The 72089-nt window shown below is 37.3% G+C and overlaps 2 protein-coding genes and 1 long non-coding RNA gene across 3 annotated transcripts; 2 read left to right on the plus strand and 1 right to left on the minus strand.

Annotated features, from left to right (window-relative positions):
- Positions 1-8404: 8404 nt before the first annotated feature.
- LOC105261957 (uncharacterized) lies at positions 8405-12079 on the plus strand. The gene is made up of 2 exons (XM_059127404.1): positions 8405-10091; positions 11973-12079. The coding sequence occupies exons 1-2, from the start codon at positions 8591-8593 to the stop codon at positions 12077-12079; spliced, it is 1608 nt and encodes a 535-aa protein (XP_058983387.1). The 5' UTR covers positions 8405-8590.
- Positions 12080-18106: 6027 nt separating this feature from the next.
- Positions 18107-23861, plus strand: LOC101895784 (uncharacterized). The gene is made up of 2 exons (XM_020037547.2): positions 18107-19939; positions 23638-23861. Exons 1-2 carry the CDS (start codon positions 18286-18288, stop codon positions 23751-23753), a joined length of 1770 nt encoding a protein of 589 aa, XP_019893106.2. The 5' UTR covers positions 18107-18285; the 3' UTR covers positions 23754-23861.
- Positions 23862-38177: 14316 nt separating this feature from the next.
- On the minus strand, positions 38178-39212 carry LOC131804517 (uncharacterized). The gene is made up of 3 exons (XR_009343155.1): positions 38895-39212; positions 38442-38492; positions 38178-38380 (listed from the first exon to the last, which is right to left on the minus strand). It is a non-coding gene; the product is annotated as an uncharacterized LOC131804517 (long non-coding RNA).
- Positions 39213-72089: the final 32877 nt, after the last annotated feature.

Raw genomic sequence — 72089 nt, forward strand, 5'->3', positions numbered from 1 at the left:
TTAGTTATAATAGTTTCATTTAGTTATAATAGTTTCATTTATTTGGGCTTAAAAATAAAAAGTGCCGACTACTGGGACATGCCGAACTTAGGCACACTAACCCTATTCTATCCCTATACGTTTCTTTTTAGGCGTTGATGAGGTAATTTGCCGTTCTGTACATTTAGTACAAGAATCTTGAAATTTCGCATTTAAATTACCATTGTCACTAGGCATCGGATGGGGTAGCAATTTGGAATTTCGCAAAAAAAAGATAGTACCTAAAATCTGCATATATCATTATATAGTTAAAAACTTCAAAATTCGCATTTTGATTATTACACGGCAACATTTATTTATTTTTTATAAACCAGTAGATTAGGAAAGTTGAGTTAAAAGCAGAAGTCGGAGTTTTGTACAACGCAGGGTAACCAAAATAGAGAGAACGAGTCATTCCCCAAATTTTCCCCTTTCTTTGATACCATAAATCTTTTTTTCAACAACTCAAGAAATAAAATTAACAAAGTCCTTTCGCATTGAAACACCTGCAAAATTTGTACCTAAATAAATGCAAATTTTAGGCAATGGCTGTTAATTTACACTATACACTTCCTATGCTCACTGCCATTGTCAAGGGAAATAAACAATAAACTACCCTTAGTGCAAAAAGAGAGAGAGAGAGGGGGTGGTCGAAAGAACAAAAAATCGAACAGCTGACAATGTTGTTGGCCAGCTGGATGAATAAAAAAATAACAAATACCATCACTGTTTGCTGGTTGTTAATGAAAATTGATATGAAATACCATCATCCGTATTAGAAGCCATGGAGCAGCAATACAGTCTACCACCTAACCACCCACCCTCAGACATTGGCACAATAATTTCAGTTACTACAACAAAGTCCTGCAAGTTATCCTGCTCTAAGGCAAAAAGTCGTTTAATTATGTTCTATACAAAGACGCAGGATGATTTTTTGTTTGGGATTTGAATATGCTACGGCCACTAAGGGGCGACCTAGGGCGTACAGGACACCCATCCATACATACATACACAGTTGTGTGCGGCAGAAAGTGGGGATTTTCATTCAAGAAATTCGTTTCCAAAAACAACAACGGTTAGTTGTGAACACTGAGGCAGAGTTACCCACAACTACAAAATATTAGAAAATAAATGAAATAATAATCCCAGTAGGTTTGTGAAAGTAGAGCCAAAAAGTAGAAAACACGTGTATCGGTGTTTTCATCACAGAGTAAAGTAAATAGAAAGTGAAGTTTTTTTGGAAATTATCCCCTTAAGATTACTTGGTATCCTTGCAGTTTAGGTATACAATATTATCATTTTGGTCAACATATTTAACACTCAAACGAATCATCAAAGGTGTCTTTTTGGTGCTTTTTCGGAAAAAATGGGATCGTAGCAAGTCAAAATATTAGTGAGGCACATGTAGCGTTTTTTTGTTAATAAATTTTTGCCAGATATCGCTATTTGTTGCTAATGGATATTTCTCGGTGTCATTTGTAGTAGTTTCGAGTTCCCTCAAAAATACTAAATATTTTTTTAGTAAAATCTATTCGAAAATATGGTTACGACCTTCAAAACATATTAAAGGGCTACTTTTAGAGCTGTACGAAAATTAATAGAAAAAACATAAAATTAAAAAAAAAATCAAAAGTTTACTTCGCAAAGTAACCCAAAAAGAGGGGACAAATTGACATCTCGTCCCTTTTTTTGAAATTTTCGAATTAATATTCCATGGAAACCGTGCATTTTAGGAATAGCGTGTCTTCGGCAATATTGCAGGCAACAACAAGAGGTTTAGCATAAAATTTTAGGATAAGTTTAGATTTGTTCGAATTGGTCACCTTTGGCATGAATTATGGCCTTCAAACGGCCAATGAAACCGTCACACGCTGCCCGAATGTTGCTCTGCGGTATTTTGGCCCATACCCGGCGAAGCGCTTGCTTGCGGTGATCGACACTTTGGTATTTTTTATACTCCAGACACAATAGTCCAACGGATTTGTATCAGAAGAATTTGGTGGCCATTGTGCGCGGGAAATGAAGCGGGGAACTTCGTTTTGTAACCATTCATGGGTGGCGCATGCTGAGTTCGATGGTGCTTAGTCCTGTTGGAATGTACAAGGTCTGCGGCCAAAATGTTTGCGTGGCTAAGGCTTAAATACACCCTCCAGAATATTTTCGCGATAATATTCGGCATTTATTCTGATGCCACGGTCCATTAATACGAGCGAAGAGCGACCATCGGCTGTTACGGTGGCCCACACCATTACCATGGCCGGCGCTTGAGTTCTAGTGGCCAACCGAAGGTGCATATTTTCAGCTGACCTCTTTGGCAAGTAACCAAGATCATTTTTTTCAAATTCGGCAGTTCACCACTTTCGGCCAAGCGAAGCAACTCTTTACCTCTTTTGAGTCTATTTTTTGTTTTGTTGCGGTGTAAGTTCTTGCACTTTTTGGATTTTCAATTGCTTTACCTCCAGCTCTTTCTTCAATATTTACCGAATCGAATATTGCGATACGTTCGCCATTTTTCGGCCACTGCGATGCGGTTTTCGATCAAGACGCTTCTTTACTTTTCGAACCATTTCTGCTGATGTTGCTGTTTTTCCTCCTGGACATCGGACGTGGCTACGCTACCGGTATCACGGTAACGAGCGATGGTACGAGACACAGAAGATTTATTCAAATTTAAATGCTGGAGTGCTCTAACGATAGCCACTTGTGGTTTTCCAGCCAAATATAAAGAAATCACACTATCACGCTTGAATTCCATCACGAATAACTTTTTTTCTGGAAAATTTTCACCAAAATGCTTTTGTACGCTTGTAAACAATATAATGAGCTGTCACTGGAATAAATTTAACAGCTGTCGGACGAGTGGCTTAGAAATGACAGCAGTCTGAAGTTGGTTGCAGTTTTTTCATCTCACCCTGTATATACAACTTTCATGAAAATATAACATATTTATCTTTGGCGACATAGGATGAATTTTGATGAAGAATATTTTCGTCTTTTACGTACGTCTTTAACCCAAAAATGTGTTTTTAATATCTATGAATTTCTGGCGTTTGGATAAGATTTACACGTTTGATGTCTTCTGGGACCTATTGTAGAATTTTATGATTAATAATTTTGTAGAACATATTTCAAAAAACCATATTTTCAAAAAAAGGGATCAAAAAGGCATTGCTTGAGGGTTAAAATTTTCGACCCTAAATAATCCCCGTATTGCTTTCTAATATATTGCCAAAGACACTATATACCTAAAATGTAAGGATTTCAAGGAATCTCAATTCCAAAAATTTCAAAAAAATGTAGAGCAAGAGGTGGGAACTTGCCCCTCCTCTATTTTAGATTACTTTGCTTTAATGAAAATCTTTCAAAACATGGCTTCTATGTTAGCTCTACTTTAACAATCTACTTAGTTTTTCTTCTTTAATGTTGCTCAGTGTTTTTTCATAGAAAATTCTAGGCATTTGGCAACCCTCTACGAATTCTGTATACCCTCGCGCAAAGAACCCATCCACCACTTGTGGGGGGTTGTTCGTTTGTCGTCTTAGGAATTTCTTGCTAAAAATATACAAAAATATATGTCTTGCGGCGCCAACATGCATTTCACTGACGTAGCTTCATCTCACCAAGAGGCAGAACTTTGCAACGTATTTTGGGGGCTACGCCACTGTTTTAACTTTGCACGTGCACAAAAATTGTTGGCATGCCATTATGTTTGGGGGTGGGGTATGGGAGTCCTTGTACTTTTACTTCATTATGTGCATGTATATATTTACACGCACAAACACTCACATAGGATATTATATCATTGGACGTAGAGGCGCTCCTTTATCCTCCATTTAAATTTCGTATTTTTCCAAGGCATTCATTCATTTTAAGGAATATTTTTGCTTTTGCTTTGTAGATATACTGTAAGGGCCGTTTTACTCTTCATGGCTTTTTATTCGAATTCTCTGTCTGATGTTTTTTTTTACATACATATCCTGATGTATTGTATTTTCTTGAAATTCCATTAGATACTTTAAACATTATTTGTGAATAGCTGACTATTTTGGTAAAAAATATTGAAACTCAAGCGAGACACCAAAGTGGTATTTTTGGTCTTTATTTTCAAAATATTTTTAAAACACTACAAAATATTCTATTAATTGTCAGAAGAAATCATAACTCTAAAACTTTTCTAACTGGAAGGAATTCATAAATACTAAAAACTCACTTTTAGAGTTAAAGACGAACGCTATTTGAGCTTATGCAAAATTCCCCAACAAAGCATCGTTTTAGACGGATAATGCCAAGGACGAAAATATTCTTCCTCATATTTCACCATAAGTCACAAAAGGAAGAAAATTATATTTTTATACCCTCCACCATAGTATGGAGGGTATATTCAGTTTGCCATTCCCTTTGTAACACCTCGAAATATACATTTTAGTATATATATTCTTGATCAGCATCACGCAAACAACTCATCCACCACTTGTGGGGGGGTTGTTCGTTAGTCGTCTTAGGAATTTCTTGCTAAAAATATACCAACAATATATGTCTTGCGGCGCCAACAAGCATTTCACTGACGTAGCTTCATCTCACCAAGAGGCATAACTTTGCAAAGAATTTTGGGGGCTACGCCACTGTTTTAACTTTGCACGTGCACAAAAATTGTTGTCATGCCATTATGTTCGGGGGAGTGGGGTGTATGGGAGTCCTTGTAATTTTACTTCATTATGTACATGTATACATTTACACGCACACACACACACTCACATAGGATATTATATCATTGGACGTAGAGGCGCTCCTTTATCCTCCATTTAAATTTCGTATTTTTCCAAGGCATTCATTCATTTTAAGGAATATTTTTGCTTTTGCTTTGTAGATATACTGTAAGGGCCGTTTTACTCTTCATGGCTTTTTATTCGAATTCTCTGTCTGATGTTTTTTTTTTTTACATACATATCCTGATGTGTATTGTATTTTCTTGAAATTCCATTAGATACTTTAAACATTATTTGTGAATAGCTGACTATTTTGGTAAAAAATATTCAACCTCAAACGAGACACCAAAGTGGTATTTTTGGTCTTTATTTTCAAAATATTTTTAAAACACTACAAAATATTCTATTAATTGTCAGAAGAAATCATAACTCTAAAACTTTTCTAACTGGAAGGAATTCATAAATACTAAAAACTCACTTTTAGAGTTAAAGACGAACGCTATTTGAGCTTATGCAAAATTCCCCAACAAAGCATCGTTTTAGACGGATAATGCCAAGGACGAAAATATTCTTCCTCATATTTCACCATAAGTCACAAAAGGAAGAAAATTATATTTTTATACCCTCCACCATAGTATGGAGGGTATATTCAGTTTGCCATTCCCTTTGTAACACCTCGAAATATACATTTTAGTATATATATTCTTGATCAGCATAAAATTCTATGTCTATTTAGCGACGTCGGTTCGCCTGCCCGTCTATCCGTCTGTCCGAACAAAATGAAGTAGGTTGATAAAAATGGGTCATGTTGGTCCACGCTTTTGTATAGACCCCCATAAAACGGTACCTCCCGATATTCGATATTTTGATAATTTTAGCTACATTATTCACCGGAATTGTTTCGAATTTGGTATTTGAAGTTTGTAAGGGATACTACAGCTTATGACAGAAAATTGTCCGTGCAGGTCCACGTTTTGGTATAGCCCCCATATAATCGTACATCCCTATATTCGGTATTTTAATGTTTCGAATTTGAATATTGTAATGGCTTATGACAAAAGTTGCCTATGCAGGTCCACGTCGTCGTATAGACCCTAATATAACGGCTACATTCAGTAGTTTTAAGATTTTAACTGAATTTTCATTTTTTTTTTTTAATTGCCATATTTTGTTCCGAATGGTGGAGGGTATTCAAAGGTCGACTCGACCGAACTTATAACTTTTTTACTTGTTTGCTACTAATAATTGGAGTTCATCTTAATATGGGTACTATACGAAAAAGTGATCAATTTATAAATTCCATAATATTGGGGTCTCTTTGGTCAAGGCTCACGGATTTATAAAGATCTTAAATAGGTTTGGTGCAACAAACTCTTTTGATCTGCAAAGCGAGTACTATCAAATTCACTTGGAAGTTTCTATAATTCAGACTGGATATTGGAAAGTGATATTATAAGAACATTTTACAGCAAATTTGAAAAATGGGCGCCAAATTGGTCGAAAGCCCAAAATTTGTGATATTTTTTACAGTACCCATTGAATTTACAAATTTCTTTTGTTTAGAAACTCAGAATGAAATTTGCTGTAGAATGTTTCATCCTTTGACACTTTCCCCAAAAACGGGAAGTATGAAGGACGATTTTGACTCAGAATGAAAACGTATTAAATTAACCGTAAAAACATAATTGCCCATTATATAAATTTTGAATATAATTTTACTGAAAACTATTAAACCAAGATATGTAGTTTATTCTGAGACCCATAGTTAAATTTTGAATAGAATATTTCTTCTTTTGACATTATCTGTCTAAAATTTGATTTTATGTTTCTTTCCTACAGTAACTTGAAAAAGACGTAAATAAATAATCTATAAAAAATTAAAAATTAAGTACAATGGAAATAGAGTTTTCTTTTCTTGGATAGCATATATTGAAATTTGTTGCAGAATATTTTTTGTCTTTGAAGTCATCCTTCTAATATGACGTTTTGTAGGAGAATTTTGCGCAAACTTTAAAACTTTTAAATGTATTTTTATTTTTTTACCCTCATCCAAATACCCTCTTTTTCATTCGATACGGCCAAAACGTGCCTCATCGAAATAACGATAGCTCTTTTTGGACCTAATCCGTTTCAGGAAATTTGGATTCGATGAAGCGATGTCCGTCCGTACTTATGTCTGTCTCTCTGGCTGACTGGCTGATGCGCCCGATAACTCTCGAGTAAGAGTGTAAGAGTGCGATTGTCTTCAAAATGCACACATCACAATATTTTTATTAACCCATGGCCTGGTGTTAAGATGGAAGATATCGGTCCACTCCTTCTGGTACCTCCCCCCCTAAAGGGTCAAAGTTTTGAATAATCAAAACGATCATAAAATCCGAAAAAAGCATTCGATTCATATTTAACACATACCATTATTTCTACTAACACAAGATCTGCTATGCATATGGAATATATCGGTCCACTCCTTCTGGTACCTACTCACAAAGGGTCGAAATTTTGAATATCCAAGAATATCCAGACGTTGCACATCACAACGTTCCCATTAGCACAATGTCTGTTGTGTAGATGGTGGAGATCGGAACATTCAATCTGGTACCTCCCCCACATAGAGTTCAAGATTTTGAAAAACAAAACGGTCAAAGAAAACGAAATAAGCATCCAACTCTCTTCAAATGTTCAATCATCTGTCATAACTTGCGAATAAAATCAGCGATTCTGTATAACTTGCTATCTATAAATATTTATCTCAACCAGAAATCTGTGATGTATACGGAATATATGTTTTCGCATAAAATAGGATATAAATGTTCAATTTCCTTGTAATTTTGCCCATACCAAAATTTATACCCTACAGGATGAGATAAAAAAAAACTGGAACAAAGTCAAAGGCCATAAATTTAACATTTTTTTTTAATTTTATTGAATGAAAGCAAAAAATGTCGGAAATAGAATTAAATTTCAGAATAAGTTTAGATTTGATCGAATTGGTCACCTTTAGCAAGAATTATAGCCTTCAAACATGCTGCCCGAACGTTGCTCTGTGGTATTTTGACCCATTCCCGGTATTTTTTTAGTGCCAACCTTGCTTTCCAAAATATTCCAGACACAATAGTCCAACGGATTGGTATCCGGTGGCCATTGTGCGCTGGAAATGAAGCGAGAAAAACCTACTAATACTTTTTAACTTGTTACATCTATCTTCATAATCTGCTGTGGATTTTTCTCTTTTATTATTGAAAATTTGAAGTTTGTCGCACAGTGTAATCTGGAAACATTAACCCTAATCCTCAGGAAATCAAATAAGATTTTCATGCAATTTTTTTGAATGGTGTGTGTTTTCTATAAACTTTCGTATAGCTATTGAAAAGTAGCCCTATAATATGTTTCGAGGTGCATGACCATATTTTCAAATCGATTTTACAAAAAAAAAATTATTTCGGCATCTTTCAGAGAACTCGAAACAACTTCGAATGAGAATTAGAAATGTCCATTAGCAGCGAATGGCGTTCGTTATCTGGACAAAACGTATCAACATGGCACCAAAAAAATAAAAAAAATAAATAAAAAACGCTACATGTACCTCACTGATAACGCAGTTAGGAATCCAATCAAAAATTAGCAAAGACATGGGGATTTCAAGAGTAATTTCCGCCAGTCGTGCTATCGCCAGCAAGGTGTGTGGGTATTCGTTCCATTGGGCTGAGTGATAAAGTTTGTGTTTATTTTTTTTGCGTGTTTTGAGAAAGAAGAAGAACATAAACAAGCCACGGAATTGCCATAGATTGTGAAATAACAATAGGTGTTGATACAAAAACCAGCAGCCAGCAGCTGAGAACTACATTTTCAAATTCCTGATCAAGGCAATGGAGAAATATGAAATATTGACTGTGATTTATCATGAAAAATTCAATTATGTTATAGCCGATGACCGGGGTCTGAATCGTCGTTGTTTGAGACCTCAGGAATTTCGGGAGCTAATCAACACTCATGGTTGTGAGGTGGTTGAATTGAAGATCATCAGTTGCTATTTATTGATGGAAATTTTTAGCAATGAAGCGGTTGAAAATCATCTGGAGATGGCCAAGTTCCCCAACCTCAGGAAACTTGAATTGAATGGCATGAGTTTTACATCCGAGTGGTTGGATATGCTAAGCAATTGTTGTGGCCAACTGGAGACCCTTAACTTGGAGAATTGTTCCAACGGCCAAGGAGCACCAGTACAGCTCGCCGTCGATATCAAGCTGGAAATTTTACAAAAATTTCCACATTTAAAGAAAATATCGTTACACAGTTACGACTTCTATTCCCTAACAATTGAATATCCTAAATGGCAGGAATTGTTGGGGAACTTGCCTTTGCAGGCTTTGCATTTGAACGATCGAATTATTGGCGAAAGTTCAACTGACAATGAATTGTCAATGAGGGGTCAAAATACAACTGCACAGTTGGCTGAGCTTTCGCTCAAAACTTCTTTGGCGCGGGAAAAATGGTTGGAAATTTTTTCAAAATTTCTGAGAAATTTTGAAAAACTCACCACTCTCAGAATAGAAGTTTTGGAAACCATAACCCAACAAATACTCCAGACACTAGAGGAGAAATGCAAAAAATTGCAAATTCTTCAAATAACTAATTCCACATTCTACACGACACTATCAGTGATTAGCTGGCCGAAAAATTTAAAAGAATTGGCCCTTCTCCATTGTGGGGGACTCAATTTTGGCAATCTACAAGAAATTCTGCAATATCACCCCAAACTTACGAAATTTATTTCAAAATCCACTGAATACCAGGATGAAGAGGTAGATAACTTTCAAATTTCGCCTGGACTTCAAAGTCTGGAAGTGGACTGCAAATACCTGTGGCAACTGCAAGAATTGTCTAACTTGTTGCACAACAATCACATCAAGGAGCTGATGTGGCATCACGAAAAGCAGAATTGTCAACTTTCAGAGAAACCAATTCCCGCAGCAGAGACTTATGGGAATCTTCCACAGCTGCAGAAATTAACTATACCCCATCACATGACGAGTTTTGGCCACATCACAGAACTCCTCCAACATTCCAGCTTAGAAGATTTAACGGTAATGCATTGTGGAGAATACAGTGAAGCCACTTGCGTGGCGGTTCCATCAGTGGCAGCACTATTCCAGGGCAATATTTCCGAGTTATCCATACCCCTGGATATATTTAATGGGCATTTAGATTTTTGGTTGGACTTCTTTGCAAAGAATTCGAAAATGACCATACTTAGCTGTACCTTTACATTTGAAGACTTTGAATATTCGCAATTCTTGAAGAGACTAATTGAAAACCCCCTCTTTCCTGATGATTTGAAGAAGCTCGATATTTTTGGTTATACAATAGGTGAGTGGCAAGCTAAAAAGTATCGGTCAGTTTTCCAGACATATGTATACCTTCGGACAATGTTCGATTATTTAAATATATTTAGACTCCTGTTATGACTCCTAAATTAATACGATTTAAATATTGCCACGTGTCAGGTTTAGACTATAGCGGCTACTTCCTTCACTTAATATGAGCTATGTAAACATTTTTAGAAAACTTTGAAACGTGCCTGAGGTACCCTAGATATAGTCGACCGAAATATTCCATTCTCATACCACATCCAATACAGATAAAAATAATGGTATGGGCAAAATTACAAGAAAATCGAATATTTATATCCACTTCAATGCGAAATCATAAATTCCGATAAATTCCACATTCATCTTAGGTTCCTGGTTGAGAGGAATATTTAGATGTAGCAAGTTGTAAAGAATAGCTGACTTGTTTCGCAAGTTATGACAGATAAAAGTATTTGAATTGTGACCCTTTGTAGGTGAGGTACCAGAAGGGGTTTCCAGACACATATCATCTTCGCAACAGATCTTGTATTAGCTTAAATGTTTGACGAGAGTTGGATGCTTATTTCGCTTCCTTTGAACGTTTCGGTTATTCAAAATCTTGAACCCTATGTGGGGGAGGTACCAGAAGGAATGGTCCGATCTTTACCATCATTATAACAGATCGTGCTCTGATGGAAATATTGAGATGTACCAAGTCTGAATGGAATCGGATGTTAATTTCGCGTTTTAGGTTTGTTTTTGTTTCATAGATATTCCAAATTTTGTCCCGTTGTGGGGGAAGGACCAGAAGATATGGATCCCATTTTCACAGCAGATGTTGTGTTAGTAGAAGTAATGGGAGGTGTGAAATATGAAGAGAGCCGGATGCTTATTTCGGATTTTATAATCGTTTTGATTATTTAAAACATTGACCCTTTGTGAGGGAGGTACCAGAAGAAATGGTCCGATCTCTATCAAATTTATAACAGATCTCGTGTTGCTAAAAATATTGCCATGTGGCGAGTTTAAAAGAAAGCGGATGCTTAATACGGATTTTATTAGCTTTATGGTTATTCAAAATTTTGACCCGTTGTGGGGGAGGTACGAGAATTAATGGTCCGTTATATCGGTTCTTTTTACCAGATATTGTTTCAGTGGAAATATTGAGATGTGCGTAATTGGACGGCCTTCGGACTCATATTTCACACATTACCACAGTTATAATTGTTTCAAACTTTGACCCTTTGTGCGGGAGGTACCAGAAGGAGTGGACCGATATATTCCATCTTCACAGCAGATCTTGTGGTAGTAGAAATAATGGGATGTATGAAATATAAGGAGAACAGGATGCTTTTTTCGAATTTTATAATCGTTTCGATTTTTCAAAGCTTTGATCCTTTGTGAGGGAGATATCAGAAGAAATGGTCCGATCTCTACCATCTTTATAACAGATCTGGTGTTGATGGAAATATTAAAATGTAACAAGTCTCAATGGAATTCGCGTTTTATGAGCTTGATAGATAGAGTGGACCTACACTGTCCATTTTCGCACCTGAACTAGCACTGATTCAAATATTAAGATTTGCAGAGTTTTAGCAAAATCGGATTATCATTTCTCTTTCCGTGCAGTAAGACATTTTTTTTTTTTTTTGAAAATTTCGACTTTTTGTGTGGGAGGTACCAGAAGGGTCCAAAGCCGTTATTTTGATGAGGCACGTTTTTGCCGTATCAAATGATATATACCCTCCTCTCTAGCCATATGACTGAGGGTATAAATATATAAGTTAGCATAGTTAATTGAGGGTATATTTTTTAGCAAATTCGATCAGCTATACGAAAGTCTTCAAATATTGTTGTAAGTTATAACTATAATCAACATTTATCTGTTCTCTATTTTCAGATTGTAATGATTTGCACAACAATTTCAATGCCCTTATAAATAAATTGGAAAATGAAAACTGTGAAGATCTGTATCGTATTGTTCTAAGCAAAGAAAACAAAAAATAAAATAAAAAAAACAATTTTAAGTTGTTTTAAACTTACCTTAGAAAATCTGAAATTGAAGAGAAAAACACTTATTAATTTTAATATCATGGAAAAGGTATAAAATATGTTCGATATAAAAAAGAGGAAAAAAGGGTATTTTAAAATGGACATAACTTAAATATTGAAATTTCGGGGTTTTTATCATGTTTTTTTTTCATTCAGATATTGAAAGTGGAAAATAGGGAATTTTAAAATGGTCATAACTCACTCATTAGCATGTTTTTATATTTAGATATTGAAAAAAGAAGAATAGAATATTTTAAAATGGGCATAACTCCTTAAATATTGACATTTCGGGGATTTTTACTATGTTTTTTAATTTAGCTTTTTAAAGAGGAAAAAAGTCAAAAGTCGGGCGGGGCCGACTATATGATACCCTACACCACTATGCATATTTAGTAGAGCTCTCGTAAAAAGGTTTATACAGGGCATTTCAGAGCTCTATGAGATATTTGGTACAAAATCAAAATCTATCTAATTCTATCGTGCATTTTATGAACTATAGCTATCTCTGAACCGGGTTTCTCCAAATTTTACGTATTAGCTTCTAGACTGGTGATTTGGGCTGATATTGACCATTTAGTGCACATTTAACCCGAAATCGGATGAAGATATATATGAGAGCTATATCCAAATCTGAACCGATTTCGATAAAATTTAAAACAGCTATTCCTGTGCTCCATCTAATACCTGGTACCAAATATCACGGTTGTGGAGTGAATATTACGAATGTATGGGACTACAACTCTAAATCGGATGAAACATTTATATGGTTGCTATATCTATATCTGAACCGATTTTCACCAAATTTGATATACTTGCTTCTAGGCTGAATTTGGTCCGATGTACTAAAATTCAGTCCATTTGGACTTATATCGGCCATTTGGTGCACAATTAACCCGAAATCGGATGAAGATATATATGGGAGCTATATCCAAATCTGAACCGATTTCGATAAAATTACAAACAGCTATTTCTGGGCTGTATCTAATACCTGGTACCAAATATCATTCTTGTGGAGTGCATATTACGAATGTGAGAGGCTTAAACACCAAATCGGATGAAAGATATATATGGGAGCTATAGCTATATCTGAACCGATTTTCTCCAAATTTGATATACTTGTTTCTAGGCCGAACTCGGTTGGGTGTGCCAAAATTCAGGTAATTTGGACTGATAGTGAATATTTGGTGCACATTTAAACCGAAATCGGATGAAGATATATATGGGAGCTATATCTAAATTTGATCCGATTCTCACCAATTTCAATAGGGTTCGTCCTTGGGCCAAAAAAATATTGTTTGGAAAATTTCATCTCAATCGGATAATAAATGCGACCTGCATTTTGTTCACAAGAATACATGGACAGACGGACGGACGGACAGACGGACTGACATGCATAAATCGACTCAGAAAGTGATTCTATGAAGGTTCTCAAAAGTAACTATGGGTCTATCTCGTTTCCTTCTCCATGTTACAAACAAATGCACAAAGACATAATACCCTTACCACTATGTGGTGTAGGGTATAATAATTATTTATTTGTTCCAAGTTGAACTTAACGAGTTCAATGACTAAATTCCAAAAAAACATCGTTTCTGTTAAAGTCAATGCCCGAATATTTGAACGCATTACAAGGAATCTGAATGATGGATGGCAACCCACATTTAATGTCATGGGCATTGCTCTCATCTTGTAATGGTTGCAATTTCAAGAGAGATAGAGAGAGTTGTAATGTGGTGCTATACGAAATACAAAAACAAAATAAATACCAACAACTTTTACTTTTTGTTGTATTTGTAATATTTTGCATTGCTTTAAGTTCTCTCCCTTCGTTTTGTTGTTTACATTTGAGTGGTGTTTAGTTTAGTTTTTGGCTCTCACTATTCACTTAAATTAGCGAGTAAATATACGAGGTTACAGTTAACCTCCATAGAACGCGTAGCAAACAAATAATGAAATAAGAAGAGTTTGACAATATAAAAAAACAGTAGCTGAGGGCATGTGTGTCCAATTGCCAAACAGAACAATTGCCAGCTACAAGAAACATAGAAACGTAAACAAGTGAAAAAGTATTATTCGGTTTTGCCGACAGATGCATACCCTCCGCCTATGTCCGTTTATCTACAGGGTGGCCCAGAAAGATCTAAGTGGTGTGAATTTTATAAATGATTTTTTTCAGAATTTTTTTATTTTATTTGTTGTTTTTGTTTTTTTTAATACAGTGGAGAATATTTTAGATTAGTTATTAAAAATGGGGCCCATTTTTTGCTTCGCGCAATTGTGCTCCTTTCAACACATTTTCCAAACACAAAGTTTGCAAAACTTCCGGCAGTGATGTTGTTACTTTCGTCTCGAATATTGGTTTTTAATCGGATGTTATTATCGCTTTTTATGAACTTCATAGTTATTTAAAATTTTGATCCCTTTTGGTGGGGAGGCAACAAAAGGAGTGGACCACATTATGTGTTGAAAGAAAGATTGGCATGTGTGGAATTTGAAGAGAATCGGATTCTTATTTCACATTTTATGAGCTTCATAGTTATTAAAAATATTGGCCACTTTGTGGGAAAGATACCAGAAGGAATGATCCGATCTCTATACTTGTTACAACAGATCTTGTGTTGATGGAAATATTGAAATGTACTACGTCTGAATAAAATCGGATGTTAATTTCGAAATGTTGACTCTTTGTGGGACAGGTACCAGAAGGAGTGGACTGATATATACCATCTTCACACCAGACCTTGAGTTAATAAAATTATTATTATGTGTGTAATTTGAAGACAATCGGACTCTTACATCACATTTTTGAAGAGTTACAAGTATTCAAAATCTTGACCCTTTTTGGGTTCAACTGATGCAGACTGATGGATATATTAGGATTTAAAAAGTTGGAGCCAAGTCGGACTATCCGACTTGGCTCCAACTTTAAATAAAATATATATATTTATACCCTCAGCCATATGGCTACAGAGGGTATATATCATTTGATACGGCCAAAACGTGCCTAGTCGAAATAACGGTTTTAGACCCTAGGTCTCTTTGGACCAAATCCGTTTCAGAACATTTGGAGTCGATCTAGCGATATCCGTCCGTCCGTCCGTCCGTCCGTCCGTCCGTCTGTCTGTCTGTCTGGCTGGCTGGTGCGCACGATAACTCTCGAAGGGAGTATCCGATTTGGTCCAAATTGGCTACAACGTAATATTTTTGTCAAACTTAGATCGAGTTCGGAGATGGGCAATATCGGTCCACTCCTTCTGGTACCTCCCCCACAAAAGGTCGAAATTTTCAAAAAATATATTTTTTGCACAGGACGAGAAAGGATAATCCGAATTTGCTCCAACTTTGCAAATCCTAATATTTGCGTCAGTGCTAGGTCAGGTGTGAAAATGGGCAATATCGGTCCTCTCCATCAAGTACCTCCCCCACAAATGGTCAAAATTTTGAATAATTATAACTCTCACAAAATGTTATGTAAGAATCCGACTGTCTTCAAATTTCACACATCCCAATATTTATATTAACCCAAGGTGTTGTGTTAAGATGAACAATATCGGCCCACTCCTTCTGGTACCTCCCCCACAAAAGGTCGAAATTTTCAAAAAAAAAAAAAAACAAATTTTTTGCACAGAAAAAGAAAGGCTAATCCGAATTTGCTCCGACTTTGCGAATCCTAATATTTGCGTCAGTGCTAGGACAGGTGTGAAAATTGACAATATCGGTCCACTCCATCAAGTACCTCCCCCACAAAATATTGAAATTTTGAGTACCCATAAAGCTCATAAATCGCCAAATTAACATCCGATTCCATTTAGACTTGGCACATCTGTCGAAATATTTATATCATCTTTTGGCCCATTCCTTCGGGATCTGCTCCATAGAGGGTCAAACGTTTGAATAACCTTAACACTAGTCAAAATATATTTAGATAATCGAACATAGGCTGAGGGTATATCTCTGGCGGCAATACCGACTGATACTTTTTAACTTGTTTTTTTAAATTTCGATCTTTTGTGGGGGAGGTACTAGATAGACTGGTCCGGTATTGTCCATATCCGAACTCGGTCTAAGCTTGATAATAATATTACGATGTACCAAGTTTGTACTAAATCGGATACTCCCTTCTAAAGTTATCATGCGCACCAGCCAGTCAGATAGACAGACTGCCGAACATGGCTAGATCAACTCCAAATGTCCTGAAACGGATTTGGTCTAAAGAAACCTTGGGTATACAATCGTTATTTTGATGAGGCCGTACTAAATTATACAGGTTGTGATGAAAAAACTGCATCCTACTTCAGACTCCTTTAATTTTTAGCCACTAATCCGACAGCTGTTAAAATTATTCCAGTGACAGCTCATATTATTGTTTACAAGCGTACAAAAGCATTTTGGTAAGAATTTTCCAGAAAAAAAAATAATTCGTGATGGAATTCAAGCGTGATAGTGTGATTTCTTTATATTTGACTGGAAAACCACAAGTGGCTATCGTTAGAGCACTCTAGCATTTAAATGTGAATAAATCTTTTGTGTCACATACTATCGCTCGTTACCGATTACGTGATACTGGTCGCGTAGCCCGACGTCAAGGAAGTGCACGGAAGAAAACACCAACATCAGCTGAAATGGTTCGAAAAGTAAAGAAGCGACTTAATTGAAACCCGCGTCGCAGTGACCGAAAAATGGCTCGTGAACTGAACACATCGCAATATTCCATTCGGCAAATATTGAAAAATGAGCTCGGGCTAAATCCATTGAAATTCAAAAAAGTGCAAGAACTTACACCGCAACAGAAAGAAAATAGACTCAAAAAAGCTACAGAGTGGCTTCGCTTGGCCCAAAGTGGTGAACTGCCGAATTTTGTTTTCTCCGATGAGAAAACATTCGTTGTCCAGCAGTTTGTAAACGAACAAAATGATCGTGTTTACTTGCCAAAGAGGTCAGCTGAAACTGTGCACCTTCGGTTGGCCACTAAAACTCAAGCGCCGGCCATGGAGATGGTGTGGGCCGCCATAACATCCGATGGTGACTCTTCTTTCGTATAAATCGGTCGTGGCATCAGAATAAATGCCAAATATTATTTCGAAAATATTCTGGAGGGTATATTAAAGCCTTGGGCACGCAAACATGTTGGCCTTAGACCTTGGACATTCCAACAGGACTCAGCACCATCACACTCAGCACGCACCACCCAAGAATGGTTTCAAAATAAGGTTCCTCGCTTCATTTCCAGCACACAATGGCCATCAAAATCCCCGGATACCTATCCGTTGGACTATAGTATCTGGAGTATTTTGGAAAGCAAGGTTGGCACTAAAAAATACCAAAGTGTGGATCACCTCAAGCAAGCGCTTCGCCGAGAGTGGGCCAAAATACCGCAGAGCAACATTTGGGCAGCGTGTGACGGTGTCATTGGCTGTTTGAAGGTCATAATTCGTGTCAAAGCTGATTAATTCGAGCAAACGTATTCTAAAATTTGATGCTATTTCCGACATTTTTTGCTTTCATCCAATAAAATTTAAAACAAAAAAATTAAAAATTGTGACGTTTGACTTTATTGCAGTTTTTTTATCTCCCCTGTATATATCCCTCTGTAGCCACATGACTCAGAATGACCTTGCTGTACGATTCATGGTTAAATTGTAGATCGAACTGATCTTGTTTGATAGTAAAACAAAACAGGAAACGTGCAGGAAGCTGTTTAAGCCAGTGCTGCTAAGTGTATTAAGGCTAAAATATCACCTTTTAGTTTTTGTGAAGAGGCGAAAATGTTCTACGTCTGTTCTACTTTTAAATTCTTACATGATCTGAGTTCAAGCCGGTGTGAGTTGGCTGGTTGATTGGTTTCGACCTTTAAAAAACGAAAATATTTCAGTCCCAAGTTTCAGTACGACGTAGGTTGTAAAGTATGGAGGACCACCTTTTGTATTCAACTGCATATTCCGAGGTCTATCTATGACATATCTAACAAGAGCACATTGAGAAAAATAAGTGACAGTAGAATTTACGACTAGAACGGGTGCACACGTCCCATTATTTGTTTATGGTGCATTTTTTTGTGGTTTTGTTTTGTTTTCCTCGGTTCGTTTCGGGCATAAACAAACGGACATAATTTATTTCCAATTATATAATAATAGTTATAGAAAGTGGAAACTTAGAGAAAAATGAATGGATTCGAGAGCATAGCAAACAATTGTGAAATACAAATCTATATTTACAAATTATTGACGTTCAAAGATCAACTGCGACTGGCCCGGGTCAGCGAGGGACTGCGCTGCGTTTTCGAACGTTTCATATGGCCAGTGAAATATGAAAAGTTAACAGTGGCCGAAATCTTTCCCAACTATGTGGTCACAAATGAGACCATTGCGAATGGTCTTCTGATGACGGCCGATGTGTTCATTGAGTTTCTCAACTTCTATTCGCAACAGGTGCATGAGTTGACGTCATACTCGCACTGGGATCTGAAGCAATTTAAGAATCTCACCACCCTCAAGTGTTGTGTGGACCTGTGTTGGCTGGAATTGCTGCAATCGGTGGCCAATAATATACCGGGCTTGGAGAACATCTATTTGCTCTCGTACAATCAGGATCACAAGGTGTATTTTACACCCTACATGGTGATACACATGTTTGGCGCCATAACGGATGGTTTCGTTTCGGTGGAATTTGTGGAGAGTTTGTTGCGCATGAAACACCTGAAACGCATCTCTTTGGACTATCGCTGTGACTTTCCCATCATTCGCATTGGCTGTGATGACTTCTTTCGTCTGATTTACCAGCTACCCATGGAAGTGTTGGAGCTGAGTTTTGTTGTGGAACCTGAAAATCCAGCCGATTATATTCCCCAGCCCCCGCCCACAGCCATCTATCCTTTGCAATTGAAATCGCTGAAAATCACCACCACTCTGGATCGCAACAAATGGTCCAAGAACTATGACAAGTTCATGGCAATATTCCAAAACCTAAAGAGTCTGAATTTGCGCATGATTGATGGCATAACTGAGGAGATTCTAAATACCATTTGTCAGGCATGTCCCAACCTGGAATCTCTAACCATACAGCGTAGCACGTTCTTTGACATCAGCGCACTGAGGCTACCTGATCATTTGGAAAAACTGAACATTGAATTTTGTTATGGCCTGAGTTATGGCAATTTAAAGGAAATTCTCACCTGTCCCCATCTCAGGGAATACATTTCCATTGGGACAACATATAAAGGAGATTTTGAAAATTTCACCATTTCAGGGACGATTCAAAAGCTGGCTTTGGGTGGAGTACCAATGCAGGAATTTTATCTTGCCTATGCCCACAATGAGAATCTGCAACACTTGGCCTGGATACCCAGCAACCGAGATAACAGCAATCTCTTTCACATGGCCAGGGGAGTACCACCGAACCTGACAACTCTACAAATGAAATGTTGTCAAGTCACCATGGAATCGCTGCAACAAATGACCCAATTACAATCATTAGATACCTGGCTAGTACAACCCTTCCAGACCTCATACATTTTGCAACTCCTTCGTTTGCCGGCTTTGCAGCATCTAACGTTGCGCATCGAAGACATGCAATTCAATTGTCCCCTCCCCTCGGCGGAAGAGGAGCTCCTCACAAATGTCATCCATCTGAAGCTGTTCTATAGCAAACGTTTCGCAACCGATTTAGATTTTTGGTTAGATCTATTTCGTCATAACACCAAAATGACCATGGCCATATCACCATATCCCGATACCGAAGATTCGCTCAGGTCTTTAATAAATCATGCAAAATTTCCCAAGTCACTGAAGAGGTTATTCCTATTCGGTTTTACAATAAGTGAGTAGTGAAGGAAATTCATTTGGCATCATTCATTTTCTCATAAAAGTCCATTGAGAAGTATGTTTCAGATAAGGTAACAAAGATTTGATCGGGCGGATATAGGAAGGCCAAAAATAATTTTCAATAACTTTCTTCAAGAACTGCAAGAATGTAAAAATTGTTTACTACGATATCCGACTTTTTCCTTTATGATATCGGAAAGAATTGCGAAACTAGTAGATTCTTGCAGAACAACTCAACTTTATATAGAAATATCTTTTTTTCAAGATTTCTTTAGAGTAAAAAACTACAAAATATTATTACACTATGCAACACAAAAAATCAGTGGGGCTAAAAATAAAAAATACCTTTATCGGTGTTTTGAGAGTTTTTACTGCCAAGTAACTCAAATAGGAGGTACAAGTTCCACCTTTCCCCTGTGCAACACAAAAAATATTTACAGCAATAACTCAGTAGATTTTTAAAGTAGGGCTAAAAATAGGAGACTCCTGTATCGGCGTACTGAGAATTTTCATTGACCCAAATACAGAAGGCAAGTTCGCCCCTCCACAAAATTTTTCAAAATTGTCTATTTAAGATTTTCTGAAATCCTTACGTTTTATGGATATGGTGTCTTAGGCACAATTATTGATAACAATGCGAGAATTATTTTGATAAAAATGTTAACCCTCCACCGAGTCACCAAAGGGGTATTTTTGATCCTTTTTTATAAACTCAGCCAGATGGCTACAGATGCTATATATCATCTGATACTGCCAAAACGTGCTTCATCGAAATAACGGTTTTAGACCTTAGGTTTTTTTCGACCAAATCTGTTTCAGGACATTTTAATCAATCTTGCGATGTCCGTCCGTCTGTCTGTCTGATAACTTCACGAAAACTCTCTAATGGAGTATTCGATTTGTTCCAAACTTGGTACGTCGTAATAATATTATCAAACATAAACTGAGTTCGGAGATGGGCAATATCGATCCACTCCTTCTGGTAACAACTCCCCCAACCTCCACCACCTGAGGTCGAAATTTTCAAAAAAATATTTTATTACACAGAAAGATAAAGTACCGGAGAATACTCCGATTTTGCTCCAACTTTGCAAATTCTAATTACATCAGTGCTAGGTCAGGTGCGAAAATGAACAATATCGGTTCACTACATCAATAATTACAACTCTTATAAAAAGTGATGTAAGAGATCGATTGTCTTTAAATTACACACATCGCAATATTTTTATTAACCTAAGATCTGGTGTAAAGGTGGAATACATCGGCCCACTCCTTCTGGCACCACCCCCACAAAAGGTCAAAATTTTTAAAAAAGAAAAAATATTTTTTATGCAAGGAAAGAGAAGCAATAATCCGACTTTGCTCCAATTTTGCAAATCCTAATATTTGCGTCAGTTCTAAACCAGGTGCAAAAATGGAAAATATCGGTCTACTCCATGAAGTACCTCCCCCACAAAGGGTCAAAATTTTGAATATTTACAACTCTTATAAAATGTGATGACAGAGTCCGATTGTCTTCATATTACACATCTCAATAATTTTATTAACCCAAGTTCTGGTGTAAAGGTAGAATACATCGGTCCACTCCTTCTGGTACCTCCCCCACAAAATGTCGAAATTGTGAAAATCCATTATTCTCATAAAACGCGAATCTAACATCCGATTCCATTTAGACTTAGCACATCTGAATATTTCCATAAACACAAGATCTGACATAAAGATGGCGCCGATCGGACAATTCCTTCTGGTACCTCCCTCACAAAGGGTCAAAATTTTGAATAACCAAAACGTTTATAAATCGAAATACACATCAGGTTCGACTTATATTTCACGTACCCCATTATTTCTACCAATACCATATCTGTTGTGAAGATGGAATATATCAGACCACTCCTTTTGGTACCTCCCCCACTAAGGGTCAAAATTTTGAATATTAATAACTGTTATAATAAGTGATATAAGAGTCCGATTTTCTTCATATTACACACATCACAGTATTTTGTATTAAAACACGGTGTGGTGTGAAGATGGAATATATCAATCCACTCCTTCGGGTAGCTGCCTCATAAAGGGTCAATATTTTGAATATTCATGAAGCTCATTAAACACGAAATTAACATCCGATTCCTTGCAGACTTGGCCCATCTCAAAATCTCCATCAACACAAGATCTATTATAAAGACTATAGAGATCGGACCATTGCTTCTGGTACCTCCCCACAAAGGGTCAAACTTTTGAAAAATCAAAACGATTACACAATATCAAACAAGCATCCGGTTCTCTTCAAATTTCCCACACACAAACTTGTTTGCTAACACAAGATCTGTTGTGAAGGGTGAGATAAATAAAGTGCCACAAAGGCAAACGCCATAATTTTTACATTTTTTTATAAAATTTTATTGAATGAAAGCAAAAAATGTCGGAAATAGCATAAAATTTTGAATAAGTTTAGATTTGTTCGAATTGGTCACTTTTGGCACGAATTATGGTCTTCAAACGGCCAATGAAATCATCGCACGCTGCCCGAATGTTGATCTGCGGTATTTTCGCCCATTCCCTGCGAAGCGCTTGCTTGAGGTGATCGACACTTTGGTATTTTTTAATGCCAACCTTGATTTCCAAAATACTCCAGACACAATAGCCCAATGGATTGGAATCCAGAGATTTTGGTGGCCATTGTGCGCTGGAAATGAAGCGTGGAATCTCATTTTGGTACTGAGTCCTGTTGGAATGTCCAGAATATTTTCGCGATAATATTCGGTATTTTTTCTGATGCCACGGTCGATTAATACGAGTGGAGAGCGACCATCGGCTGGTATGGCGGCCCACACCATCACCATGGCCGGCGCTTGAGTTCTGGTGGCCAACCGAAAGTGTACATTTTCAGCTGACCTCTTTGGCAAGTAAACACGATCATTTTGTTTGCTTACAAACTGCTGGACAACGAATGTTTTCTCATCGGAGACGGAGAACACCAAATTCGGCAGTTCACCACTTTCGGCCAAGCGAAGCAACTCTTTAGCTCTTTTGAGTCTATTTTCTTTCTGTATGGGTGTAAGTTCTTGCACTTTTTGGAATTTCAGTGGCTTTACCCCTAGCTCATTTTTCAATATCTGCCGAATGGAATATTGCGATACGTTCAGCTCACGCGCCATTTTTCGGCCACTGCAACGCTTTCAGCCTAAAGCGAAACTGTGTGTTACTTTCATGCACTTTTAACATTGAGGTTTAAATATTTACTAGAATCGAGGGGTTTCGAAGGTTTGTCAATTTTTTTAATTTCATATTTCCAAGTCGAGGTTATTCCTTATAAAAAATGTCTTTTATAAAATTCGCGTTGATAATCTAACAGTCCTTGGAAATAAATTTACTTATAAAAATCACGTAGGGAGGGACTTTTTTTATGAAATCCACATTGATAATCTGATGTCCCTGGAAAGAGCTTTAATTGCAAAAAGAAGATAGAAGTCCATGGAAAATATTCTTTTAAAAAGAACGCAAACTGAAAATTCCGAAAATTCGCTTAGAATGACTTTGGAAGAAATATATGAAAAAACATTTATTGCGAATGTACCAAAAATTTCACTTCGCACGGCATATTTTGTCAATATTCATCTTCGTTCATTTCATGATTTCAAACCAACAAAAGATGATGCAGATGATTATCTTAATATGTGATACTCTTAATTTCAGAATGTGATGATTTACGAAGAAATTTTGAATCGACCATAAAAAGTATAGTCTACCATAGAAATGTGTTCGATGATCCAGAGGATGACCGATTTTTCATTGTCCTACGCAGGGGCTAGGAAAATCGAGAAGAAGAGGAAGAAGCAACGACATTTCGTTGCTGAGGTCACTTCTATGTCTTCCAGTGTTTCTAAATAAAATTATGTGTATATAGAATTAAAATAAACAATTAATTATTTATTAGACTGATATTTGTTTCTCTATTTTCAAGGATAAAGAGATGACAGAAGTGGATTAATTATCGCGTAAGTAACATCTCGAGGCAATAAATAAAATAAAAAATAATAATAATTCATCTATTCATATATTTGGCCAAACCTCCTATCCATGCTGAAGCTCTACAGGAAAGGTGAAAAATTCTCGAGTCAGATCAGCTGGACCAGTCCCATTCACCGCCGAAGCCTCCAGTCGATAGAAGTGGAACAAACAGTTAACAAGCCGACAAATATTACCTTAATATGTGCGAGCAGAGAAATTGCGGGCACCATTTACAAATACATTGTTATGATTATAGTCAAAGAGCCAAGATTCTGGTTAAGGGGCCTCTGCCTATTTTTTCAACCTCGAATTTGGAATAACAACGTTTTAGTATACTCTGTGACCAAAAAAGTTGCTGAATCCCCAATTTGGGCGCCAACACTTGTTAAAGGTTTTTTCACCTTAAATCCTGATTTCCAGTTATTTCTCATTTCCCATAGATAATCGCGAATAAAGAACTGACAGTAGAAACCAAGCTCACGTTGGTCGCCATTGATATATGTTACTATGATTCTCGTCAATGGACGGTGATTCTAGTTAAAAGGCCCTCACCTACTTTTTCAGCCTTGAATTTGGAGTATCAATGCTTGTGACCAAAAATGTAGCTGAATCCCCAATTTGGGCGCCGTTAGTTTTTAAATGGTTTTCTTTGCAGATTTTAAGTCATTATTTTTATACCCTCCACCATAGTATGGAGGGTATATTAAGTTATCATTCCGTTTGTAACACCTCAAAATATGCATTTTAGACCCCACAAAGTATATATATTCTTGATCAGCATAAAATTGTATGTCGATTTAGCGATGTCCGTCCGTCTATCCCTCTGTACGTCTGGGGAAATCACTCTAGCTTCCGAACGAATTGAAGTAGATTGATAAAATTTTACTCAAATGTATATTATGTCCGCAGGACTTTTGGTATTGAAAATGGGCCATGTAGGTTCACGTTTTGACATAGTCTCCATATAACGGTACATCCCGATATTCGGTATTTTGATTATTTCAGCGACAATATTCATCGGAATTCAAATTTAGTATTTGATGTTCGTAATGGATGCTACAGCCTATGGCAAGAGATTGTCTGTGCAGGTCCACCTATTCGTATAGGTACCTCCCGATATTCGGTATTTTGGTGATTTTAGCGACATTATTCACCGGAATTGTTTCAAATTTGGTATTTGAAGTTCGTAATAAATACTACAGCCTAAGAAAATTGTCTGAGCAGGTCCAATATAATTGTAACTCCCGATATTCTGTATTTTGATGATATTAGCTACATTATTCACCTATTTTTTTAAATTTCGCATTTTAATATTGTAATGGCTTATGACAAAAGTTACCTATGCAGGTCCATGTCATCGTATATACCCTAATATAACAGCAACATTCGGTATTTTTAAAATTTTAACAGAATTTTTAACGGAATGGTTGAGGGTATTCAAAGTTCGTCCCGGCCGAACTTACAACTTTTTTACTTGTTTTAACCTTAAGTCTGATTTCCAATGATTTCTTATTCTTTATAGATAATCACCAATAAAGAACTGACCAACACCACGTTGGGCGCCATTTACAAATACGTTTTTACGAATCTAGTCAAAGGATCAAGATTCTAGTTAAAGGACCCCTTAAATTTTTTTTTCAACCTCGAATTTTGAATACCAACGCATTGAGTATCCTCTCTGATCTAAAATATTGCCGAATCCAAAATTTTATCACCAACAAAGAACTGACAGTAGAAACAATCCCACGTTGGGCGCCATTTACCAATACATTGTTATGATTCTATTTGAAGAAGCATAGCTTAAAAAATACCCACCCCCAACTAATTTCTCAACCTCAAATTTGGAATACCAAAGCTTTAGTGTTCTCTGTGACCAAAAATATAGCAGAGTTCCCAATTTGGGCGCCATTAAGTATTCATTTTTTTGTCTTTAAATTTTGATTTCCAATGATATCTTATTCTCCATAAGTTAACCCCACGTTGGGCGCCATTGCAATATGTTGTTATGAGTCTAGTTAAAGGGCTCCTTCCTATATTTTCAATCTCGAATTTGGAATACCATGGACAAAATATCTTGCTGAATTCCTAGCCCCAACTTTTAACAAAAAATGGCGCCCAACACTTTTTGTTAAAAGTTTTTGGTTGATTTTTATACCCTCAGTCCTAGGGCTAGAGAGGGTATATGTATATCATGTGATACGGCCAAAACGTGTCTCATCGAAATAGCTGTTTTAGACCCTAGGTTTCTTTGGACCAAATCCGTTTCAGGACATTTGGAGTCGATCTAGCGATGTTCGTCCGTCTGTCCATCCGTCTGCCTGTCTGGCTGGTGCGCACGATAACTCTCGAAGGGAGCATCCGAATTAGTCCAAACTTGGTACATCGTAATATTATTGTCAAACTTAGATCATTTTCGGAGATGGGCAATATCGGTCCACTCCTTCTGGTATCTCCCCCACAAAAAGTCGAAATTTTCAAGAAAAATATTTTCTGCACCGAAATACTAATATTTGTGTAAATTCTAGGTCGGGTGCAAAAATGTGTAATATCGTACCTCCCACACAAAGGCTCAAAATTTTGAATAATTACAACTCTCATAAAATGTGATGTAAGAGTCCGACTGTCTTCAAATTTCACATATCCCAATATCTTTATTAACCCAAAGTCTGGAGTGATGACGGAATATATAAATCCATTTTTTCTGGTACCTCCCCCATAAAAGGCCGAAATTTTCAAGAAAAATATTTTCTACACAGAAATGGAAGCAATAATCCGATTTTACTTCGATTTTGCAAATCCTAATATTTGCGTCAATTCTAAGTCAGGTGGAAAAATGGATAATATCGGTCGACTCCATCAAGTATCTCCCTCCTTGTGATGTAAGAGTCCGATTGTCTTCAAATGTCACACATCCCAATATTTTTATTAACCCAATGTGTGGTGTTAAGATGGAATATATCGGTCCTTTCCTTCTGGTAGCTCCCCTAAAAAGATTCAAAGTTTTGAATAATCAAAATGTTAATAAAATCCACAATGAGTCACCACAGAGCCTCAAATAGGTTTTCAAAATTGTTTCTTTAGGTACCAAGGAGGCTCCAATGGTTCTTGTCTTTAAACCCCACCTTCATTTTTAAAAAGGATCTAATTACCTTTCGATAAGTTTATTTAAGAAAATCTCCCTGGTGTCAAAAAGAAGAAATTCAATCTCTTTGGATTTTTGTTTTAAATAGAAGTGTTACCAATTATGATTTACTAGTCCTTGGAGAAAAGTCTTCGAACTAAATCGAACCTGAAAGGAGTCTTCCCAAGTCCTTGATAGGTTGCAGATTTTATAAGATCCAAAATCTGATGGAACTTTGAAAAAATATACTTAAAAGATATACTTAAAAGATCCACGTTGAATCAACTACGAGGATCGGATCTTCGAAAAATATATAAAAAAAAATATTTAAAAAAAATTGACTTGTCACAAAACCTAGGAATATCTTTCTTTACATAGTCCGTATTCAGTCACGCGGGAAAACTTTTCTTTAAAAGTCACTATTGGGAATTCAAATATCCCTCAAAAGTGTTTCTTAAATGGAGACCTCCAAATGTAAAACTCAGAACTTGAATGTAAATTTTAATCCCTAACGTATGTCTTTTTACCCTGCAACACCACTTCATGATGTGGACCAATAAAACCATGCAACTTCTCATCTCCATAAATCAAGCTTAAATTCTCCAGCAATGCATCGACAGCGGCAGTGGATTTTTCTTTCGCTAGCATTTATGTCCAAAGACCACTAAGTCGTATATTAAATTACTAATCCCCAAGAGATACTGATATGTTATATTAAAATGGATTCGGGCAAAAAAAGACAAAGGTAAAAACGCTTAATTGCTTACGGACGCACACGTCTGAACGTATGCCTGAACTTGTGTCCTTATTTGCTTACTAGGAGAGAGAACGAGATATGAGAGATGGACGCGTGAACACAAAATGTTGTATGGTGGGAGGGGATGGGGGGAAGGGTGGATGGTGAGGGATGAGTCAGTTCAGTTTGTTGTGTAGCCTAAAAACTTTTCACAGAGAAGCAACGTTTAACAAAGGATAGTATGAACTTATTGTGGGACTTATATACAGGGTGAGATGAAAAAATAAGTTTTACGTTTTTTTTTTTTAATTTTATTGACTGAAAGCAAAAAATGTCGGAAAAGCATCAAATTTTAGAGTAACTTTAGATTTTTTCGAATTGGTCACCTTTGGCACAAGTTATGGCCTTCAAAAGGCCAATGAAACCGTCACACGCTGCCCGAATGATGCTCTGCGGTACTTTGGCCCATTCCCGGCGAAGCGCTTGCTTAAGGTGATCGACACCTTGGTATTTTTTAGTGCCAACCTTGCTTTCCAAAATACTCCAGACATAATAGTCCAACCGATTGGTATCTGAAGATTTTGGTGGTCATTATGCGCTGGAAATGAAGCGAGGAACCTCATTTTTTAACTATTCTTGGGTGGCGAGTGCTGAGTCCTGTTGGAATGTCCAAGGTTTGCGGCCAAAATGTTTGCTTGCCCAAGCCTTTAATACACCCTCCAGAATATTTTCGCGATAATATTCGGCATTTTTTCTGATGCCACGGTTGATTAATACGAGCTAAGAGCGACCATCGGCTGGTGGCAAACCGAAGTGCACATTTTCAGCTGACCTCTTTGGCAAGTAAACACGATCATTTTGTTTGTTTACAAACTGCTGGACAACGAATGTTTTCTCATCGGAGAAAACCAAATTCGGCAGTTTACCACTTTCGGCCAAGCGAAGCAACTCTTTAGCTCTTTTGAGTCTATTTTCTTTCTGTTGCGGTGTAAGTTCTTGCACTTTTTGGAATTTCAATTGCTTTACCCCGAGCTCATTTTTCAATATTTCCGAATGTTCAGATTACGAGCCATTTTTCGGCCACTGCGACACGGGTTTCAGTCGCTTTTTTACTTTTCGAACATTTTCTGCTGATGTTGCTGTTTTCTTCCGTTCTCTTCCTTGATGACGGGCTACGCTACCAGTATCACGGCATCGAGCGATGGTACGAGACACAAAAGATTTATTCACATTTAAATGCTGGAATGCTCTAACGATAGCCACTTGTGTTTTTCCATCCAAATATAAAGAAATCACACTATCCCGCTTGAATTCCATGAGGAATAACTCTTTTTCTGGAAAATCCTCACCAAAATGCTTTTGTACGCTTGTAAACAATATAATGAGCTATCACTTAAATAATTTTAACAGCCGTCGGACGGGTGGCTTAGACACGACAGCAGTCTGAATATACCCACATATTCCTTAACCCATTACACCACCTCCGTAGCCAGCAATCAAACTACATTAAGCCTTGTTATTGTAGTTTCGTTTTGCTTTTTGTGGCTTAGTGGAGCTTAACGAACAGCCATGCCATGCCAACATTAAAGCGTTTTTTTTTCCACTTCTTATCCAGAGAAGAACACGTGCAAGCCCATGGGGCACATCACTCGTTACAATTTATCGTAGTTTTGTATATCGTAACTAAATTACACAAATATAATCCAACCCAGGGCCATGGCAACGTAGTTGTAGTCGCTGCTCATCACCGGCTACGCTAAGGAGGTGGTGGTGATGCTGCTGATGATGCAGTGTTCCATTCGAAGATGTCAATAATAGCGGCCGCCACATTCCTAAGCGACGCAAATGAAACTTTGCAATGGCCAGCCAACAACGCCCCATATTAAACGGGTCCAACACTTACAAGTGTTCAAATGGCTGGGTATTCGTTTTTCTTTTTTTTTTTTTTTTTTTGCTTTTTGAGCCGTTGGGAAGTGCGTAACAGTATTTGGGTAATAATTCTTTGTTGACTGCAATGACCCGGCGGGAGAATTATATTTTTTGATTAAAAGGCAACGTAAATGTGGTCAAAAACGCACGTGCTATCAGGAAAATGCAATGATTTTTTTATGAAAATAAAACTAATGGCAATAAAGAATCCAAAAATAAAGGGTCCACCAATAATTCTGAAAAAATGCTAAATTTGTCGAAAATAAAAAAAAATAAGCAATAAATTTAATTTCATTTGTTCAGAGACTCACAATGAAATCTGATCTAGAATATCTCTTTCCTTGACACTCCCCAAAAAAAAAAAAATAAAGAGTTAAGGGTAATATACCGGGTTGCACATATTCGACGGACCCATCTGGCAACACCATAACTTTTGACAGAGATGTCACATCGCTTAATGACATACCGCTTTTGAAGAGTCAGTCCAAGCAGATTTTTACCATGAACCAATACACGCCACGCGAGCGCTCTGAAATAGTTGAAATTTACATTCAACAGAAGAAGTCAATTGTGAAAAAAATGTGAGAAGTGCGCCTTCTAAGAACACCATTAAGCGTTCATACGAAAAGTTTTCGACTGGTAAGGCTCTTTCTAATCCGAAGAGGCCATATAAAAGTCGAACAAGGCGATCGGCCGAGAATATCGCTGCCGTACGAGCCAGTGTTGAGAGGTCCCCAAGAACATCCCAAAAACGCCGTTCTCAGCAGTTGGGCATGGCTCGATCCACTTTACAACGGATTATTCGCATTGATTTGCATTTGTTCCCGTACAAAATTCAATTGACGCAAAGAATGTTGCCTGCGGACAAGCCTCGTCGATTGGAATGGGCCCAAAGGGCCCAAAGGTCCGTCGAATATGGGCAACCCTGTAGACTACAAATGGAAACGTGTTATATTAACATCAAACAAGTTAAAAAGTATCAGTCGGTTCTGCCGACAGATGTATACCCTCAGTCAATGTTCGATTATTTAAAAATATTTTGACTTCCGTTATGATTATTCAAACTCTTGACCCTCTATGGAGTGGGATCTGAAGGAATGGGTCAATATTGTCCATTTCATATCGGACCTAAATAAATACGATATAAATATTTCGACATGTCAGGTTCGGTCTATATTGGTAACTTCATCATAAATTCCATATTCATCCCAAGTTTCTGGTTGAGAGAAACATTTCGATATAGAATTGTTGACTTGTTTCGAAAGTTATGACAGGAAAAAGTATTGAGAATTGTGACCCTTTGTGGCTGAAGTACCAGAAGATGTTTGCAGCTATGTATCATCCTCACAACAGATCTGGCGTTCGCAAAAATGTTTGTATGTGTGAAGAAAGTTAAATGCTGATTTGGCTTGCTTTGAGCGTTTAGTTTCTCAAAATCTTGAGCCCTATGTGGGGGAGGTACCAGAAGAAATGGTCCGATCTCTACCATCTTTATAACAGATCTTGGGTCAATAGAAATATTGAGATGTGCCAAGTCTGAATGGAAACGGATATTAGTATCGCGTTTTATGAGCTCCATGGATATTCAAAATTTTGACCCTTTGAGAGGGAGGTACCAGAAGGAAAGGACCATTATATCCCATCTTGACAACAGATCTTGTGTTAGTAAAAATAATGGGATGTATGAAGTATAAGGAGAATCTGATGCTTATTTCGGATTTTATAAACGTTTTCGTTATTGAAAACTTTGACCCTTTGTAGGAGAGGTATCAGAAGGAATTGACCGATCTGTGCCATTTTTATAACAGATCCTGTGTTGATGGAAATATTCAAATGTGCTTCGTCTGGAATGGAATCGGATATTAATTTCGCGTTTTATGAGCTTAATGGATATTCAAAATTTCGACCTTTTGTGAGGGATGTACCAGAAGGAGTGGACCGATATATTATATCTTTACACCAGACCTTGTGTTAATATAAGTATTGGGATGTATGAAATTTGGAGACAATCGGACTCTTACATCACATTCCATAAGAGTTGTAATTATTCAAAATTTTGTCCCTTTGTGAGGGAGGTACTTGATGGAGTGGACCGATATTGTCCATTTTCGCACATGACCTAGCACTGACGCAAATATTAGGATTTGTAAAATCGGATTATCGTTTCTCTTTCTGTGCAGAATATGTATTTTTTGAAAATTTCGACCTTTTATGGGGGTGGTACATTCCAACTTCACACCAGATCTTGAGTTTATAAAAATATTGTGATGTGTGTAATTTAAAGACAATCGGACACTTACATCACATATTATAAAAGTTATAATTATTCAAAAATTTTGTCCCTTTGTGAGGGAGGTACTTGATGGGGTGGACCCATATTGTCCATTTTCGCACCTGACATAGCACTGATGAAAATATTAGGAGTTGCTAAGTTCGAGCAAAATCGGATTATAATTTCTCTTTATGTGCAGAAATTATATTCTTTGAAAATTTCGACCATTTGTGGGGGAGATAGCAGAAGGAGTGGACCGATATTTTCTATCTCCGAACTCGATCGAAGTTTGACAAAAATATTACGATGTACCAACTTTGATATGGCCAGACGGACGGGCGGACATCGCTACATCGACTCCAAATGTCCTGAAACGGATTTTGTCCAAAGAGACCTAGGGTCTAAAACCGTTATTTCGACTATACACGTTTTGTATATATCAAATGATATATACCCTCTGCAGCCATATGGCTGAGGGTATAAAAATCAATATTTTCACTCCTAATAACAAAATTTAAAACATAATTTTCTTAAAAACTTCATTACCTAGAGGTATGGTTCAGTCTGAGATTTATAGTGAAATTTGGTGTAGAATATTTCCTCCCTTGACACTTTTTGCCTAAAATGAAATTTAATGTTACTTTCAGGCAACAACTGGACAAAAGTCCGAGGAAAATTTGATCAAAAAAATCACGAAATCTTTTCGCGTTTTTTTATTTTGTGTGGCAACATTAATGCAACTATTTTCTTGATATATATTGGAAATAGAGATTACTTTTCTTCGGAGATTTTTAGTGAAATTTAATAAAGAATATTTTCGTGTTTAGCTTCATACTTCTAAAATGATGTTTTGTTTCCTTTATGTCCCCATTTAGCAATTAAGGTTCCCTTTTAATATCATTATTATTAAATTCATGCCCCCTCACCCCTTGACTCGTACCGCAATCACTCCCTCACTTTGCCTGCTGCAAAATACAAATACAAACGAAAGAACAAACACTTAGTCATAGGTCTTGAAGAGTGACAGCATCGTTCTTTGGACTCGTTCAAATAATCATAGACTGCCTTCCTTCGTTTAATTGGAATAAATAAAAAATGCACACGCTGAGGAAATCCAATAAATGTCCTTGTGCACGTGTTCGTATTGACAAACCGAAAGGAGGGCATTAACAACGCGACATGACGATAATGAAAACATAGACGGATGTGGCAGCAGGATGATGGCCAGCAGCAGAATGGGGGTGTGAGACTGTGACATGTTTGAGGGAAAATGTAAATGGGAAGCAACAACGTCTCGAGACGACTAGGAGAGGACAAAAATACAAGTATGAGAATTAGGAGTAGGAGAAATGAGAAGAACTTCTAATAGACCTTTTGTACGGGAAAGGATTTTTACAGGTCTTCCATGGAGAGAAGACCATTTAAGGGTAAATTTTAGGGTAAAATACCTCTTACCTCTTATAACTGTCAGAAGATCTTTGACAGATGTCCTCAAACAGGACCTCCATAGAGAAAATTCCACTCGCTTTCTCTTACTCTTCTCTGAACAAAGGACGATTTACAGGTTTTCTATAGACAAAAGACCTCTTATTATAGGTATTATTTCCGACAGAAGACCTCTTTCAGGTCCTCTAAGGGGACATCTCTGGACATAGGTCATTTTTACGGGACTTCTTTAAAAACAAGGCCTTTTAAGGGGCTTCTTTAGAAAGAAGACCGCTTACAGGTGTTCCTATACAGATGACCTCTATCAGCCTTTTCTAGACAGGTGATCTCTTTCAGTTCTTCTCTAGGCAGTAGTCACTTCACAGGATTTCTTTAAAAAAACCTTTTATGTCAGGTCTTCTCTAGACAAAACATCTTTTACAGGTCCTCTCTAGACAGAAGACCTCTTATACTAGGTCTTCTCTAGGCAGAATACCTTTTTTAGGTCTTTTCTATACCAAAGACCTATAACAGGTATTTTCTATACAAAAGTCCTATTACAGGTCTTCTCTAAACAGAAGGCCTCTTACAGAGGATCATATGCTGGTCTTTTGAAGACAGAAGACTTCTTAAGACAGGTCTTTTCTTAACAGGACAGAAGACCTCTTCCAGGTCTTCTCTAGACATAAGACCCCTTAAAGGTCTACTCTAGTTTGAAGACCTCTTCTAGGCCTTCTTTACTTCGAAAACCTCTTCCAGGTCTTCTCAATTTATAAAACATCTTCCAGGTTTTCTCTATTTAGAGGAGCTCTTCCACTTAGAGGGCATGTTCCAGGTCTTCTTTAGTTAGAAGACCTCTTCCAATTATTCTATAGACAGAAGGCCTTTTTCATATTTTCTCTAGACGGAAGACCTTTTACAGATCTTCTCTAGACGGAGGACCTCTATTGGTCTTCCCTAGACAGGAGTCATTACTCAGATCTTCTCTAGACAGAAGGTTTTTTTATATCTTCACTAGACAGGAGGCCTCTGATAGATCTTCTCTGTCTTGCCTAGACAGAAGGTCTCTTACAGTTCTTTTCTAGACAGAAGACCTCTTTCAGGTCTTCTCTAGACAGAATACCTTTATCAGATTCTTTCTAGACAGAATGCCTCTCACAGGTCTTCTCTAGGCAGAAGACCTCTTACAGGTCTAAACAGAAGACATTTCTCAGATCTTCTCTAAACATAAGGTCTTTTTTAGATCATCTCTAGACAGAAGGACTTCTTCAGGACTTCTCTAGGCAGAAGACCTCTAACAGGTCTTCTTTAGAGAGAAGCCTCTTACATCGCCTTCTCTATACAGAAGACCCCTTCCAAGTCTTCTATAGATAAAAGGCTTCTTACAGGTCTCCTGAAGACAGAAAATCTCTTACAGATTTCCTTTAGACAAAAGGCCTCTTACAGGTCTCTTCTGGACAAAAAAAAAACATTTAAGGGCATTCTCTGGACAGAGGACCTCCTACAAGTCTTCTCTAGACCGAAGACCTCTTACAGGTCTTCTTTAGACAGAAGCCTTCTTTATACAGAACACCTATTTTTCTGCTATCCTTTCTTCTTTTCAGACAAAAGACCTTATAGATGTCTTTTTCCATTCTATAACGCAAATCCTGTAACGAAATTGATCCTGAATCCTGTTGACGGTATTCCCCCCCATCTCCCTCTTGGCCTTCCTGGGCAAATATAAATGAAAAGCAATAAAAATTTAGCTACGTCAATATTTACTCTCATCCCACAAAGAAGACAGCGTGTAATTTAAGGATACAACTTTCATGTTGACAAAGGACTATAAGGACAACAGCGTCGGTGATGATGATGAGGATGTCGGTGTAGAATACATACAAAAACGCCCACAGTGACAAAGAGACGACTAATGAAAATGAAGCCACAAAAGGAAAACAAATGGAAGGGGTATAGACACACACTCACACACCTCCACCTTCTCCACTCCCCCAAAAAAAAGGGACACATACACACATCAAAGCCTTTGCCTTTGCCTTGACAGCAAAGACGCTACAAAAGTAGCATTCTAGGCGCTAATTCCCAACATCATGTTGCAATAATGAAATATCGGCTCGAAATAAAATTGTGCTTTTCGTGTTGCAGGAAAACAAAGGCATAACGCTTTGAATAAACTCTCCACGAAAGGAATTTCTCCATTGTTTCCTTTTTGCGAACAATCTCAAAAATCTGTCTTCCGTTCCGTATGCCTGCATATCGCCATGGAGGGATGGAGGGCATGTGTACGTGCATTAACTTGATTCCGGTCACGTGTTCCCAACTCCAACCAAAAATGCCATTCATTTCATGTTTCCTTTCCCATTCCAATGCCATTATCCTTTGACGTGGAATTTCGTAGTAATACAACCACCATTACAAAACAAGACTCCCACAGCCATACTGCAGCGCGCGCTTGCTGCACGTGTTTGATTAATGTTGAACCGCGACACACAAAATACCGGAACTTGGCGAAAGCAGAGAAGCGGAGAAACAAAGCACACACAACAAAATGCAATGCAATCTAAGGGAAATAAGCGAAACAATAAAAATCCTTGCTGACGCAGAGGGGAAAGGGAAGGTTGAGTGTGGCTTGTTGCCGTTGTAAAAGGGTCTGGGGGAGGATGAAAAGGGGACACGAATTCTTTTTGTCTACATACTTGGCAATCCAATGAAACCCTAGACCTTTGGGAAAAATCAATAGTTTGTTAAACTCGGGCCTGCTCCCCCATCAAGGGAGGTGCATAACCGGATGTCCAAAGGCAGCCATTGCTGCGCAAAGAAATGAGAACAGAATACAATTTTATCTGCTCTCTTTTCGATTTGTAATCTCTCTTTTTCTCCGGGTTACGAGGACCAATGCCAGAGAACATGTTGTGGAATATATATAGAGTGGAGACTTTTCTTCCCGTTTGGGTTTTGGAAAATTGAAATGAGGATTGAAAAGTTGTGTATAACAATTTCATTGAAATAGCACAGAAATACTTATAGACTTTTAAAAAAGATTGAAAAAGACTTTAAGAAATATAGCAAGTAAAAAAGTAGCTAAGTTCCGCCGGGCCCAACTTTTAATAATCTCCAACATTTGGAAGGAACTTGAAAAATTTCGAAATAATTCCGAAAACTACTGTATGGGGACTATACGAAGACGTGGACTTGCATACACAAATTTTTGTCATAGACTGTAGTACCCATTAGGGTCTTTAAATATGAAATTTGAAATAATTCCGGTGAAAAATACCGACTATCGGGAGGTGGCGTTATATGGGGGATATACGAAAAATGATTGTGATAGGCGGTAGTAGCCATTACGAACTTCAAATACGAAATTCGAAATAATTCCGGTGAATAATGTCGCAAAAATCATGAAAATACGGAGTATTTACAAAGACGTGGACCTGCATACGTAAGTGTTTGCCATAGGTTGTAGTACCCATTTGAAACGAGTCCCGTGAATTTTGTTGTTGAAATCTTCAAAATACCGAAAATCGGGAGGTACTGTAGTAGAAGTGGACCTGCATACAAACATTTTTGATATAGGCTGTAGTACCCACAACGATCTTTTAATATGAAAGTTGAAATAATTCCGGGGAATAATGCCGCTAAAATCATGAAAATATCGAATATCGGGGAGTACCGTTATATGGTGGCTATGCGAAAATATGGACCGACATGGCCTATTTAGAAACTTAACCAGCCTACTGGTCAACATGCAAAATTTTAGCCTTATACCTCCATTCGTTCGAAAGATAACGTGATTACAACAGACAGACGGACATCGCTAGATCGTCTTAGAATTTTATGCTGATCCAGAATATATATACTTTATAGGGCCCATTATGAATATTTTGAGGAGTTACAAACGGAATGACAAAGTTAATATACCTTCCATAAAATGGTGGAGGGTATACAAATCTTCTTAGATATGACCTCCACTGGTCGTCTTCCATAGAAATGCAATATCTATGGTGAAATGTATAACCCATTTACGAATGGTCCTCTATTATGATCCTCATGCAACTCGCTAAATGTTATGCTACTCAATTTTTGGTTCGTTACTATTTTCGTTGATAGCTGTCTACCCAAGCAAAAAAAAAAAAGATGAGATATTTGGCAGCTGATTAGTGCCGGAGACAACCTGATGTAGGTCCTAACGAATTCATTGGAAATCAACAGCAACTGCATTGGTACCAGGAAAATTCATGGCTGTATTGCGAGTCAAAAATTTTGAATTTTTTCTCTTTCAAAAGTGAGACAGTTAATACTTGGCTTGAAGCTGGAGCACACAGTGGTAGGAAAATATCGATTAAAATAAGTTAAAAAAAATATCTGTCGTTTTTTTGTCGACAGATGTTGGGGAGGTTCCACACAGAGAAAAAAATTAACCTTATACAAGGTTAGCTTAACCATAAATAAACATGATTTGGAGTCTACGTTATGTAAGGTTAATTTAAACATTTTCTTGTTGACTGGTATTTAAAAATAATCATCGTTAATTTAGCTATTCCATGATTGACTTTTTTAACCACGAAAATTGTTGATATTGAAAAAAAATTGTTGTTTTAACAATGCACTGTTAAATTTTTGTAACCATGAGAATTGTTAATAATAACATTTCATAGTCAGTTTGTCTAAACAGTTCATATGATAATTTTTAATAATAAATTAACCTTTGTTTGAATAAAACAAGAAAAATGTAATTTTTATAAGTTTATTTATTATTTATTTATTAATACCGCATATTTCTAAAATATGTATTTCCATTACAAATTGTATGTATATTTAAGGGAGGGCTGGTAAAGAAAGATATATGTTTAATATAAATTTTATTTTTTAACGCCTTACCGAGTGATTTTAAATTATATTCCTCAGCCATTGTGAAAAAAAACTACAAAACGCCAAACACCGACTGCAAAAACAGAAGAAGAAACTAGTAGTTAATAAAAGCAAATAGTATTGTCACAACTTACCAAAAATGTACGCACGAGCACCCATAAAAAAGACACCAGAGAAAAAAACAACTGAGAAGAAAAAACAAAAAGATATACATAAATATGAACACTGTCGCTTCAGCAACAACAACAACAACGTACATTTGGTGACAAATGCATACGCTAATGTACGTCGTAGCAGCCACAAGCAAAGACAAAAAGAACACATATGTATGAATAAACACTCACACATTATTTCTCTCCTCATTTTTGCTTGTCGCTGCATATACATTGTTGTTGCTTGTTTTTTTCATGTATTACCGTTATTTTTGTTTCTTTATTGTAATTTATAGTTTATTTGATAGACAAATCTGATACAATTTGAATATAGCAATAACACATTACTATGTTGAAATAGTATCAGGGTTTTCTATTAAAACAAATACAAATTACAATCAAATATATTTGTTAATTTCACCAGCTTTTACTTACCTTTATACCAAGCACTATTCCCACGAGCACGTGCACTACTCCCTTGCACTATTCAACACCAACTAAAGAAGTGATTGTCTATTTGATCTTTCTTACACATATTCAGACCACAGAAAGAGATTCGATAAAGAGGAGGAGGGGGAATATGACAGTCACATTCGTTGCAACTTCGTATATTGTAATATTGAACTTCGTCAAACACAAAGCAGTTCAAAATTGTTGACCACAACAGAGCCGAAGGCTCTTTAAATTTTTATGTATCTCTCACATTTTTCCGTCTCTCTCAAAAAACAACAACCTTATACAACGTTAATTAAACTATTTTTCATCTACATTTGACCTTATATAATGTGGCGTTTCCACTGCACTTGATTCGCTCTCTATTCGTTGTTTGACCCTTAACTATGAAAAAACTACCTAATTCTTCACACAACATTTCCTGAGCGAACACTTATATTTGTACGTTGTTCAAATCAAATCACTCTCAGAACAACGAAAAAATATGTCCCATCCCTAAAAAATGAGAGTATTTATCGGAAAAATAAATTATGACATTTAAAAATTAAAAATAGAAAAATTTAATGAAATTTTAAAAATTTTTGGGAAGACTGAAAATTATGAATGAAAACTACAATGTTGAATGGCGTATGTACATTCAAACGAAAGTAAATTTTGTTTTCTCTCTCATTCGAGGTGCGCATTTTGTCCACGAGTTGAGATTTCCACAGAAAACTGCAAACAAAAGAGGCAATATTTTCAAAATGTTTCTATCGGCAGAAAAAATGTTTGACAAGTGTCTCTCCAGCAGAATTTAAAAATGGAAAAACACAAAAATGTGTTCAAAATGTCAACATTTACACAAAAAGTTGAAAACATGAATGAAAATTGTAAAATTAATGATATAAAAAATCTTTGGGAGGAAAACAATAATTTCTTTTATTCATATAAGTGAGAATTTCATGTATTTTCGTATAAATTCCTATTAAAATCAACAAACAAAATTTTTGGAGAAAGGAATTATTTTACTATGAATAACGAATCGTGCCGTATGAACGGGTTAATTCGTGTACCTAATTCTGAGAGCGAACAACGTTGTTAGGTTTCCAATGGAAACATGCTATAACGTTATTTTGTGTTTGTAATCTCAAACATTTACCATGAAAAAATTAACCATGCACATGGTTAAAAAAGTCATTGTATTTTCGGCTCTGTGCAGAAGGAGTGGACCGATATATTCCATCATTACACCTGATTATGTGTTGATAAAAATATTGGGATGTGTGAAATTTGAAAAGAATCGGATGCTTATTTCGCATTTTATGGGCTTCGTAGTCATTCAACATTTTGACCCCTTTGTGGGGGAGGTACCAGAAGGGGTCGACCGATATATCCCATTTTTGTTTTGTGATTATGTGTTGATAGAATGATTGGATTGTGTGAAATTTGAAGAGAATCGGATGCTTATTTTGCGTTTTATGAGCTTCGTAGTTATTGAAAATGTTGGTACCTTTGTGGGGGAGGTACCAGAAGGAGTCGACCGATATATCCCATCTTCACACCTGATTATGTGTTGATAGAAAGAATGGGATGTGTGTAATATGAACAAAATCAGATGCTTATGTCGCGTTTTATGGGCTTCATAGTCATTGAAAGTTGATTAACCCTGTGTGGGGGAGGTACCAGAAGTGGTCGACCGATATATCCCATCTTCGCCTATGATTATGTGTTCATAGAAATATTGGAATTTGTGAAATTTGAAGAGAATCGGATGTTTATTTCGCATTTTATGAGCTTCATAGTTATTCAAAATTTTGACCCCTTTGTGGGGAGGTACCAGATGTCCATTTTCACACCTGATTATGTGTTGATAGAAAGAATGGCATTTGTGGGTCTTGAAGAAAATCGGATGCCTATTTCGCGTTTTATGAGCTCCATATTTATTCAAAATATTGACCCCCTTTGTGGGGTAGGTACTTGAAGGGGTCCACCGATATATCCCATCTTCACACCTGATTATGTATTGATAGAAAGATTCGGTTGTGTGAAATTTGAAGAGAATCGAATGCTTATTTCGCGTTTTATGAGCTTCATACAGGGTGAAATGAAAAAACTGCAACAAACTTCAGACTGCTGTCATTTCTAAGCCACTCGTCCGACAGCTGTTAAAATTATTCCAGTGATAGCTCATTATATTGTTTACAAGCGTACAAAAGCATTTTGGTGAGAATTTTCCAGAAAAAAAGTTATTCGTGATGGAATTTAAGCGTGATAGTGTGATTTCGGTATGTTTGGCTGGAAAACCACAAGTGGCTATCGTTAGAGCACTCCAGCATTTAAATGTGAACAAATCTTTTGTGTCTCGTATCATCGCTCAAGGAATTGCACGGAAGAAAATAGCAACAGCAGCAGAAATAGTTCAAAAAGTAAATAAGCGACTTGATCGAAACCCGCATCGCAGTGACCGAAAAATGGCTCGTGAGCATATCGCAATATTCCATTCGACAAATATTGAAAAATGAGCGCGGGGTAAATCCATTGAAATTCTAAAAAGTGCCAGAACTTACGCGGCAAAAGAAAGAAAGAAAATAGACTCAAAAGAGCTAAAGAGTTGCTTAGCTTGGTCGAAAGAGGTGAACTGACGAATTTGGTTTTCTCCGTCCCCGATGAGAAAACATTCGTTGTCCAGCAGTTTGTAAACAAACAAAATAATCGTGTTTACTTGCCAAAGAGGTCAACTGAAAATGAGGTTGGCCACCAGAACTCAAGTTGATGGTGCGGGCCGCCATAATAGCCGATGGTCTCTCTCCGCTCGTATTAATCGACCGTGACATCAGAATAAATGCCCAATATTATCGCGAAAATATTCTGGAGGGTGTATTAAAGCCTTGGGCACGCAAACATTTTGGCCGCAGACCTTCGACATTCCAACAGGACTCAGCACCATCGAACTCAGCACGCGCCACCCAAGAATGGTTACAAAATGAGGTTCCTCGCTTCATTTCCAGCGCACAATGGCCACCAAAATCCCCGGATACCAATTCGTTGGACTATTGTGTCTGGAGTATTTTGAAAAGCAAGGTTGGCACTAAATAATACCAAAGTGTCGATCACCTCAAGCAAGCGATTCGCCGAGAATGGGACAAAATACCACAGAGCAACATTCGGGCAGCGTATGACGGTTTCATTGGCCGTTTGGAGGCCATAATTCGTGCCAAAGATGACCAATTCGAACAAATCTAAATTTATTCTAAAATTTGATGCTATTTCCAACATTTTTTTTTTTTGTTTCATTCAATAAAATCTATAAAAATGTAAACATGAGAGCTTTTGACTTTGTCGTTTTTTTATCTCACCCTGTATTTATTCAAAATTTTGGTCTGTTTCTGGGAGAGGTACCAAAAGGGGTCAAGCGATATACCCCATTTTAACACCAGACCTTGGGTTAATAAAAATATTGCGCTGTATGTAATTTGAAGACAATCGGACTATTACATTACATTCGATAAAAGATATAAATATTCAAAATTTTGACCCTTTGTGAGGAAGGTACTTGATGTACCAGAAGGAGTGGGTCGATATTGCCCATCTTCGAACTCCATCTAAGTTTGATAAAAACTCCGTCTACGAGTATAGAGGTAATGCCAATTCCCTAATCCAAAATTGTTGAGAATTTTATCTTCCAAATTTTTTGTGCATTTTTTTTTTTAAATGTCCAATGAATTTTCAAAACATCTCCCACTGTGTTTTGTTATTATTTTGACGTTTGGGGGAGTTAGTTACAAGACAACAACAATAAAAACAACTCGAGTTGCTTGTTACCACCAACAATATGCCAGGAATATTCCGAGACAACAACAACTCCAACACCGGGCATGAAAGCAACAAACACTGTCTTCATTGCAGATCTGTTTTGTTGCTGTTGTTGGTTTGTCTGATTGGACACAAGTGGCCAAAATGAAAGCTGGTGCTGCAAATGCCAGCCACAGCTGTATTTGCTCCGCAAAAAAACGCTTTCTAGAAGCCAGAAACACGGACTGTTCAAATCAGCAGTGGTTCAAACCGCTTCTGCCACTGATCATGGTGTCGACGAAATGCAGCATAAATTTTCTCCTTCTCATGCTCCTTTCTGCATCGCTGAGATTTATGTGGAGTCCAATTGGTCGTTGTTGTTATCATTTCAGTTTAGGAAAACGATTTGACTTAATTTTCTCTCTAAAACCATTTGGACAACTACGTGAAGGAATATTACACCAGCACCAGTTGGGGGGGGGAGGTCGGTTGGAAACGTTAACGACCAGACAGAATGTTACCTACCATTGGGACTGGATTGCGAGTTAAGGAGAAACTGCTGTTTAGGACCGGTGAGGACTTTCTATCATGGATACAAGCCTAGTTATTGCCAGCCAAAGCTTTGGTCCATTTGCTGGCCAAGGAACGTGATTTGCGATCTTATCAATACGAATTGAAATGAAATAATTTACCAAGTTATGATGAAGTTAATTGTGAGCATTAGTCAGTCAGTCAGTTAGTGGTAACTAAGGTAGTCTGTCAGACAGACAGACAGTCAGTTAGTTACTTAAAAGTTAGTTAAAGAAAAATATAGGCTTGAGCTGCTTTTGCAAAAAGCCAACCAGCCAATAAACCATTCCGATGAGGTGGTAACTTTTTCTTTTCACTCCTCGTACGGCTGTACGTTCAAATGTCTCCTCCTCCTTCTTTGGTGTTTGAAATTTCAGTACATCTGTGTGGTACAGAATTTGGCCGCACCGAAAAAAACGTATGACTGATGTTAGTTGCATGGACCTACATTTGGACCATTTGTGCCAGCCTCTTTTTCTTTCACGGCAATTGCTTTTAAGATGCGATTAGTTAACAGAAGAAAAAGTGATATATAAGCTCTGAACTAATGGACCATTAAATGTACAACAACCCATATATCATTATATATTTTTTTATAAAGTATTAGGACTGTGGATACAGGAGCCGAAAATAGGTTAATTATTTACACTTTTCAATGAAAATGACTGTACCACTTTGATTGGCCTACATTTAAAAGTCCATATCATAGGATTCGCTTCAGATTATTTACAGTAAGTCATCTAAGTGGATGATGGGCATAAGGGAAGAGAGGAAGTGTCCGATTTAGGCCAAAAGTACAACAACAAATAGTTCTCAATCAAAATAAGATTGATTTGGAAGATTTCATAAAAAAAAACTTATCGGTTCTTCACCAAAAAGGGTAAAAAATGTTCTATACTCTCACAAATTTATAAAAAAACAATGGTCCGAATTTCTTTAAATTTCCAAATGAAGATAAACACAAGCAAGGAAGACAAAAGTCGGGCGGAGCGGAATATTTAGTAGAGCTGCCTGTAACAAATAAATATTTATAACGGCTTCAGAGCGTTTTAAATTTCAATTCTGTCGGAATTAAAATATGAAAGCTATATCTTGATCGATTTTCACTAAACTTGACGGTGGTAAACTTATAGTGTATGTGACCCCAAATAGCGCTGAAAATATATACAAATCTAAAGCAATCTCAAAAAAACTTGGCAGAGATATCCGACATATCTTTGATATATATCTCTGATACTTTGTATCGAAAATCATTGTTATGGAGTGTACATTACGATTTCGAACACGATATTATATAAATGCTATAGCTACATCTTAACCGATTTTCTCCGAATTTGACATACTTATTTCCAGGCTAAATTTGGGGTACTAAAGAGTGATTTGCAACCAACTTCAGATTGCTGTCATTTCTAAGCCACTCATCCGACAGTTGTTAGAATTATTCCAGTAACAGTTGATTATATTGTTTACAAGCGCACAAAAGCATTTTGGTGAGAATTTTGAAGAAAAAAAGTTATTCGTGATGGAATTCAAGCGTGATAGTATGATTTCTTTATATTTGGCTGGGAAACCACAGGTGGATATCGTTAGAGCCCGCCAGCATTTAAATGTGAATGAATATTTTGTGTCTCGTACCATAACTTGTTACCGTGATACTGATAGCGTAGCCCGACGTCAAGGAAGTGGACGGAAGAAAACAGCAACATCAGCAGAAATGGGTCGAAAAGTAAAGAAGCGACTTAATCGAAACCTGCGTCGCAGTGGCTGATAAATGGCTCGTGAGCTAAACATATCATAATATTCGATTCGGCAAATATTGAAAAATGAGCTCGGGTAAAGCCATGGAATTTCCGAAAAAGTGCAAGAACTTACACCGCAACAGAAAGAAAATAGACTCAAAAGAGCTAGAGTTGCTTCACTTGGCCGAAAGTGGTGAACTGCCGAATTTGGTTTTCTTCGATGAGAAAACATTGTAAACAAACAAAATGAATGCACCTTCGGTTGGCCACCAGAACTCAAGCGCCGGTCATGGTGATGGTGTGGGCCGCCATAACAGTCGATGATCGCTCTCCGTTCGTATTAATCGCTTCGCCGGGAATGGGCCAAAATACCGCATTTGAAGGCCATAATTCGTGACAAAGGTGACCAATTCGATCAAATCTAAACATATTCTAAAATTTGATGGTATTTCCGACATTTTTTGCGTACATTCAATAAAGTTTAAAAAAATGTAAAAATTATGGAGTTTGACTTTGTTGCAGTTTTTTTTATCTCACCCTGTACGGAGTTACCGTTATATTGGGGTCTGTACGAAAACGTGGACCTTCATACAATTTTTGTCATTACAATATTCAAATACGAAACTTTAAAAAATGCCGGTGAATAATGTCGCAACAACATCTAAATACCGAATATTTATGGGGGGCCATACCAAGACGTAAACCTGCAGTGATGCAAATTCGAAATGTATTATCAATTGCGGAGGATAATATCGTTAAAATTCTCTTAATACGAAATATAGGGAGGTGCCGTTTTATGGGGCCCATACGAAGGCCTGGGCCTGGGCTATACCAAAACGTGGACTTGTATAGCTTATTTTCAATACCATATACATATATATTTTGTGGGGTCTAAAATGTATGTTTCGAGGTGTTACAAACGGATGGTGACAATAAAAACATTTGCAATTTATCAAATTTTATTTCAAGTTCAGAAATTCTATTTCAAATAAGTAATTTTGGAGGCTCCATTGCATTTATTTATTTTTTTTCTTCTGAAATTAAAAAGAAGTTTCTCAATTTCAATTGACTCTGTGCAGAGTTCGCATTTTACCGCAGTTGTAAGAACATTTTCATATATTTTCCGTTTTTGCACCCGCCAAATGTCTGATACATATGTTACAGGTTATAAAGTTTTAACTTAATTGTTCTCTGTGAGTCAACAATTTGATCCGGTTTTAGGCAGTAGGATGATTTTTAACATTTTAGAACACAATCTAAGTTTGATTTTAAAAAAAATACGATGTGTTAAGTCTAAGAACGTTTTTTTTTTTTTTTTTGTGGTGGGACACCTTTTGGCGTTGTCACTTTTTTTACGAATCTCATCTTGTTCTAGTCATCCTTAACATTTTGAAAAAAAAAACTGTGATATTATCTCCCCCCTTAAATACCTTCCATCGCCCTGTTCTTTAAAGCTTCAATTAAACACCTGCCAACTTTAAAAGTCTCTTTAGCGTCTGACAGAATTATTCATGCTAAATGTGTATAAGAATTCTAATTATCTACCAGCAATGGGATGGAGGGAGAGAGGATGAAGGAAGAAACGAGAAGAGGACAAAGGCAAAAATATGTAAAATATTCAAAATGGCCGACAAATGTATATTTGCACGTGTGTATGTGTGCCAGCCAAGAGGACTAAACGCAAACATCGTCATACCATTAAATTCGTGTAAGGATACTGTGATAGATACAGAAGTAACGGTACAAAAATTACTCCCACAACAGGTCAAACAAAAATCGTAACAAGGAACTTGAGTCTGTATTCATTGACTTTTAACAACCAATCCCTGTAGATACTCTGAGAAAGAGAGGAATTTATATTTTTCTCATATTGAGGTGACAGGCCTGCGCACAGTGAATATTTTCCACAGAACTAGTTGTTTTGTTTTCGAATTGTCATTGAGGCTGCAGTTTTAGGGTGGGAAGAGTTGCCAATCTGTCTCTCTCTCTCTCTCTCTCTTTCTTTTCCCTAATTGTAATTGTAATAAGAAATATTGGGAAATTTCCCCTGTATGTTATCAAAGTCATGTGATGGAATTTTTTTCCATTCTCTGACAATCAATACATAGAAAATCGATGGGTTTTCTATGCATGGATGACCCTCTAAAGGTCTAATATGCACTAAAGGTATAATTCGAAAAGAAAAAGGTTCTTTATGACTCGTAGGCCTAGAATGTAATTTAAACAAATTTTCCGTCCTTGAAATGATTTTTAAGGTATGTAAGTATTATTATCTAAATAAAGTGTTTCCTTAAGTTTATGGATAAAAATATTTAAAATGGTTTCCATTTAAGACATGTCTGTAAACTATACAGGAATAAATTTATTTAAAACATATACGATAAGATGTAAAGTCATGGATGTTATATAATATCTTCTTATTATATGTCTAATAAAAGAGGAAAATGTTAGTATGGACTCGAAAACCGTTGCACAGACTTTCCTGAAAATATCCGAGTCTACTACAAGATCGCATGAAAGTAACATACGCTATATAAATTTTTGAAATTCCACTTGGATCTGGAGATATAGCATCCCAAAAATTTAGATTTTATATGCACATATCTATTGATCGATTACAGATACAGTCTCCAAATTTGGAATGCGTAACGGAATTTGAAACAAAAATGAATTTGCGAAATTATAATGAAATCGGTTCCGATTTGGATATAGCTCCCATAAATATTTTCGGTCAATTTCATGCTGCATTAAACACGTTGTGTAAGGCTCACTTTAATTACATTTGGAATGTGTGATAGAATTTGTCAAGCAATTTTTTTGCTTAATTATATTGAAATCGGATCAGATTTCGATATAGCTCCCATATACATTTTCGGCCGATTTCATGTATTTGATGCACCAAACGCGCAATGTATCCCTAATTCCAATGGAATTTGGAATATGTGACGGAATTTAAAACAAATATACGTTTATCAAATTATATTGAAATCGGTTCAGATTTGGCTCCCATATATATTTTCGACCCATTTCACATATTTGATGCACTAAACACGATACGTACTTCGGATTCCAATGAAATTCGGCATGAGTGACAAAATTTGGTACAAAAATAAATTTGTCAAATTATATTCCAATCGGTTCAGATTTGGATATAGCTCCCATATATATTTTCGGCCGATTTTAGATATTTGCTGCACTTAACGCGATATGTATGTCCGATTCCAATGAAATTCGGATAGAGAGACGAAATCTAGTACCACGAAAATTTGCCAAATTATATTGAAGTCGGTTGAGGTTTGGGTATAGCTCCCATATATACATATTTCGGCCGATTTCATGTATGTTATGCACCAAACGCGATATACAGGGTGATATAAAAAAACTGCAACAAAGTCAAACGCCATAATTTTTACATTATTTTTTTTTTAATTTTATTAAATGAAAGCAAAAAATGTCGGAAATAGTATCAAATTTTAGAATATGTTTAGATTTGTTCAAATTGGTCACCTTTGACACGAATTATGGCCTTCAAACGGCCAATGAAACCGTCACACGCTGCCCGAATATTGCTCTGCGGTATTTTGGCCCATTCCCGGCGAAGTACTTGCTTGAGGTGATCGACACTTTGGTATTTTTTTAGTGCCAACCTTGCTTTCCAAAATACTCCAGACACAATAGTCCAACGGATTGGTATTCGGAGATTTTATGCCCATTGTGCGCTGGAAATGAAGTGAGGAACCTCGTTTTGTAACCATTCTTATGTGGCGCGTGCTGAGTGCGATGATGCTGAGACCTGTTGAAATGTTCAAGGTCTGCGGCCAAAATGTTTGCGTGTCCAAGACCCTCCAGAATATTTTCGGGATAATATTCGGCATTTATTCTTATGCCACGGTCGATTAATAAGAGCGGAGAGTGACCATCGGCTGTTATGACGTCCCACACCATCACCATGTAAGTAAACACGATCAGTTTGTTTGTTTACAAACTGCATGACAACGACAGTTCTCCACTTTCGGCAAAGCAAAGCAAATTTGGCAACTCTTTAGCTCTTTTGAGTCCATTTCCTTTCTGTTGCGGTGTAAGTTCTTGCACTTCTTGGAATTTCAATGGCCTTACCCCGAGCTCATTTTTCAATATTTGCCGAATGGAATATTGCGATATTTCGGCGGCTGCGACGCGGGTTTCGATCAAGTCTTCTTCTTTACTTTTCGAACCATTTCTGCTGATGTTGCTGTTTTCTTCCGTCCACTTCCTTGACGTCGGACTACGCTACCAGTATCACGGGGACGGGCGATGGTACGGGACACAAAATATTTATTCACATTTAAATGCTGGAGTGCTCTAACGATAGCCTCTTGTGTTTTCCAGCCAAATATAAGGAAATCGCACTATCACGCTTGAATTCCACCCCAAATAACTTTTTTTCCTCCAAAATTCTCACCAAAATGCTTTTGTACGCTTGTAAAAAATATAATGAGCTGCCTCTTGAATAATTTCAACAGCTGTCGGATGATTGGCATAGAAATGAGAGTAGTCTGAAGTTGGTTGCAGTTTTTTCATCTAACACTGTATTTAAATAATCGAACTATGTCTGAGGGTATACATCTGTCGGCAAAAAAGACTAATGCTTTTTAACTTTTTTTTTTGTAACTAACCTGCACCTTGGTAGGGTATATTAAGTTTGTCAATCCGTTTAAGACACCTCGAAATATACATTTTAGACACCTTATTTATGGAAATCATTCTAGCAGCTTCCGAACGAAAACAAATAGGTTAATACCAATTTTACTCAGATGTGTTTTAGGTCTGCAGGACTCTTGGTATTGAAAAAGGGTTATATACGCTTATGTTTTGCTATATCCCCCAACCTCCAGATATTCGGTATTTTGATATTCATTGATTACAAGTTAATTTCAAATTAAAAGTTTTATTCGGCCGAACTGAGCTGCTTATAACTCCATGAAGTTAACTCAGTCCGTTCGGAAGAAGTTCTTCATTATTAAAGTCATTCCCATGACAAATCAATCATATTGGCATTGTATTTTAGCAACGCATTAAAAATATTTTGAAAGGGGTGGTTCTACGCCGGCATTGGCCTCTTTGTGTATGTGTGTGTATCTGGGTGTGTGTGCGTTACTCGCACAATGCAATTGTGATTCTCAAGAGTTTTATGAGTTCATTAAAACTGATTTCATCTGGCTGGCAAGCGACATCGTTGTCGGATAGACGCTCGCTCAGTCGTTTGGCCATTCATGTGTCATGTTAACACGCTTGTCGCTCGTTTTGTTGTTGGCTTTTCCTCTTGTTACACGGGGCTTAGTTGTGTTGGAAATGTTCAACTAAATCTTGATTTTTATCATTCTCTAATGATTGTCATATTCTTAATGAGCCGTATGTCATGTTCAACTAAAGAAGCAAAAATAACGACTGGCAAAAAACGGTGGATGCTGCTGCTGCCGCTTGACACGTGTCGCAGCTGTTCTTTCGTTACACAAGGTCACGTGTGCCCTGAGCAGGAGGATATTCGATTCATTATTAATTTCTTCACTTGCTACGTTTTTTTTTTTTCATTCTCAGCTTACACCAATAGCAAGTTGAGGATATCAGCCAACTATCCACAAATCATGGTTATCTGAGCTGAATCAATGTGAGCGGTGAAACGTTTCCAGGGTTTATTTAAACGTTTCGGGCGTTACAATTAAGGTTATATTAGAACCACCCTGTAATTTACGTTTTAGCCAACCGAATTGATTGCACCTGGTGTCCACGATTTTGGTTCTACAACTTTTCCCAGGGAAATTCATTGAGGGGAACATAACATGCTCCCCATATTTACAGCGCCTCACTGCGCAGGTTCTCTATCAGCCAACGACATTTATTGCACCTGGTACCAAACGGTTTTTGCTGCAAAACAATTCCCAGGGTTTTTTCTTCGTATATATTTTTTGGAGAGTTACTTTTCGAAGAGAGTATAGAGCTTCATGGCGCATGCATATTTTTTCCACCAACAGCATTTTTTGCACCTGGTCCCATCTATTTTGGGTCAAGAAAAGTTCCCAGGATTTAAATCACATAAGGCGGGTAGATGGAAAGTTTCAACAAAGCAAAGCGCAAGTTCCTCTTCAGACCAACGGCATTCCTTGCATCTGGTGTCCCAATATTTGGTGCATAAAGAAAATTCCCAGGGTGGATAGGACACAGGTTTCCCTTACACCAACCGCGTGAATTGTATCTGATATCATGGAGGATAATGCGCCAAAAATTCAGAGATTCTGCCTTCACCCACCATTTAAACTATGCCATTGGGCTGGGGTCGTTTTGATCCACCGAAACTCCCCCACCATAGTATGGAGGGTATATTAAGTTTGTCATTCCGTTTTGTTAACACCTCGAAATATACATTTTAGACCCCCAAAGTATATATATTCTTTATCAGCATAAATTCTATGTCGATTTAGTGATGTCCGTCCGTCTATCCGTCTGTGGAAATCACTCTAGCTTCCGAACAAAATAAAGAAGGTTGACAAAATTTTACTCAAATGTATATTATGTCTGCAGGACTTTTGATGTTGAAAATTGGCCATGTAAGTTCACGTTTTGGTATATCCCCCATATAGCGGTACATCTCGATATTCGGTATTTTGATGATTTTAGCGATAATATTTACCGGAATTGTTTCAAATTGGGTATTTAAAGTTCGTAATGAAAACTACAGCCTAAGACGGAAAATTGTCTGTGCAGGTTCACGTCTCTATATAGCCCCCTTATAGCGATACCTCCCGATATTCTGTATTTTGATGATTTTAGCGACATTATTCATCGGAATTGTTTCAAATTTGGTATTTGATGTTCGTAATGGATACTACAACCTATGACAGAAAATTGTCTGTGAAGGTCCACGCCATCGTATAGCCCCATATAAGGGTACCTCCCGATATTCGGTATTTTGATGATTTTAGCGACATTATTAATCGGAATTATTTCAAATTTCGTATTTGAAGTTTCCAATGGATACTACAGTCTATGACAGAAGATTGTCTGTGCAGGTCCACGTCTTCGTATAGCCCCCATATAACGGTACTTCCCCAAATTCGGTATTTTGATGATTTTAGCGACATTTTTCACCGGAATTGTTTCAAATTTAATATTTAAATTTCGTAATGGATACTACAGCCTATAAATGAAAATTGCCTGTGCAGGTTTACGTCTTCGTATAGCCGCCCTATCACGGTACCTCCCAATATCCGGTATTTTGATGATTTTAGCGACATTATTCACAGGAATTGTTTCAAATTTAGTATTTGAAGTTCGTAATGTAGTCTACAGCCTATGACAGAAAATTGTCTGTGCAGGTCCACGTCTTCGTATAGCTCCCATATACCGGTATCTCTCGATATCCGGAATTTTTAGGATTTTAGCGACATTATTCACCGGAGTTGTTTCAAATTTCGTATTTGAAGTTTCCAATGGATACTACAGCCTATGACAGAAGATTGCCTGTGCAGATCCTCGTCATCGTATATAGCCCCAATATAACGGTACCTCCCGATATTCGGTATTTTGGTGATTTTAGCGACATTATTCACCGGGATTGTGTCAAATTTGGTATTTGAAGTTCGTAATGGATACTACAGCCTATATATATACCGTATATACCCTAATAAAACGGTTACATTCGGCATTTAAAAAAAAAAACTGAAAATTGTCAAATTCGTTCCATGTGGTGGTTTTTACTTGCTTCTATAAAATCTTTAAAATCTTCACTGAAAATATATTGTTTTGGAACCGGCATGGTATTCAATCATACTACGTTTGTACAATTTAGCAGATTTTTTAATCATGTCATAAAGTTCCGACAAAACAAGGCATGGTGGTGTAGATTATCATACAGTCGAACTCATCCTACCTGTAACCTATTACTGGTTTATTAAAACCAAATCGATGATGATTAACATCATGAATTTCACATTTTCGAAAATCGTCCGTCATCCATTCCATGCGATCACAAATAAATTTATAGTTATTGCTACACAGACAAAGATCAACTCACGTATTTAACATATCAACGTAATCTTGTTTCCTTTTTGGTGCAAAACCGTGACAAGATTTATAATATGCAAATAAAATAGTCAAACATCAAAGGAGATTTATGAAATCCATTCGAATGGATGGATGGAGAAATGATAATGATGGCGAGGAAATCAAAGAAGACTCGACGCCATCTGACAAAGGTAAGATTGAAAAGCTCAAAAAAAGAAACAATGGAGTCATAATAAATAATATGATATGATATGACGTTACAGATATAAAGAATGAGTAGAAGGAATGGAAATATAGTCAAGTCAATGAATTTTTAAAAGTGATCGGCAAAGAGTTTCAAATAAGTAAATCAAAAAGGGTAAATCAAAAGGATGCAAAAACTGGAAAGAAAGAAAATAGACTCAAAAGAGCTTCGCTTGACCTAAAGAGGTGAACTGCCGAAATTGGTTTTCTCCGATGAGAAAACATTCGTTGTCCAGCAGTTTGTAAACAAACAAAATTATCGTGGATCGTGTTTACTTGCCAAAGAGGTCAGCTGAAAATGTGCACCTTCGGTTGGCCACCAGAACTCAAGCGTCGGCCATGGTGATGATGTGGGCCGCCATAACAGCCGATGGTCGTTCTCCACTCGTATTAATCGACCGTGGCATCAGAATAAATGCCGAATATTATGGCGAAAATATTCTGGAGGGTGTATTAAAGGGGCACGCAAATATTTTTGCAGCAGACCTTGGACATTCCAACAGGACTCAGCATCATCGCACTCAGCACGCGCCACCCAAGAATGGTTACAAAATGAGGGTCCTCGCTTCATTTCCAGCGCATATTGGCCACCAAATCTCCGGATACCAATCCGTTGGACTATTGTGTCTGGAGTATTTTGGAAAGCAAGGTTGGCAATAAAAAATACCAAAGTGTCGATTACCTTAAGCAAGCGCATCGCCGGAATGGGCCAAAATACCGTAGAGCAACATTCGGGCAGCGTGTGACGGATTCATTGGCCGTTTGAAGACCATAATTCTTGCGAAGGTGACCAATTCGAACAAATCTAAACTTATTCTAAAATTTGATGCAATTTCCGACATTTTTTGCTTTTATTCGAAAAATTAAAAAAGAAATGTAAAGATTATGGCTTTTGACTTTGTTGCAGTTTTATTATCTCACCCTGCATATAATTTCATGCGGCCAAAACGTGCCTAGCCGAAATAACGGTTTTAGGCCCTAGGTCTCTTTGGACCAAATCCGTTTCAAGACATTTGGAGTCGATCTAGCGATGTCCGTCCGCCTGTCTATCTGGCTGGTGCCCGCGATATCTCTCTAAGGAAATATCCGATTTGGTCCAAACTTGGTACATCGTAATATTATTATCAAACTAAGATCAAGTTCGGAGATAGGCAATATCGGTCCACTTCTTCTCATACCTCCCCCACAAAATGTCAATATTTTTAAAGAAAATAATTTACTTTGTTGTTGCAAAATGGTCTGGCTTTATCCCTTTATTGTTGTTTTTATAAAAACAACGTTTGTTTATTAGTGGAGAACGATGGTAATGTTTACCAGGGGGTAAGGCAGGGAATACCTAGGTTTCGGAAAGAGCCACCAATCCTCATCAGTTCCCTTGTTTTTGTCTGGGATATTCTCCCCAGAAGTTATTTTAAAAATAACTTCTATGAGAAAAAACATTTTTTTACCCAAGTGACGAGATCGTAAGCTCAATAGAAGAGGAACCAAAGAATTAAATAAAACTAAAATTCTCTTGGAAAGTCTTCTAAATCTTACAACCGCACTTATAAACATTTACATCTTTCTCCACTTGTTATGCTTTCCGAAACCTAGGTATTCCCTGCCTTACCCCCTGGTAAACATTACCATCGTTTATTTTTAAAATAACTTCTGGGGAGAATATCCCAGACAAAAACAAGGGAACTGATGAGGATTGGTGGCTCTTTCCGATACCTAGGTATTCCCTGCCTTACCTCCTGGTAAACATTACCATCGTTCTCCACTAATAAACAAACGTTGTTTTTATAAAAACAACAATAAAGGGATAAAGCCAGACCATTTTGCAACAACAAAATACTACGGTATCCCGAACAAACAAGCCACACTGTTCTGAAAATAATTTACTGCACAGAAAGAGAAAGGATAATCTGATTTTGCTCCAACTTTGCAAATCCTAATATTTACATCAGTCCTAGGTCAGATGCGAAAATGGACAATATCGGCAAAAGATTGTAGAGATCGGTCCATTCTTTTTGGTACCTCCCCTCAGAAAGGGTCAAAATGTTAAATAAACAAAACGATCGCACAATCCAGTTCACTTCAAATTACACAAATCACAATATTTTTATTTACCCAAGGTCTGTTGTGGAGATGGAATATATCGGTCGATTCGTTCGGGTACCTCCCCCACAAAGAGTCAAAATTTTGAATATCCAAGAAGATAATAAAACGCGAAGTAAATATCCGATTCCACGTAGACTTGGCACAATTCAATATTCTCATCAACACAAGATCTGTTAGAAAGATGGTAGAGATCGGTACCTCCCCCGCAAAGGGTCCAAATTTTAAATAAACAAAACATAATCCAAAATTAGCATCCGGTTCTCTTCAAATTACGCACATCACAACATTTTTATTAACCCAAGATCTTCATCTGTTTTGAAGATGGGATATATCAGTCCACTCCTACAGGCACCTCTTCCACAAAGGGTCAAAATTTTTAATATCCATGAAACTCATAAAACGCGATTCCATTGAGATTTGGTAAATCTCAATATTTCCATCAACACAAAATCTGTTATAAAGATGGTAAAGATCAGACAATTTTTCTGGTATCTCCCCCACATGGGTTTCAAGATTTCTGGTAAGGGTTGCAATTTTCAATTCTCCTATCTGTCATAACTTGTGAAAGGAGTCAGCGATTATTTACAAATTGCTATGTCAACCAGAAACCTGAGATGAATATGGAATTTATGATTTCGCATAAAATTGGATATAAATGTTAGTTTTTCTTCTAATTTTGCCCATACCAATATTTTTATCTGTATTAGATAAAGTATTAAAATGGAATACTTCGTTCCGCTATGTCTGTTACATCACGCATATTTCTATATTTTCCAAAAATTTGCACATATCTCATATAAAGTATGAGAAGTAGTCGAGATAGCACAAATCTGGCACGTCTTAGGTCAGATACGAATTGGACAATATTGGCCAACTGCTTCGAAACCTCCCCCATAAAGGGACAATAGTTTAAATAATCATAGCTCAAGGCTGGGGGTATAAATCTGTCGGCAAAACCGACTCATACTATGTTACTTGTTTTATCCCTACTTCCATCCAATGTTCTTTTAGTACTTCTTCTGTGAGACACTTCCAAGCACTGACTGTTTATTCATCTCTAAAATCACTTCACTGGCCACATTCCGCATTTGCACCATAGGGATATCTATCTAAAGAAGTTGGGGTATGTCAGTTGGTATTTACTGTCACCATCCAACGACGACATGCCAGACTCACTTTTAAAGACTTTTGTTGCAGAAAGTTTGTTTTCAACAGCTAATCGCTGTTAATGTCAAAGCTCTGTGCTATGCCACAAGTTGCATCAAGTTTGGCCGGGGACTAGTGGCATAATGTTCCAACAAATCGCTAACAAAGTAATGTCTAATGACGTGCCCATGCTTCTCGTGTTCGGTGACTGGTTGCTGGGTGTTGTGCTGTAGGTAAGTTATGTTGCCAGCTTTTTGTCTGGATTCATTAGATGAGTCGTTAGGCAACGCACCTTTGTCGTGGAGGTCTTCATCATTTCAACTACTTTTGTTAAAGGAAACCTTTTTTCTTAGTCTTTGGAAAATTAAAGAAATCTTTTGAGAACAGTGTGTTACAGTGGTGTAATCGTGGATATTTTAATAATTTGCGGATCAAGAGATTTAAAAGTCATTTTCAAGGATAAATATTTAGTCGTTTATTTTTTTAAATGTTCTCTTGTTGTTATAATCGTCGATTTTTTTAATAAAACATCAATTTTTTCAATATTTGTAGAGAAAATCCAATATATTTTGATAGTGAAGCTAAAAAATAGACAAGGCGTTTTGTAAGTTTACATCGCAAAGTAGCCCAAATAGAGGAGGAGACAAGTTCCCTCTGATCCACATTTTTGGAAACATTCGGATTAAGATTCCGAGGAATCCTTACAATTTGGGCATATAGTGCTTTCGGCAATATTGCAGACAAAAACACGAGGATTATTGTACCGAAAATATGAACCCTCAAGGGAGTTTAAAAAGGGGTATCTTTGGTCCATTTTTTTAAATAGCATTGAAAACTCTTATCCTTAAGCGGGATCGTATCAAGTCAAAAATACATCTTCCCGCCGAGAAGGTACCACCTCAGCTTACGATGTGTGATGTTGCGAATGTCTCTCGGAAAGCCAAGACATCCAAAGCTTTGTTCCCGAACAGAATATCAGAGGTAATGTTGAAACAACTGGATACACCGGAAGTAGAATATCTAACTAAAGTCCTTACCCTATCGTTAGTCACCGACATAGTTTCCAAAGCCTTAAAATGGGGAGAATGCTCCGACTACTGAAGCCAAGCAAGAATGGCATGAAAGGCGAATCATAGCGGACAATTTCACTTTTGTCGCCCTGAGCAAAGACTCTTGGGTTTTTACTTCTACCCAGCATCAGAAGAAGCTATTAATTTGCCAACCATAAGCACGGTTTCCGCCCACAACACACTACAGCAATCCGGGCTCCGAAAACGTGCTCAAATTTGTAACAAGGGTGAAAAACTCGAATTCGAGCGAGTGCGCTCCTGGGAGCAGAAGGAAAAATCGAGCAAAGTCAATTTTTCTATGTAGCTCGAATAGGCTCATTCATATTTTGCTCGTTTTTAAGTGGGAGTGAAATTCATTCAAAATTGATCAGCAAGAGTAGAAACTTGCCGTGCACTCTTTAAGATTTTGTCATACCATTGATGCAGTTATATGTATGTGCTTTCTATTTTTGTACAAGATTTTTTCAAGCGTGGATTGTTCCATGAATCGTGGATTTTTTTAAAAATATCTTTCAAGGACATCTTTTCAATAAAGTGTTAATTAAAAAAATATTCAAAGACTTTATGTCAATGAAGTGTGGATTTTTAAAAAAAAATATTTTTCAAAGATAACATGGCCATAAAATGTGGATTTTTTAAAACATTCAAGGACTTCATGTCCATAAAGTGTGGATTTTTCAAAATATTTTTTCAAAGAAAACATTTCCATGAAACGTGGATTTTAAAAATATTTTTCTAGCGCGGATTTTTTAAAAATAATTTTCAAGCGAATATTTTTAAAAAATATTTTGTCCTTTGGTCCTCTTTTGAAAATATGGTTAAAAATTAGCTTCATACGGCTTCATTAGTCAAAATATCCTACAAAATTACTTGCCAGTGCCGTCTGCGAATATGGGTGCCTCCTCATGACAATAGTAGGCCATATACATGAGGAGATTAATGTTATTTCCTAATGGCATAATAATAATCATATGCTTTCGTTGCAGTACCTACATGGGTGTTACCGTGGGAGTCATCATAACCATTATGTAGGGGACAGAACTCCCCCACCCAGGCATCTCAGGAAGGACCTGCATGACCAAATTCCTTCAGTTTGACAAAATTTTTAATTTAAAACTTTCATAATATTCAAGTTTTTACATCAAAAAGTGTTCAAATACTTTCATTTTGAAGTTTACCGAGGAGGATAAATGTAGAACCATTGCACAATGGGGATGAGAAGAAAAAACGGCAACCAACTTGAGACTGCTGTCATTTCTAAGCCACTCATCCCATAGCTATTAAATTTATTCCAGTTACAGCTCATTATATTGTTTACAGGCGTACGAACGTATTTTGGTGAGAATTAAAGTTATTCGTGATAGAGTTCAAGCGCGATTTCGTGATTTCTTTATATTTGGCTGGAAAACCACAAGTGGCTATCGTTAGAACACTCCAGCATTTAAATGTGAATAAATCTTTTGTGTCTTGTACCATCGCTCGTTACCGTTACCGAAGTGGACGGAAGAAAACAGAAATATCAGCAGAAATGGTTCGAAAACTCAAGAAGAGACTTGATCGAAACACGCAGTGGCCGAAAAATGACTCGTGAGCTGAATACATCGCAATATTCCATTCGGCAAATATTGAAAAATGAGCTCGGGGTAAAGCCTTTGAAATTCCAAAAAAGTGCAAGAATTTACACCGCAACAGAAAGAAAATAGACTCAACAGAGCTAAAGAGTTCATACGCTTGACCGAAAGTGGTGTGCACCTTGGGTTGGCCACCAGAACTCAAGCGCCGGCCATGGTGATGGTGTGGGTCGGCATAATCGACTGTGGCATAAGAATAAATGCCGAATATTATCGCGAAAATATTATGGAGGGTGTATTAATGCCTTGGGCACGCAAACATTTGGCCGCAGACCTTGGACATTCCAACAAGACTTATCACCATCGCACTCAGCACGCGCCACCCAAGAATGGTTAGAATGAATGGTTAGAATGCTTCATTTCCAGCGCACAATGACCACCAAAATCTCCGGATACCAATCTGTTGGACCATTGCGTCCAGAGTATTTAGGAAAACAAGGTTGGCACTAAAAAATACCAAAGTGTCGATCGCCTCAAGCAAGCGCTTCGCCGGGAATGGTCCAAAATACCGCAGAGCAAAATTCGGGCAGCGTGTGACGGTTTCATTGGCCGTTTGAAGGCCATAAATCATGCCAAAGGCGACCAATTCGAACAAATCTAGACTTAATCTAAAATTTGATGCTATTTCCGATATTTTTTGCTTTCAAAATTAAAAAAAAAATGTAAAAATTATGGCGTTTGACTTTGTTGCAGTTTTTTATCTCACCCTGTATATGTTCACGCAATACCACATTGTACCAAATATACCACTATTTAGTATTTTTCTTGCACTTGTAGCAAACATACCAAAACAACCTCTTTTAAAAACAAAACCTTAAAAACGCGATTCCATTGAGATTTGGTAAATCTCAATATTTCCATCAACACAAAATCTGTTATAAAGATGGTAAAGATCAGACAATTTTTCTGGTATCTCCCCCACATGGGTTTCAAGATTTCTGGTAAGGGTTGCAATTTTCAATTCTCCTATCTGTCATAACTTGTGAAAGGAGTCAGCGATTATTTACAAATTGCTATGTCAACCAGAAACCTGAGATGAATATGGAATTTATGATTTCGCATAAAATTGGATATAAATGTTAGTTTTTCTTCTAATTTTGCCCATACCAATATTTTTATCTGTATTAGATAAAGTATTAAAATGGAATACTTCGTTCCGCTATGTCTGTTACATCACGCATATTTCTATATTTTCCAAAAATTTGCACATATCTCATATAAAGTATGAGAAGTAGTCGAGATAGCACAAATCTGGCACGTCTTAGGTCAGATACGAATTGGACAATATTGGCCAACTGCTTCGAAACCTCCCCCATAAAGGGACAATAGTTTAAATAATCATAGCTCAAGGCTGGGGGTATAAATCTGTCGGCAAAACCGACTCATACTATGTTACTTGTTTTATCCCTACTTCCATCCAATGTTCTTTTAGTACTTCTTCTGTGAGACACTTCCAAGCACTGACTGTTTATTCATCTCTAAAATCACTTCACTGGCCACATTCCGCATTTGCACCATAGGGATATCTATCTAAAGAAGTTGGGGTATGTCAGTTGGTATTTACTGTCACCATCCAACGACGACATGCCAGACTCACTTTTAAAGACTTTTGTTGCAGAAAGTTTGTTTTCAACAGCTAATCGCTGTTAATGTCAAAGCTCTGTGCTATGCCACAAGTTGCATCAAGTTTGGCCGGGGACTAGTGGCATAATGTTCCAACAAATCGCTAACAAAGTAATGTCTAATGACGTGCCCATGCTTCTCGTGTTCGGTGACTGGTTGCTGGGTGTTGTGCTGTAGGTAAGTTATGTTGCCAGCTTTTTGTCTGGATTCATTAGATGAGTCGTTAGGCAACGCACCTTTGTCGTGGAGGTCTTCATCATTTCAACTACTTTTGTTAAAGGAAACCTTTTTTCTTAGTCTTTGGAAAATTAAAGAAATCTTTTGAGAACAGTGTGTTACAGTGGTGTAATCGTGGATATTTTAATAATTTGCGGATCAAGAGATTTAAAAGTCATTTTCAAGGATAAATATTTAGTCGTTTATTTTTTTAAATGTTCTCTTGTTGTTATAATCGTCGATTTTTTTAATAAAACATCAATTTTTTCAATATTTGTAGAGAAAATCCAATATATTTTGATAGTGAAGCTAAAAAATAGACAAGGCGTTTTGTAAGTTTACATCGCAAAGTAGCCCAAATAGAGGAGGAGACAAGTTCCCTCTGATCCACATTTTTGGAAACATTCGGATTAAGATTCCGAGGAATCCTTACAATTTGGGCATATAGTGCTTTCGGCAATATTGCAGACAAAAACACGAGGATTATTGTACCGAAAATATGAACCCTCAAGGGAGTTTAAAAAGGGGTATCTTTGGTCCATTTTTTTAAATAGCATTGAAAACTCTTATCCTTAAGCGGGATCGTATCAAGTCAAAAATACATCTTCCCGCCGAGAAGGTACCACCTCAGCTTACGATGTGTGATGTTGCGAATGTCTCTCGGAAAGCCAAGACATCCAAAGCTTTGTTCCCGAACAGAATATCAGAGGTAATGTTGAAACAACTGGATACACCGGAAGTAGAATATCTAACTAAAGTCCTTACCCTATCGTTAGTCACCGACATAGTTTCCAAAGCCTTAAAATGGGGAGAATGCTCCGACTACTGAAGCCAAGCAAGAATGGCATGAAAGGCGAATCATAGCGGACAATTTCACTTTTGTCGCCCTGAGCAAAGACTCTTGGGTTTTTACTTCTACCCAGCATCAGAAGAAGCTATTAATTTGCCAACCATAAGCACGGTTTCCGCCCACAACACACTACAGCAATCCGGGCTCCGAAAACGTGCTCAAATTTGTAACAAGGGTGAAAAACTCGAATTCGAGCGAGTGCGCTCCTGGGAGCAGAAGGAAAAATCGAGCAAAGTCAATTTTTCTATGTAGCTCGAATAGGCTCATTCATATTTTGCTCGTTTTTAAGTGGGAGTGAAATTCATTCAAAATTGATCAGCAAGAGTAGAAACTTGCCGTGCACTCTTTAAGATTTTGTCATACCATTGATGCAGTTATATGTATGTGCTTTCTATTTTTGTACAAGATTTTTTCAAGCGTGGATTGTTCCATGAATCGTGGATTTTTTTAAAAATATCTTTCAAGGACATCTTTTCAATAAAGTGTTAATTAAAAAAATATTCAAAGACTTTATGTCAATGAAGTGTGGATTTTTAAAAAAAAATATTTTTCAAAGATAACATGGCCATAAAATGTGGATTTTTTAAAACATTCAAGGACTTCATGTCCATAAAGTGTGGATTTTTCAAAATATTTTTTCAAAGAAAACATTTCCATGAAACGTGGATTTTAAAAATATTTTTCTAGCGCGGATTTTTTAAAAATAATTTTCAAGCGAATATTTTTAAAAAATATTTTGTCCTTTGGTCCTCTTTTGAAAATATGGTTAAAAATTAGCTTCATACGGCTTCATTAGTCAAAATATCCTACAAAATTACTTGCCAGTGCCGTCTGCGAATATGGGTGCCTCCTCATGACAATAGTAGGCCATATACATGAGGAGATTAATGTTATTTCCTAATGGCATAATAATAATCATATGCTTTCGTTGCAGTACCTACATGGGTGTTACCGTGGGAGTCATCATAACCATTATGTAGGGGACAGAACTCCCCCACCCAGGCATCTCAGGAAGGACCTGCATGACCAAATTCCTTCAGTTTGACAAAATTTTTAATTTAAAACTTTCATAATATTCAAGTTTTTACATCAAAAAGTGTTCAAATACTTTCATTTTGAAGTTTACCGAGGAGGATAAATGTAGAACCATTGCACAATGGGGATGAGAAGAAAAAACGGCAACCAACTTGAGACTGCTGTCATTTCTAAGCCACTCATCCCATAGCTATTAAATTTATTCCAGTTACAGCTCATTATATTGTTTACAGGCGTACGAACGTATTTTGGTGAGAATTAAAGTTATTCGTGATAGAGTTCAAGCGCGATTTCGTGATTTCTTTATATTTGGCTGGAAAACCACAAGTGGCTATCGTTAGAACACTCCAGCATTTAAATGTGAATAAATCTTTTGTGTCTTGTACCATCGCTCGTTACCGTTACCGAAGTGGACGGAAGAAAACAGAAATATCAGCAGAAATGGTTCGAAAACTCAAGAAGAGACTTGATCGAAACACGCAGTGGCCGAAAAATGACTCGTGAGCTGAATACATCGCAATATTCCATTCGGCAAATATTGAAAAATGAGCTCGGGGTAAAGCCTTTGAAATTCCAAAAAAGTGCAAGAATTTACACCGCAACAGAAAGAAAATAGACTCAACAGAGCTAAAGAGTTCATACGCTTGACCGAAAGTGGTGTGCACCTTGGGTTGGCCACCAGAACTCAAGCGCCGGCCATGGTGATGGTGTGGGTCGGCATAATCGACTGTGGCATAAGAATAAATGCCGAATATTATCGCGAAAATATTATGGAGGGTGTATTAATGCCTTGGGCACGCAAACATTTGGCCGCAGACCTTGGACATTCCAACAAGACTTATCACCATCGCACTCAGCACGCGCCACCCAAGAATGGTTAGAATGAATGGTTAGAATGCTTCATTTCCAGCGCACAATGACCACCAAAATCTCCGGATACCAATCTGTTGGACCATTGCGTCCAGAGTATTTAGGAAAACAAGGTTGGCACTAAAAAATACCAAAGTGTCGATCGCCTCAAGCAAGCGCTTCGCCGGGAATGGTCCAAAATACCGCAGAGCAAAATTCGGGCAGCGTGTGACGGTTTCATTGGCCGTTTGAAGGCCATAAATCATGCCAAAGGCGACCAATTCGAACAAATCTAGACTTAATCTAAAATTTGATGCTATTTCCGATATTTTTTGCTTTCAAAATTAAAAAAAAATGTAAAAATTATGGCGTTTGACTTTGTTGCAGTTTTTTATCTCACCCTGTATATGTTCACGCAATACCACATTGTACCAAATATACCACTATTTAGTATTTTTCTTGCACTTGTAGCAAACATACCAAAACAACCTCTTTTAAAAACAAAACCTTAAATTTTGAACCCTATACAAGGAATCGTTTTCGAATTTTTGTACCAAATTTTCTCTCCGAACTCCGATCACTTAGTTTGCTGGGTAACTTCTATTACTTTTCTTAGTAATACTAAGTGCGCAGTGTCGTTGTAGCTTCGCATACATGTCGTTCTCTCCATACACTTGACGTCATTTGCGTTGCCTGCTATTCTCTGTGCACCAAAGTGTCACCGTTAGCTGTGTTTTCTAACCAAAGGTAGTCATCCGTCATAGTTGTCGTCGTCGCCATCGCCATCGTCGACGTTGTCAATGCTGTCGTGGCTGTTGCATTGCTGGAACATTGTGTGTGGCCAATTGTCGACTAATTATGGCAACATAATTTTAAAAGCCATGTTAACTTTGACTCTCTGCTGGTACGTGCCCATGTAACAATGCTAATCATGGTTTGAATGTTGCAATAGCAGGGGCTGCCAGGGAGGAGAAGGAGCGCCGTTGATTGGGTGCGTTAGTGAAGTATTTTTTGCCGTACCAGGTGTGTAACAATTGCGGCGAAGTAACGTAGCAAGTTGTCGGTCGGTCGACTGCAGCCTAGGCACTAAGTAATTACTTCGCAATTTTCTTTCGAACATATCTCAAAGTTGCGCATTAGATATTTGCTTTGGAAATTACGAGTTATCGAAGATAGTTACGAAAAAATGTCATAATTTAAAATAATTGTCAAAAATCAGTTTTAACCATAACAAGTAAAAAGGGCTATAAGTTCGGCCGGGTCTAACTTTTGATACCCTCCACCACTATGTTTATCAAAGGTACTTTTATATGGAGGCTATATCAATCAGTAGACTTTTATCGAACGTCTTTCACAAGAAGAGAACAAACCTACCAAGAACCCTAATCGTCAAGTTTAAACTAATTTTATTGGAAACTGTGGCAGATACCTTCAAAATGTCCAAAATCGGGAGGTACTATTATATAGGAGCTTTGCAAATTAGTGGACCTTAATTGAACTTGTCTGCAAGGAGAGAAGATACAAGACCCATTTGTCAAGTTAAATCTAATTTGGTCGGAAATTGTGGCAGAAACCTTCAAAATAACGAAAATCGGGGGTACCATTATATGGGGCTATACTGATTAATGGACCTGAATAGAACATTTTTTGTAAGGAGAGAACAGACCTTTCAAGAACCCCAAATGTCAAGAACCCCAAATGTGGAAATTGTGGCAGAAACTATCAAAATACCGAAAATCGGGAGGCATCGTTTTATGGGGGCCATACCAATTAGTGGACCTTTATCACACACTTTTCGGAAGGAGATAACAGACCTACCAAGAGCCCCAATTGCAAAGTTTCATCTAATTTGGTTGAAAATTGTGGCAAAATACCGAAAATCGGGAGGTACCATTATATAGGGGTTATATCAGTTAGTGGACCTGTAGGGAATATTTTTTGGAGCAAGAGAACAGACCTACCGAGAACCCCAATTGTGAAGTTTCAGCAATTTTTGTTGGAAATTGTTGCAAAAACCTTCAAAATACCGAAAATCGGGAGGTAACGTTATATGGGGTATGGCCCCAATTATTGGACCTGTAGATAATATATTTTTGAAGGAGATGACAGACCTATCAAGAACCCCCAATTGTCAGATTGCATCTAATTTGGTTGGAAATTGTGGCAGAAACCTTCAAAATACGTAAAATCGGGAGGTACTATTTTATTGGGACTATACCAAATAATGAACCTGTCGAGAATATGAGAAAACAAACCTCCCAAGATCCCCAAACGTAAAGGTTTAGCTGATTTGGTTGGAAATTGGGGCAGAAACCTCAACAATACGGAAATCGGGAGGTACCGGTATATGGGGTATGGCCCCCAATTAGTGGACCTGGAGGTAATATATTTTTGAAGGATATAACAGACCTATCAGGAACCCCCAATTGTCAGATTACATCTAATTTGGTTGAAAATTGTGGCAAAAACCTTCAAAATACCAAAAAATCGGAAGGTACCGTTATATGGGACTATACAATTTAGTGGGCCCGGAGAGAACAAGCCTACCAAGAGCCCCAAATGTAAAGCTTCTTTTATTTTGGTTGGAAATTTTGGGAAAATTTTTCAAAATACCGAAAATCGGTAGGGACCGTTATAGGGGGGGTAAGCGAGGACCAACATGACCCATTTTCAATACCAATCCGTCTACATATAATATAAATCTTTGTGTCAAATTTCAAAGCTCTAGATAAAATAATGTGAAATATATCGTGATTTCAACAGACAGACAGACGGGCATTGCTAACTCGCCTTCAAATTTTATTCCGATATAATTTTTGGGGTCTCCGACGAATAGTTCGTGGTGTCAAATTTAATATACTCTCCATTGTATTGTGGAGTGTATGAAAATGATGAAACCAATCCTTTTCCTGATTAAAACTCTAATATTTGATAAGGTACATTTACATGAAGAGAACTTCCACAGCCGAACAATCTGGAACCCCTGCATTCCCTGAATACGCCTTGAATGGGTACTAGGAACAATTTCCTCCAACCATCTATTAGTATCCCCTCAGTATCTTCCAAAGTTCTACCAATGCAACCCATACTCCTATTCCTCCTGAATTCAACTTTTCAGCCCCCGTTTCATATCAACACCTCCCGATGACGTAGCTCATAATTAATATGCCAACTACAATAATAGCAACAATAACAAAAAAAAGTACAATAATGTTTGTCAGTCATTTATTACTTCTTGGAATGTTGTGAGTGAGTTCTGCAATATTTTAATTTCTTGGCTACCGGCCATGTCTCTTTTGCCGTTTGTGCTGCATAGATTTTCCTCCACCAGGGCTTGGCGGCCACAATGACCACTCCATGAACGTGGTATTCTGGTGTGGCTGGCTTTCAACTGAAGTCTGTCGTAACTATTTATGGACGACGAAAGTAATTTAAAAATAGAATTTATTTTATTTTTAATAAAAAAAGCTCTAACCAAGTAACGGCTAACCGGAAATTGTGCACTTGTGTGCATGTGTCTGCAATTACAAATGGGTTTTGCTTTCGTATGCAGAATTATTTAATTTCGATTACAATTGTTGTTTGTTGGGCCAGAACTTTACACATGTCTTAAACAATTTACGATTGGGTCAATATGAACGAATGTCGTATAAAAATAGTTGGCCAATACGAATTTGTTATAGCTATATGTTATAGCTATATTGGCTACAAAGGAAAGCCATGTAGTTAGATTCCAATAGTGGAAAGAGGTGCAAAAGAATATGCATTAAGTGCATTTTAATGAAACTTTCAACGGTATTCTGTTCTACTCTCCGTAGAAGACTACAGATCAGCTACCTGTTCCCAGAAAAACAAGTAAAATGCATCAGTCGGTTTTGCCGACAGATGTACGCCCTTAGCCAATGCTCGATTATTTAAATATACAGGGTAAGATGAAAAAACTGCAACCAACTTCAGGCTGCTGTTTTTCCTAAGCCACTCGTCCGACAACTGTTAAAATTATTCCAGTGACAGTTCATTACACTGTTTACAAGAGTACAAGAGCATTTTGGTGATAATTTTCCAGAAAAAAGTTATTCGTGATGGAATTCAAGCGTGATAGTGTGATTTCTTTATATTTGGCTGGAAACCACAAGTGGCTATCGTTAGAGCACTCCAGCATTTAAATGTGAATAAATCTTTTGTGTCTCGTACCATCGCTCGTTACCGTGATACTGGTAGCGTAGCCTGACATCAAGGGAGTGGAACAGCAACATCAGCAGAAATGGTTCGAAAAGTAAAGAAGCGACTTGACCAGAACAAATCACAATATTCCATACGGCAAATATTAAAAAAATGAGCTCGGGGTAAAGCCATTGAAATTACAAAAAGTTCAAGAACTTACGCCGCGACAGAAAGTGTTAAACTGTCGAATTTGGTTTTCTCCGATGAGAAAACATTCATTGTCCAGCAGTTTGTAAACAAACAAAATGATCGTGTATACTTGCCAAAGAGGTCAGCTGAAAATGTGCAACTTCGGTTGGCCACCAGAACTCAAGCGCCGGCCAAGGTGATGGTGTGGGCCGCCATAACAGCGGGTAGTCGCTCTCCGCTCGTATTAATCGACCGTGGCATCAGAATAAATGCCGAAAATTATCGCGAAAACATTCTAGAGGGTGTATTGAAGCCTTGGGCACGCAAACATTTTGGCCGCAGACCTTGGACATTCCAACAGGACTCAGCAACATCGCACTCAGCACGTGCCACCCAAGAATGGTTACAAAATGAGTTTTCTCCCTTCATTTCCAGCGCACAATGGCCACCAAAATTTCAAAATACCAATCCGTTGGACTATTGTGTCTGGAGTATTTTGGAAAGCAAGGTTGGCACTAAAAAATACCAATGTGTCGATCATCTCAAGCAAACGCTTCGCCGGGAATGGACCAAACTACCGTAGAGCAGCGCGTGACGGTTTCATTGGCCGTCTGGAGCCCATTAATCGTGCCAAAGGCGACCAATTCGAACAAATCTAAACTTATTCCAAAATTTGATGTTATTTCCGACAGTTTTTGCTTTCATTCAAAAACATTTAAAAAATGTAAAAATTATGGCGTTTGCTTTTGTTGCAGTTTTTTTTATCTCACCCTGTATGTGGAGGAGGTACCCGAGGAAATGATCCGATGTCTACCATCTGTATAACAGATCTTATGTTGATGGAAATATTGAGATGTATCAAGTCTAAATGGAATCAGATGTTAATGTCGCGTTTTATGAGCTTCATAGATATTCAAAATTTTGACCCTTTGTAGGGGAGGTAGCAGAAGGAGTGGATCAATATGTCTTATCTGCACAGCAGGTCTTATAGTAGTAGTAATAATAGCATGTGTGAAATATGAAGAGTAAAGGATGCTTATGTCGGATTTTATAACCATTTTGGTTATTCAAAACTTTGGCCCTTTGTGGTGGAGGAATGGAATGATCCGATCTCTACCATCTTTATAACAGATCTTGTGATGATGGAAATATTGAGATGTACCAAGTCTGAAGGGAATCGTATTTTACGAGCTTCAAGGCTATTAAAAATTTTGACCCGTTGTGGGAGAGCTACCAGAAGGAGAGACCGATGTATTTCATCTTTACATCACATCTTTGTGTTTGTACAAATATTGGGATGCGTAAGATTTTAAGATAGTCAGACTCTTATTTCACATATTACGAGAGTCATAATTACTCCTATTTTTTACCCTTTGTGTGGGAGGTACTTGATGGAATGGACCGACATTGTCCATTATCGCACCTGAACTAGCACTGATAAAAAATTGGCTTTTGTAAAGTTTGCACAAAATCGAATGATTCTTTCTATGAGGTAAGTTATTTTCTTTGGAAATTTTTCCTTTTTGTGGGGTAATTGCCAGAAGGAGTAGAGTGATGTTGCCCAACTCCGAACTCGATCTAAGCTTGACATTAATATTACGGTGTACCAAGTTTGGCTCACATCGGATACTCCCTTCGGAAGTTATTGTGCGCAGACAGCCAGACAGACGGACATGAGGATACCCCTAGATCGACTCCACATGGCCTGAAACGGATTTGGTTCAAAGAGACCATGGGTCTAAAAAAGGTACGTTTTGGCATTATTACCTCTATCCATATGGTTGAGTTTATAAAAAGCCTCAACCATATGGCCTCAATCCCGCTTCAGTCTCACTTTCCATGACGTGGATCATTTTATTTGTAATCTCTTTAAAGTTGGACGATACATTATAAGAAAATTCGGAAATACACCCCGAGACCTTTCATGGGTGATGGGGGTCATCATCTTTATTATCTTATACATTATTGTATTCAGCAGCGCCCAAGATCACTGAATTGTACACATACTGTATTTTATGGCAGCCGAATAATTGATAATTTTTGAACATTTATTTTTAATTGTTAGATTTCCCCCAGCGCCTCACCTCCACTCAAAAGTATGCACAAAATATTTTGTACATTGGTACTCCGTCTTCAGAGGCTCTCATAGTCCTGACGACATGTCCGTTTTCTTACCCTTTGCCATCTAATCTGATAATCCTTTTATGTTTTACACAATATCCATAGGGGCTGGGAAATATATTTGCCTCGCGAACTGGCTGCTGCCAAGCCAACAAATGATAATGTCAACAGATTTGAAAAAACAAAACCGACTACAAAACCTAAAGAATACCCCCAAAGAAACGTATTTAATGATATATGGAATAGCTGCCGATCCATAAGACTTGGTCAGTTGTTAAACAAATGACAACATTTGTTTAACAAAGATGAACGACAGCGGGTAGAGTTTGCAACCAAACCCGACCAAAAGACATTCATTCCGCTTGGTCACTTGCAGGACCACAAACCAATACACCTATTCCAGGCGACAGACAACATTGTTGAAATGTTAGAAATTATGATTTACATCATCAATGGATTGGAACAATGTTTTTGGGTTATGGGATCCGCGAGAGAGTGGGGGTGCCTCAAAGAAAATACAACAAACAATTGGCCATAAATATTAGATGAATAGGGGGCAAAAAAAAATCAAAGACACTTGAACACATTGTGGACATAGAAGAAAATCTTCTTAAAATAACAATGCCCATGAAGAAGAGAGAGATAGAGAGGGAGTGAGAAAAAAGTTGTTGTTACCATAAAACAAAAAAATAAACCAACTACCAACCGAACAACAACCAAGGAACTATCCAACCAACCAACCAACCACTGACAATGTTTTACAAAGAAGGTGACAAATCTTGTACAACACCTGCAACATCGGTCGGGCCAAGCCGCCACACAAACTAAGACACAACCAGTCGTTGTTGTCATCGGCGGCTGGCTGAGTGGGGGCCACCAATCCGACCAAATGTGTGGCTAAGAAACAAACCCAGCAACATAGTGATCACTTTACAAATATGGCACTCATTGTCGACGAAATGTGAAAAAGGCAAACATTTCCAAACTATGTTTGAGGAGTAGCATTTCCTTCAAATGTGCAGGTTGCCACAACCAGCCAAGTAATCATCATCATCAATGGAGGCAAAGTGGTTTAGTGGGAAAGAAAAGGGCGCAGATCTACAGATCTAAAATGACTCGAAACCGAAGTCATTTATAAGAATTTTATAAAAATTTCTGTTTGTTCTGAAAATCAAATTCCAATTTTTATGTAAAGTTTTTCTTTATAACATACAACGTTCGATCGACTTATCGTACTGTGGATCAGTTTGTATGGCGATAATATGACTTAACCTAACTTGGCATAAAGTGTGAACAAATTTTATTGAGAGGTCATAAACACGCATAGTTATCTCACATGTGGCATGCAATCATGCCTCAAACGCTTATCAGTTTGTAGTCGAGGTTACTTCTCGAAATCCAACTCAAACATACAACATGTACCAATGGAAAACAGTTTAACTTATTTCTAATGATTCGAAGGTTTGATCCCCTCAATTTCGTATCTTTTTAAGAGGACCTAGTTTAACAAAACTCGCTCTCTCTTCTACTCTAGGTAGCCCTGCTTATCTACTTTATTATAAAACCAGTAAAGAAGGCCTTAAAGTCGGGCGGGGCCGACTTTATGATACCCTACACCACTTTGCTAATTTAGTAGAGCTCCGCAAAACAATTAAAAGTTTTTATGAGAGAATTCACTCATACACGCTATGATTATAATTATAATTTAAAGTTCAAAGGACTAAATATGCCGAAGCATTTGTATCTTTTAAATTCGGACTTGTATTGCCCATTTGGTGCACAATTAATTTGAAATCGGATAAAGATATATATGGGAG

The sequence above is a fragment of the Musca domestica genome, unplaced genomic scaffold (assembly GCF_030504385.1).
Source record: "Musca domestica strain aabys unplaced genomic scaffold, Musca_domestica.polishedcontigs.V.1.1 45, whole genome shotgun sequence".
NCBI lineage: Eukaryota > Metazoa > Arthropoda > Insecta > Diptera > Muscidae > Musca > Musca domestica.

Bases quoted from the DNA above. Each gene is read 5' to 3' on its own strand.
- LOC105261957 (XM_059127404.1), top strand. From the start codon at position 8,591: ATGGAGAAATATGAAATATTGACTGTGATTTATCATGAAAAATTCAAT. The intron at 10,092-11,972 runs GTGAGTGGCAAG...CTCTATTTTCAG, and splicing joins TATTTTTGGTTATACAATAG to ATTGTAATGATTTGCACAAC.
- LOC101895784 (XM_020037547.2), top strand. From the start codon at position 18,286: ATGAATGGATTCGAGAGCATAGCAAACAATTGTGAAATACAAATCTAT. The intron at 19,940-23,637 runs GTGAGTAGTGAA...TCTTAATTTCAG, and splicing joins CCTATTCGGTTTTACAATAA to AATGTGATGATTTACGAAGA.